At 33.0% G+C, this 72,089-nt stretch overlaps 1 protein-coding gene across 1 annotated transcript; it reads right to left on the minus strand.

Moving 5' to 3' along the window:
• Positions 1-3,333: 3,333 nt before the first annotated feature.
• LOC110097025 (GABA transporter 1) lies at positions 3,334-26,442 on the minus strand. Its single transcript, XM_020823235.2, has 7 exons — positions 26,288-26,442; positions 23,251-23,481; positions 13,101-13,198; positions 12,036-12,222; positions 4,721-4,851; positions 3,821-4,057; positions 3,334-3,714 (listed from the first exon to the last, which is right to left on the minus strand). The coding sequence occupies exons 1-7, from the start codon at positions 26,427-26,429 to the stop codon at positions 3,334-3,336; spliced, it is 1,407 nt and encodes a 468-aa protein (XP_020678894.1). The 5' UTR covers positions 26,430-26,442.
• Between the last annotated feature and the right edge of the window lie 45,647 nt (positions 26,443-72,089).

A 72,089-nucleotide genomic window follows, 5' to 3' on the forward strand; every position in this document is an offset into this window, starting at 1 on the left:
AATATGAATCAACAGGGTTTGAACCATCAAATAAAAATACGATGATGGGTACATGTATATTTATTTTAATATATTCATATTAGGCTTTCAAGGCCTATAATTAAGAGAATTAACTAATATAGGCATAAAGCCTATGGAACCTGATCCTTTGTCGATAACTCGACAGAGTCGACAAGGTTTACAAACACTTTAAAAATGCCCTCAAACTTTCACAAAATTCAAATATTTTCAAGTGACTTCAAAATCGCCCTGATGATGGTCGCATTGAATAAAGATCTCAACCGGATGGGTTCCCAAAATCTAAATATTTAAAATTGAAATAATCCATTAAACCACTTAAAGAGAAATCCATCCACTCTCAATAATAATTTGCTGAAGTGGATAATTTAAAATTTACTTCAGCTCACATAAAGCTAATGCCTAGTCAAAAATATTACTAAGATCTATTCTCAAATAATCTCCTGTTAATAAGGACATAGTACGTGTCCTCTAACCGGCAGTTTTGCTGCTAAATGGCAATGCATGATAAACAGTTATGATATGGGGCCCTCTGAACCGAATGGTTTTGTCGCTAAATGGCACCACAAAATAATGGTTATGGCCAGAGCCAATACGTTACTTAGTGACATCAAATCCTTGAGATATGAATCAATAAGATATAATCGATAAGGCATAAAGCCCTCTATTAGTTAAGGTAGATTCAAATTTATCCCCTTAGATAAGCATCTAACCCAAGTATACAAGGTGACTTAGACGAAGTAACCCATGGCTGTCGACAAGGATCCTTCTATTAGGTTGGGTCAACTACCTCCTTTGACAAAGTAAACTAAGGACCACGATGGCCTGGACGACGGAACCATAGGATCTTGATCGGATCTATCATCCATTCCCCCATTATTCAATTTAAGTGTAAGGTGGTGAAATTTCTATTTCAAATATCAAAATTTCCAAATTTCCAAATCCTTAATGCCCATGCTGCTACTATATGTCAGATAACACGTATCTCTACGTATCTGATTGATGACTAGCCTTAATCGAAAGTTCTCTCTCATTATCGGGAGGGGTAATTAACAATAGGGGCTTACGCCTATAGGAAACCAGAACTCAGATCATAAAGTCCTCGCAAATGAGGACAAAATCTCTGAGTAGTGTCTTATCTACAAATTCATCTGCCTTCCAAAATTTTTCCTGGAACTTAATCAGTTAAAACTCCCTCGAAAAAAAAAACACAATCGGGCAGAGGTCGGGGCCGAATTTTCGGAGCCCACAAAGGGAGATCATGATTAATGTCCAAGGAGTGATCGCACATTTATTTTCTTTAAATTATGATTTTACTTAGCTTCTAATAATTTTTAAAACTCAAAAATTTTTAGACACAAATTTTGGTGCCATAAATAGTGGGGCAACCAAATTGCCAGCAAAAGAGTTCTTATGTCAAGTGCAAATCCTACTGCATGTTATCATTTTTAGAGCACCCATATATTTTAACTATAATACTCAAAATTTTTATTAAGAGATTATCAAAACTCCCATTTTATATTATTATTATTGAAATGGATGTATTGATAAGATAAACTTAACAATAACTACCTTTATTGGACTCAAAATTCATCAAAATAAAGATCTGGAAAGTATAACTAGAAACTTATCAAGCCTTTTTTAGGGTCAAATTTCTTCAAATCTTTCATGATTATAATAAAAAATTGTCTTGGTAAGCCCATAATCATTTGATTCTGAGACTATTAGTGCCTTAAGATGCCTGAAAAGTACTAAATAATAATCAAGTGGATAAACTCAATCATATGATAGATTGTCCTTTTTTTAGCTAAAATATTTAGAAAATTATAAATAGGCATTGCTTCCACATATTTAGATGAGATACTAAAGAAGATGCTTGTGAAGAGAATTCATAAATTGGAGAATTCTAGAGCTTAGATTATTAACACTTAAGCATTCAGCATTCTTCGTCTACTGATGCCAATGCCTGCAATCACCACTGCTAAATGTTTGCATTTAACTTACACCATTTTCAATCCAATGATTGATGCTAAAGCCTAGCCAGCAATTGATTCTAACAACTATTTGCAAATTGATTATGATACCCATACATTTATTGGAGCCAACATCCATTCATTGACCAAAATCAAGGGTTCTTATCATCATGTAGGGGTGTAAGTGAGACTAGTCAGCTCGTCAGCTAATTCAAACTCAAATGTTAACAAGCTTATGAGTCAAGTTTATTGAGCCATGACCTCAAGCTAGAGCTTAAACTTGAGCTCATATGTTAAATGAGCTCAAGTTTAAATTTGATGAAGCATGGCTCACGAGCTAGCTCATTTTTCCAACAATTAATTTAGTGGGATAATTAATGGGTTGGTGCCAGCAGTCTTTACATTACTATGACAATACGATTGCAGTAACCTATATCTAGAAAGTTTTCATTTTCTTAATGGATTGTAGGCTTTATTGGCAACAATCTATTAGACATTTTTACGAAGAGTTGTCGGATTTGAAAAATAAGATAAATTGGATGCTTATTATCTAAAAAAAGAAGGCTATAAGCCCCATCATGCTTCATGAACTGCACCTTCTTCATATTATGCTGATCACATTGATGACTTCTTTGCATAACTACTGTGTTTTGTCTTCACCTCATGAACTAGCTCACAAGCCCACCATTATTACCATGACCATGCTCGAGCTCAACGTCAAATTCGAGCTAGAAATTTACTCAAAGAGTTGAGCTCAACATAGGCATGACTGAAGTTTGACTTGTCTCATTTACACTCTTATTAGCATCAATTATTGTGAGCTAATTAATGATTTATTAAGCTAGCTTTCTTGATCATCGATTCTCCTTGCAGATAAGGGAAGGATTAATTTACACTACCCAAAGATACTAAGGGCCAATGTTTAATATAAATTAGTCGTTATCTAATGCTCATCTTTTGGGTTTCTTGACCTCCCCACTATATAGAGAACCAACACTATCAAGGCTTGTTGTCTTACACTCAACTAGAAAAATCATTTTTTGCAAAATTGTTTTATATTCATTCTCATAATATAGGATACGAATTCATTGTAATGTATGACTCACACTAATAAAATCATTTTAAATGGCTCAAGTTTCATAAATGTTTCCCTTATCACATTTCTCACAAATGCCTCATGCCTCTTATGATTTTATTCAAAGTTAAAATAATAAGCTTTATTATCATCATGAATATTCAAAGTTAAAATTTATAGAAAAATCTATGAAGATTTTCCCTTTAAGATTTTTATTTATATCGTACTTTCGACAAAAAAAAAATTGCATACAAATTAGATCCTCACTCACAGATTGGCAAATAACTTGTAACTCTTTGCATCGAGTGCTATTTGCCTCACAGAGGAAATGCAGCCGAGCACAGTCAACCCCGAAAAGACTGTGATGATGACCATGTTGACCCAGTAAATTGCCTTCCTCACAGATGATCCAAATGTGATGTTATACATAATAGCTGGTATCATAAAGTCCATTGGCAAGATTGCGAATGCTCCTATCAATGCAGTGAGATCCCCAAAGAATGGAATCATGGCAGCAATGAGGGTACTAAAGGCGACAACTAATGAGCGAGAAATGGTTCTTGGAATCACATTGCGTGGAGAGTATTGATGTTTTTTTGGGTCGGCGAGGAGCTGCTCGAGCACTTCATTGGTTGGTTGTAGGTAGACCTGCATAAATAGAAATATATGTATTTGTATTAAAATTAGGATAAAGTTTTAATTGAAAATTAAAAAGTCTAGACTTATATTTGTGTTCCACACGTGTAATTTTTACCACTGAGACAGCAAAAATTTGAACGATACAGAAGAAGTTGATCATCATGTAGAGCGACTTAGGAACAAGGACACTGCCATCAGAAGCGAAGAAGTTTGAAAGGATGTTGCTTTGTGCTTGGTTTCCAAATGCCCAATATCCTGCTATAGCAACACTAAAGAAGGTGCTGATCACCACCACATAGCAGAGGCAGAGTCCCTTAAACATTTTGCCTTTTACTGGCGGAGCAACAGTTGCCTGCAGTATAAGTTTTAAAATATTATAGAAGTAAAAATCTAAATTTTTCGTACATTTGGAAATGTGGGTTTTGAGGCAGAATTAGCCATCTAAATAAGCGTCAAAACTAAATGCTACTTCTATCCACCATCGAATGTATAAGCTGATCAAGAGCAAGTCAAATGCTAGGATATTCTTTTGTTTGTCAATCTTTTTGGTGGTCAACAGAAGCATATAAAAAAGATGGCTTAAAACATGTTTTAAATTATTAAGAACTTTAAACTATTAATAATTGTGTTCTTTTTTATTATTATTGGCAGATACTGAGAGTGATTGGGATAAATTTATATCTCCAAATTCATTCTTCATTATCACTAAATATAGAGCGAATAAAAGATTTCAAATCTCACTGCTACAAACGAATAGAAACAAGAGGGAGAGAGAGAGAGATGAGGGATTGTCATCTATGATAATATAAGAGTTTAGGTGCTTGTACGATCGAGAAAGATCTTTGATAGTGTTGCAGACTTTGCTTCTTTTAAAAGAATTTTGAATAAAATAGGATTAACTAACTTTTGGATTCCTATAACAAAGAAAGAGAGTATGATTGGGAATAGGGAGGGAGAGAGAGAGATTATTCCGTAAATACGTAGAAAATGAAAGCGGGAGAGATTTTGTGTTTACCTGAATTTCTGGTATAATCCCGCTGCCATAAGTTGTACCAATTATAGATATTGCAGTAAATATGCCAAAAAGCTGGTCTTTACCCGAGCCAGGAATGGAGTAGTCTCTCATTGGAGCACGAGAGGAGTACCCTGCATTTCATAAACCTATTTTTTTAAGGATAATTACAAAAATACTAAAATATTTACTCAAGCATTTCAACTTTATCAACTTTTTTCATTAATTAAAAATAGAACAAAATTATGAAAATATAATAGTTTTATGCAATAGATATTAGCAATTCTAAATGTAAAAGTGCAGTTACAAGCACAACGAATCAATGGTAGATCTGATCCCATGCAGTTAGCATTGAATAGTTGGAATGATAGTGCAGTTGTGTAATTGTAGGCAGATACTGTAATAATGTAATTGTACTTTACCACCTCCTTGCAAAATGGTAGTCCGAGATGGATCTTCGGCATTCGACGAAGATGGCTAAATTTTGTTGCTTACCATGGGTTGGTGAGGATACACGGGTTGATCCAAAGATTCATTTGCTAAGATCCATTTCCCAACTTTATTGTTTACATGTAATATTATTTTATTTTTCAACAAAAAGCAGCAGCACAAAAGAATAGATGAGCCATTGAAGCTGTGCCACTATAGATAACATTTAGCTTTCTTCTTCATTCAATAACACAAAACCAGGACCGAAGAATCTAGCCATTCATACTTAAGTGAAAAACAAGTCATCTTTAACACAAAAGTGAAGAGCTTTAGTTTCTACTTGAAGCATTGAGGGAAAGAAGATCGATGGGTAATTATACAAGTGCACTCATAGTGAAGTGAGAATTCTATTCGATTGCCATGGGAGCTTTTTCTCGCTTGCTAGTTTTGTGGGGCACGCTGGAGGGCTCACTATAGGTAAATCAACAATTATCGGCGGTAATTCTGGCGGTCAAATAACCGTCGAAAGTACCGGCGGTTTAATCGGCTGTTTGACCTCCGGTATTTACCGACAGTTTATCCAGTAGTGTTTAATAATAAACCGCCGAAAATGCCTGCGGTAACCCTCAGGTAGGCCGACGGTTTTCTATTTTAGTGTTGCCTTTACCGGCGGCTTGGCCGCCGGTGTTAACTATTTTTTTCCAGCGGTAGAAACCACTGGATAACCGCCAGAAATTGATCTAAAATTGGCCAAGCCGACCCTTCCTCCTCATTTGTTCGCGTATCTTTTTCCTCCAAACTCCACTCCGCTCGCGCTCGCGCTCGCCTCTGACTGACTCCGCAGGAATCCGGCCGCCGGCACCGTAACTCTGGCCGACGATCACGCCCTCACTTCGGCCGCCGATCACACCCACTCTATCGTCGAAATTTCTTGCCCTGCCCGTCGACGCCCTTCATCACTCCAGCTAAGCCGAACGCCACGAAGGTTTGAATTTTTCCTCTTACTAAACTTTTTAATATTATTTTGAAGATTAAAAGTTGTTAGACGCGTGAAGAATGAGTGTGTTGGTTCATATTTTTAAGAATAAAGGTAACAAACAAGATTGTGTGAATTGTAGAAGAATTATGTTAATGTGTCATACTTTAAAACTATGGGAGAGAGTTATGAAGCATAGGTTGCAGCGTGATGCTAATGTTTCGCCAAATCAATTCAGATTCATGCAAGGTAGGTATACTATGGAAGCTATATATTTTTTGAGTGTGTTTGATGGAGAATTATATAAAGAATAAGGAGGATCTACTGGCGCTAGATACATCAATACCGAATGACTTATTTTAACAGCCAAAATTTTACATCAAAACTGTCGTTTGAGATGGCCGATACGCCGCCAGTAATTAACTGATAGTCGCTGGCTCTATGACCACCGAAAATTACCAACTGTGTTGGCCGTCGGAAAGCAGTCAGAAAATTTAGACGCCGTAAATTAACTGTTGTATTTTGTTTCCTACGTGTTTTTTGTATATATTTCTCGGGCATTAGGATGTGAAAATAGAATAGGGTATATGAGATTTTTACAAAGTATTTTGAAGAAATTATGATCTATTTATATAGGTTTTAAATTTGTTTTTATACATTTAAAATCTATTTTTAAAAGTTTTTAAAAATTTTAATTATGTTTTGTAAATCAATTTAAGGCCAGCTTATTTGTAGTTTTTAAACAAAATAAGACTATTAAGATAAATTGAACAATAAGTTAGGTTTCAAAAACATTTTAATTTCTCATCATTCTTTCCTCTCCGACAACTCTGGCGATTCTAGGGTTTTCTCCTTCTCAGCGATCTCGTCCGCTTTCTTCTGTTGTTTTTGCTCTAAGTATTGGATCTTCCTGTGGGGATACTCGATATGTGATTTTCGTGGTGATAGATTGGGTTGTTTCAATGGAGGCGCCAACTGCAGCTAACCCTAGCAAGGGGAAATCTGTAGCACAAATTTTTACTAAGAATCAGGGCATTTTTAACCTTAAAAAAGAAGGTAAAATTGCTCCCGCTCACTCTTTTAAAGATGTTATTTTCGGTAGTTCATCCTCAGGTGAAAATATTTCTTCCTTTACCCCTTCCATTTTTAAGGGTGCTTACAATTTTGATTTATGGTGATGAGGTTCTCAAGCTTGTTTATCCCTTATTTTGAAAAAATTTAGGTTGTTGTAGTGAAACATATTGTTAGAGTGGCTTTGGACCAATATCCTATTGTGTTGAGGATATTCGATTCCGCTACTAAGAAGAAAGGAATTATGAAATTTGAAGATGTTTGGGCTTCTTATCATGCTTCTTCTCTCATTGTTTCTAGATCTTGAAATAAATCTTATGATGAGGATGATATCCAAATTCTTAGTAAAAAATGTAAAAGAGCTCTGAAGGATCTATTCTTTTGGTGTAAAGCTAAACTTAAGAATTTTTTGTATTTAAAAGAGAGCCTTAAGGAGGAGGTGTTGCAACTACAATTGGAGCCTTGGAGGAGTCTGATATCAGGTGGTTATGTGAAGAAAAAATGTGGCTTTTGAGATCTAAAGTTTGCAAACTAAATGTGTATCTTGCGTGGTTGAATACATGGTGGAGGCAAAGGGCTAAGGTAAGATGGATAGAAGAGGGGGATTTCAATTCAAAGTTTTTCATGCTTTTTGTTAATGCAAGAAGACATGGGAATTAGATTACTCAAGTGAAAGATGTAAATGGTATTATGATTGAAGAACAAAATGGAATTGAAAATGTATTTCTCAATTATTTTCAAGACAATTAGAGGGATAGGGAGTGTCGTCTGAAGAAATGGTCAGCTCCTTGTAAGGTGATAGATGACTAAGACAGGAGAAAACTAGAGGCAAAATTCTCTAGTATTAAGGTTATTAAGAATTTTGGAGAAAATAAATCTCTGGGTTGTGATAGAATTACTTATTCCTTTATTAAAGCTTATTGGAATATAATTGGAGATGATGTTTGCAATGTAATTAATTATTTATTTTCTTATGGTAAGCTTTGTCATGAATGGAAAGAAACACTTATTGTTTTGATTCCAAAGGTCCAAAATCATTTGTCTCCTTCTAACTATCGTCCAATCAATCTTTATAAATCTATATACAAGATTGTGACAAAAGTTTTTTTAAAAAGACTTCTGTGGGTGATTCCAAAAATTATATCTGAAGATTAGGTGGCTTTTGTCAATGGTAGATTAATTTTAGATCACATTCTTTTGGCTCAACAAGTGTTTAATAAAATCAAGTGTTCTAAATCCAAGAAAGGCCTCATGGCTATCAAGATAAATATGGAGCAAGCGTAGCATAGTGTGTGTTGGTCTACACTATAATAGGTGTTGGATGACTTTGGTTAATTTTTCTATCAAATTCTCTAGGTTGTTGATGGAATGTGTCGTTAATCCAAGGTTCTCTATTATGATCAATGGATGTAACTCTAGGTGGATCGAGGGAAAGAACGGGTTTCGGCAAGAATGCCCTCTTTCTCCCTTGTTATTCATTATGTGCTCTCAACTCCTTTCCAATGCTTTTAGTCATAAGGGCATGTGACTGGTAATCAATATCTCTTCAAATGCACAAAAGATTTCTCATTTATTGTATGTAAATGATATTTTACTATTTTTGGAGGCTAAAATAAAAAATGTTAAGAAGATGATGAAGATTCTTATGGACTATTGCAATTGGTCTTGTCAAAAAATAAATTGCCAGAAATCTTCTTTGATGTTTGGCAAATCTATCAATAAAAGGAGAAGTAAACATATTGCAAAATTGTTTGGTTTTAAAGTATCTGGGCGTAAAATTAGCATTAAGGAGGTTGGTTAAATTAGATTTTTAACATTTGATGGATAAATCTTTAAAGGTATCGAATGCCTAGGGGAATATGTATATTTCTCAAGCAGGGAGGATGATCCTGGTTAAATCTGTTTTTCTTACTTTTCCATTATTTCACTCAACACATATATTAATCTTTTTGAGTTTATTGAAGGAGTTTGATAAAATCTACATAAACTATATTTGGGATAAACATAATGGTGGCCATGGTCTTCATTATGAGGCTTGGAATGTTTTATGCAAATCAAAGAAGATGGGGGATGTGGACTATATTTGGCTGTGTCAAAGTTGGGTATTTTAAGAGCAAAATTTACTTGGAACCTGATGAACAAACCAGATACTCTTCTTAATAGAAATTTGTTGGTGAAATATGGTGAGAATTGGTGGAATTGTGAGGTGAAGATGAAAAGCTCTGTTTCATGGAAAATTATTCTAGATGGGTGGAGCTCTGTCAGTAAAATTTTAAGATGGGAAATTTCAATAGGGTCTACTATTAATGTCCTTAAGGATGTGTGGACTCTTGATCAAAGCATTGATAAGTGGCCTACATTTGTTGCAGAATTGAAAGATGTTAACATGACCCTGGATTCATTTATTTTTATGGGACCTGGAACATAGCTCGACTAAAGCTATATTTTGGTGAAGATTTTGTGGATATGATCAATCAAATTAAAATTTGTCCAAATTTGGTTAATGATAGGATGGAGGTGAAATTTAAAATGGCTGGAAAACCATTTCGGTTCTTATTTCAAACACTTTGTTTGATGATGACAGGGATGTGAATTATTGGTCACGGAAATTGAAGCTTAATCCTTGGGTGGAGCTTTTCTTATAGTGTCTACTCAATAATGCTATTCCTTCTACTGGTTTTCTAATGCATAGAAGATTAATGGATAATAATTTATGTCCAAGAGGTTGTATGGAAAATCAGATAGATTGAGTGGGTGCCATGAGGTGGAGGATTTGGTTTTTTTTAAAAGGGTTCAATAATGTTTTATTTCAATTTATCAATTGCAGTTATAATAAGTTAGCTGATTGTTTTGCTAATTTAGCTGTCTAATGATTTTATTTGGGATGTTCTTAGTGATAATAATATTCCTCCTTTTATTTCTTTGTTAAAGGAGAAATGTGGTAGGTTGCTTATCTTTTAGTAGTTTGTAACTAGGTGGTTTTTATTTAATGCAAGTTGCATCTTCTTTCAAAAAAAAATCTACCAATTTGATTCTCTTTTCTATAATTATTTTTAAGAATATGATTACAACTGTTGCGTCCAGGAGTATTCGCGATGGTAGAGAAATATAAAGTTTATCATCTTAGCATTGTACGAAAATCTGGCACGCAATCAGATAAGGAGAGAGGGTCTAGCATTTATGAGACACCAGAATTTTTACGTGGAAAACCCCTAAAAAGGGGGGAAAACCACAGGGCCTAGCCTAGTTTGAATGAATCCACTAGTATTGCAGTCGATTACAAATGAGGCCCTTCCTTGGGAGAAGGCCTTAGCTTGATGTACATTTTATAGAGTACATTACATGATGTGAATACAAAGAATCACTATTGGCATGTTCATTTGATCGGGAGGATCGTAGTCGGCGGGCGACGAAGGTTGGAAAGACCTGTAGTCGGTGGGTGAGGGATGTCAGGAGGACCTGTAGTCGGCGGGCGACGGAGGTCAGAAAGACTGTAGTCGGCGGGCGACATAAGTCAGAAAGACTGTAGTCGGTGGGTGACGGATGTCGAAAGAACTGTTGTCTGATGACGAAGATCAGAAGGACGACGTCAGGTGGAAGTTCAACAAAGGAAAGAAATCCATCTTTGCATAGACGTCCAGCGAAGTCCGATAACTGGTAGAAGTCCGGCATCAGGTAGAAACTTGGCGAAGAGTGAAGGTCCGACGTCGGGTAGAAGTCCGGCGTCTGTAGGTGGCAGAGGAGAACTCCGGCTTCACTTGGGCGGAGTTTCGGCGTCAGGAGGGAACTCTGTTGCAAATTAGGAAGAATTTTAGCATCACGTGGAAGTTGAGAAGAATTCCTGCATTCTCTCGAATATCACGCAGAATCCCGGCGTGTTCGAGCGGCAGGATCGAAGAGCTCCGGCGGTGGTCGAGGATGAGCTTCTTCCTTCTACTCCTTCTTATCTTCTTCTTCTCTCTCTTCACTTGAGTCCCTTTGGTGTAGAATGAGGGCTCTATTTATAATTTTTCTGGAGTGGCATAGCCCGTAAATAGGCGTGAGATCATGGGCGAATTGGGAGTGGTTTGAATGGACGGCCGATATCGAATCCTTTGATCATCCACCGTTCGTTGGATATTTGAAGGCCTTAATGATGTTGTAATTCAGTGATCTTAGGCTCATTGGATTTGTCTCGTCGAACCGCTCGATTTGAGTATAAGCTCGTTAAAATCGGAGACCGTTTGGTAGCTCAAATTGCTGTTTGAACCTTCCAACAGCGCTTCGGGTCCTTGATTCGGACCCGTTTGGGCTCGGATTGGGTTGAATTTGGTGTTGTTGGGTTCGTATTTCCGAGACGCTCAGTTTGACTGTAAGTTTGCTGAAATTGGAGTTCAGGTGCTTCCGAATTTAATTTTTGAAGTTTCCGATTTGGGTTTTGCATCGAGATTCGTGCCCAATCAAGATAATTTCACGATAATATATCAACAACCAAACCTAAGCTTGATAATCAATTGTGCATGGGTATGATATCTAAATCGCTTTGGATAATTTGTGGACTTTTTCTCTCTATTTTGTGATTGTGTGGATATTTGGGCTATCAAAAAATATTTCCAACCACATAACTGTACTATTGTTAATCCTAGACTTCAAAACGTTTTGCGATCATATTTTTCAAGACATAACACTTGAATTATCTTAATTATAAAAAAAATATATCCCTCAACATAGATCGATCTATCGGGTAATAGTCTCTAAGGATAAATTTAGATATATATATAATCAGACATTTCGAGCAAATTTACATAAATAAATTGAAATATAAGTAACTATCATGAACTTATGTTAAATAAATTGACTTACCAATATAGATAGAGCTTGCTGTAGCGCATGCACTGTAAACAAGGCAGAGAATGAGGGAGACGAGGTTGAGGTGCCTCAGGGAATGGAAGGATGGGATTTGTGCAAGAAGCAACATTAATAATCCTGCGAACACTATGAATTCATAGAGCTTCATTGTTCCATGTGGCTTCTCAGCTAAGTACATAGCCTGCAATATCAAACACACGGAAATAGTAAAGGTTGAATATGTATTTTAATGTGCAGTAATATTACAAAACGCTTCTTTTCTTTGGCTATTGTGGGATGCATCAAGTGCATGGATGAATGATTAAAATAAATTATTTTATATGATAACAATTAATTGTAAATGCGTTAAGGAAATTAATTTTAACAGATTCTGATAATTGGCTATATTTTTTCATTAATATTTTTTAAGCAATCGTATCTCATTTAAAAATAGATTTAGAGATGAATAAATAACTTCTAAAAACAGCTCATTTGGTTGCTTGTAGAGTTAGGCTTCCCTTGGAACAACTTTCTTACTGCTTTTTGAAGCAGTTTTTTAGTATAAAAATCTTTTTAAGTAAAAAAAAATTGTACTAAAAAGCAGCTTTAAAAAGCAATAAGAAAGTCATCCCAAACAAGGCCTTAGACTTCTTTTGGACAGCTTGCATAGTGTTTTGATTTTAAGACACAATCATAACTTATGTTCGGCTACTACTTTTTCATTACTTTCAAAATAAATTTGAGCAAGGAAACTACTTTCTATAATAGTTCTCAGAAAAGCTACTTTCTCCATATCAACTTTATAATAACATTTATAAAAAGCAGGGGCCTTTAGACTTCATTTGAATAGTTTTCTTAGTATTTTGCTTTTCCAATCACAATCATAATTTGTGTTTCTTTCAGAAAAATTTTATATAAGTAAACTGTTTTCTACTCTAGTTAAAAAAAAAAATTACATTCTTCACAATAATTGTAGTATTGACATTTAACCCTAAACTAGATGGTCCTAAGATAATTAAAGAGACTTGCTTCTTGCTTTTATGTTATTACGATAATTGGACTCCTAATTAAACTTCGAACCTTGAGGGTTATGCCTGCAAGAAGGATGCCACCTACGACGGAGGCCAAGCAAAGTATGAGCTGCATCGGACCAATATAGTAGCGGCCCCAGAAAGATCCTGCAGGAATGTACGAGTCATTATCTCTATCATTTTACCCATGGAAGCAAATAAAGAGGAAACATCAAGTTATCAAGAAAGAACCAACACACGAAGCATTAGTTGTAACGTTCATAAAGTCATAAGAGAATTCTAAAACTTCCAATGTTAATTTTTTTTGTGTGTAAGACAGTGGAGTTGTTTCCAAGTTTATAAAATATGTCGTTCTGTTCTCCCCTAAAAGTACAGACAAGACTGAAAGTGGTAAGAAGTTAGAAACTTTGTTTGGCAACTCCAACAAGAATCCGGGCTACGAGATATGCATAAGAATGTTCAAAGAGTTAAAAGGAAATAGAATGATTCTACAACCAAGAATGTCGGTTAAAGTTCTTTGCTACATTTGCACTAGCTTATCTGGCTACATTAAATATTATGGTTTAAATTTATTTTATTATCTGTTTTATTTCCAATATTTTTGCTGTATTTCCATTTTGTGCTGAAGTTTTTTCTTCTTGCAGGTATGGAGGTTCGAGAATTGAGGTGATGTTGTTGATTCTTTTTTGCAGAAAGACCGTGCTGATTGATTACTTTGAGAACTTTTCTTTTTGGGCACTTGCTCTTTGCCGTCATAGATTGTATCTAGGAAATTTTATATTTTGGGTGTAGGGGACTTTCGGCTCGTAGTTTTTTTTTTCTTTATTTAATTTTGTAGCTCTTCAAGCAATTCATTAGTGAGCTGAAGGTCCCTCTTTGGACCTTGTATTTTCCTTTTTATATTAATGCGTAGGCCCCTCCGAGGCTTCCCCGCCCCTGCATTATATTAACTCTACAAACTTAGATAGAGTATTAGAGAATGTATTTTTATTCTTATTAAAAATATGTGTTCATACTTATCTAAGAACTTATTTGAACCATGTATGAATATGGTTCAAGCATATTCAAGGATATGCCCACAACTTTTTGAACCATGTTTATTCGATCATTACTCCTACCATATTTGATCATCAATTGAAAAAGATAGGAACATAGTTTGTGCACACGTAAGAATAATATGGCCTGAATAATATTTTATATTGCATTTGAGCATAGTTAAACATGGATCAAATAATATTAAAAAATGGTTTGATAAATAGTTAGACATGTTTGAACCATATTCAAAAGTGGTTTGGTTTAAACAATGTTTGAATAACATTAAATTATATGATGAAGAAGTATTTTCTAAAATGAATCAAATATCAACATGGTTATATTGTATGGAAGAGAATGAAAAAAAAAGGTAAAATAGTTGGCATTCATTGAAAAATAAAGCAAATGATTGATTATAAAAAAAATAAAACAGATGATTGATTATAAAAAAATAATTTTCCTTGAATATCTTTTAGATTTTATATATCAAAGTGACAAAAGTTGGTAAGAAACAATTTTGCTTGAAATTGAAGGTTATGTACTACTTTAATGGAGCATATTAAATAATTTCAATTCTTTTAATATGAGCTTTCTTTTTATGAATAGGATAACCTGCTCCTTTTGATACTAGACTTCTATATATGCATCTATTTTACTCAAGAAGATTGCAACTACAATTTTTCATATAAATGATGATACAAGATTAATCAAATCAACAACATTTACTAAAGTAGGTGATCATGTGGAAATACCACACATGTAAGAAGGTGATAATGTGGAAATGCAACATGTATAACTACATGATATTATGGAGGTACATGCTACAGATGAAAGTGGTTCCATGGATTATACTTAATGATAAAGCATCCATTGGAGATCTCAATCCTAATTCTTAATTAAATTGAAATTAATTAGCAAATGAGTAAGATATTGTGTTTCTTCATATAACTTCAAGATAAAAGTAATATTTTAAGAAGTGGAAAGTACATGGATAACTCCCATCTTACTATTAAATATACATGTATTTTTGGGAGACACCTGACTTTACTAAAAAGTTAGGTTAGTTAGGGAAATATAATATAGTACGGAGAGTATATGAGAAACTAATAAATCATTGTGAATAGTAAAAATAGCATGAGCTCAAAAATTAACATTTTAACTCTCTATGTATAGGGTTAAGAGGGCTATAAGAAAGACTATACAAAAACATAGAAGAATAATATATGATCTGATATGTACAAATTAATACAGACATGTGTTCTGAGATAATTTTGATGAATATCTAGGAATGTAATTAGGAACGAGGCCTTAGGAATGCCCTTGAGGGAAAGAAACCTAGATGAGTCCTTTAATATGTGAATCATGGAAAAGTATGTTAAAATGAGTGCGAAAGATAAGTGGAAAAACTCTTATAGCGAGTGATGAGTCCTTTGGACAAATGTGGTTATGAGTTGGGCATGAGCATAGTTGATGAAGCCATGATAGTGTTTTATCTAGTTGTTTACCTCCTATGGCTTAAATGGGGCAATCTAGGGAAAAAGATTGCCTTAATTGGGAAAAAAAGCTGAGAGGTGAGTCCTCTTAGGATACGTTGCTATAGGGGAGAAGACCTACAAAAGCAACTTTTCATGTTGAACTCGATCAATACATATGAATCTCTAATTAAACATCATAGGGAAAAGCTTAGTGCTAAGTAGAAAAATCGGAAACTCCAAATTACACAGTGTTATAAAAAGTTCTAGCTAAATCTATATTTTTTGTGCAAAAAATTATATATATATATATATAGGAAGAGATCTGAATCAACCAAACATTTATTATTTCTTCTGCAAAAGAGATATAATAAGCTAGTGAGCAAATATATAATCGTTGAGATAGTATCAATGCATATATTAGTGTGTTTTTTGTTAGTGGTAAGGGGATTCCCTACACTCCTAGATCCATTAATCAATTGTTCCAAATCCCTAACTATCAACTCTATGGAGATCAGAACCTTAACTTTTATACCTTTGCTATAGACTATGAAGATACATTAGATTTTTAACCTATAGAAACCATAACATCTAGTGGGAAAAGAGAGGACAAAATAATTAATTTTCTTGCATTTGCCTTAACCTAGGAGTCTATGGCCTGACACTATTTTATTTGTACAATGCTTATGATGAGTAGAAGCATAAGTGAGGTGTCCATGGATAGGATGGTCCTTAACTATTGTAACCTTGCAAAAATAATTTACTATTAATTAAAAAAAAACTATCTAATATAAGCTTAGAGGGTTAACTTCAGTGGGCTTAGGATACCCATATGTTATTTTTGAGTTTTGTGAATCTACAGATACCCATATGTTATTTTTGAGTTTTGTGAATCTACAGGGGTAGTAGGGACCCAATGGAGGAGCAAATCTTACCTTCTTCAATCATAATAAGATCTAAAATCCACTCCTTCAAAATATCCTTCGTAGAATGAGGAGAGGAATCTATTCAACCAACCCAATTGAGCTAGCAATGGGGTAGAGATCCTAGTTTGCTAGGATATCTAGTTGCAAACCTCTAGTACGTAGTGGAACATATTGAGTTTCTTTAGATCACTTTGTTAAGAAATTAACAAGACTAAAGCAAGGGATGTATTCCTGATATGACCAAATGATGCTCCAGCACCAATACCAATATTAAAATGAGTCACTCAAATTATCAATAAACTTTTGTTTTTTCCTTAATATTGTTTTGCAAATGAATATGAGTATCATCATATATGCTAAGAAAACTTCTGATAAAACCCAAATATAACCTCCAATGTATTTCCCTGTTACATTTTTTAATCACTAGTTAATGAAATGCAACCATTCCTATAATTTTAATTATTTGAAAAAAAAATTAATTGATCTTGTCAATCTTGTCTTTTACGAGAAGAACAAATCAAATTGATTATATGATACAAGTTTTTGAAGAATTGTCAAATTGGAATAACATCTTATAATAATGATATTAATGTAACAGAAGCATATTTGTCAAACAATGAATATAATACAAAAAATGGCAATGATTCATCAATAAAATCTGTAATTAATTTCACTCACCTCACATATTACTTGAACCTTTATATCTTTGATCTATATAGTAATGTGTCATATATATAGTGTCATATAATTTAAATTTTGAATACTTTATCAACCTTAAAATTTTATATAAAATAAAACATGCTTGAAATAAATAAAAAAGTAAGTACTTCTATGCACTATTTAGCTTTAAACTTTTTGCTACCCTACGTGTAACTTTCCTTAATTCAAATTATTATTTAAAAACATTTACTTATAATATATCATTAAGCTGGAAGATTGTTCATTTAAAAACATTTATTAAATATTATTCTAACCTAAACTTAAAAAGGGAGAAATTTTGGAACAATGTATTGAGTTAGGAAGATTTTTTACTGATTTAATTTATTTGAAAAATTGTATAATATATAATTAATTAATCAATTAGTATATTATATTATAAATTTCATTAGAGATTAGTATTACAGAAATTGAAATGAGTATAAATTAAGGTCTAAAAACAAAACAAAAATTATAGAGGAATTTACATGAGGATCTAGATTACATATAGATAAAAAAGGAGTTGCTAGAGATTTTAATACTTTTGCTTGGCAAACTGGAAAAGGGAAAGCAGTTAGACTCAATTGAATTGATTCTATTAATGCTTATCAACGATTATAAATAGAGGTATTCCCCATAATTGGAGAGGGTATTCATACAATATAGTAGACATATAATGTGGAGACTTAATTTCATGGTGGAGGATTGAATAGCCTTAAAGTATTGAATTTTTTTTAAAGAGATTTTGTATGATTTATTTGGTAGTTCTCCTTTGAAGTTACAAGACCACCAACCAAGAATTCCAATATTAGTTTTGATGCTAGGAGTTCAAGCTGGTGTCAATGGTGTACATTAACCTTATTGGTAATGGGTCGATGGCGTACAATGATAGTGTGAGCATTGACAAATGATGGAGTTGTTGAGCATCAATTTTAGAATCGATAATGTGTTTCAACTATAAACAATGTTGTATGATGACAAGTGATCGATAGGCATTGTGTTGTTGGAGCTAAAATCATGCATCGTTTATATAGGTGATGACATGCATTGATTTTATTAGCAATGGCAAGTGATGAAGTCAGTGGGCATTGACGTTGATGCTAATCATATGCATCGACTTCATAATTGATCGTGTATGTTAATGCTATTAGCAACAGTGGTGCATGTCAACATGGGCGTCAATAGTATGTATCAGCCTTATAGGTGATGACGTGTGTCAACATTATTAGCGTTAGTGAGAGATAAAATTGATGAGTGTCAACATTAGTGTTAATAACTTATATCAATTTTCTTGGTGATGTGTATAAACATTGCTAATAACAAGTTATAAAGTCAATGGGTTCTTGTGTTGGTGTCAATGACAAACATTGCCCTTATAGGCAATGACATACATCAAAATTATTAGGAAAATAGAAGACAACGTTTGCGGGCATCGGCATTTGAATCGATGCCATGCATCAATTTTATAAGTGATGGCATGAATGTGGTGGATGATAAAGTTGGCCAGTATCAACCTTCATGTTAATAGTGTGCATCGGCATTATATGTGATTAAGAGAAATGATGTTAGTGAGCATGGACTTTTATGTCAATGTCTTGCATAATCATTTAAGGAGATGGTTTTTACCAAAGTTGGTGGAAACGATAGGGGTTGTGGCTGGAAGCATTAATATTTTTGGTGATGGAATGCATCAATTTTATAGGCAATATTATGTGTTGATATTGGTGGCAGCAGTGGGCAATGAATTTAGAGGGCATTAGTATTTTTTATTTTATGATATACAACGATTTGAAAGTTGATAGCATACATAATTGTTGGAAAATTTAAGAGTGATGAATTTAGCAGGATTCAACCTTTGTGTCAATGTTGTACATCAATATTTTATGCAATAGTGTTCATCCTTCTTGCTAGCAATGATGTAAAGGAGTAGTCGGGAGACAATATAGCTTAGCGATTTGGTGTCATAAGATCTTAATTAGGTGATGGTGATTGTCATACCATAGTTAGGTGAAGGTGATCATAATATTGTAATTAGATGATGGTGATTCAACAATTGTGGTTAGGCAATAATAATCCAATGAAAATAGTTAAGTTCTAGAATTTTGGTGATGGTGGTTAGGTGGTGGTGGTTAAATGGGTGGCAGTTTGATAGAGACGCTTGGGCAACAATTATCTAATGAAAATAATCCTATAATGGTTATCAAATGATGAAGTCAAACTGCAATGGTTGGGCATGAGTGACCTAACAACTATTGCTAAGCGGTGATGATTTGTTAATAATAGTCATGGGTTGGGCAACAATAGTTTGGTGTCATTGAACTAATGGTAGTGTAAGCCATGCAATGTTTGCTTAAAGGCAGTGGTTGAGCAATAGTTGTTCAATGATGATGGTCAAACAGAGATCTTGGAAATCTTTAAGCTCTTTCATCCTTTTCCTTTTAGATTCCCTTAATATAGAGAATGTGCCATATTTCTTCTTTTTTTAGAGAGAGATTTTTGTAAATCTTACCAAATTAAACCCTGAAATTCTCCATCGGACAATTCAAAGTGATGTGTAAAATAAGCAATTTTAGGCTTACTATATTCATCTTGTCAATATGTTTTATTTAATTGTAAGAATTCAAGATATGAAGATCATGTTATAATATTCAAAGATTTCTAACTGTTGCATCATGAAATATTCACGGTAGTAGATAAATATAAAGTTTAAAGTCTTAGCTTTGTACAAAGATACAGCACGCATACATATGAGAAGAGACAGTGCAACATTCATAAGAGCGTCAATATTATTATGTGAAAAATCTTGAAAAGGGAAACGACCACATCCCTAGCTCAGTTTGAATGAATCCAATAGTATTTGTAGTTGATTACAAATGAGGCCCTTCATTGGAGGGAAGACATTGGCTTGATGTAACAAATATACATCATATAGAGTGTGCTGCATGGTGGAATTAGGAAGAATAATTATGGACATGTTTATTTGGTCGGAAGGATCGTAGTTGGCAGGCTATGGAGGTCAAAAGGACCGTTTTATGGTGTTAGAGGTCAGAAGGACCGTAGTCGGCGAGCGACAGAAGTCAAAAGGACCATCGACAGAAGTCCGGTGTCGAGCAGAAGTCTGGCGTCCGATAGAAGTCCGGACTTCCGCCGGCATCAGGTAGAAGTCCGTCAAAAGTCATGCATTGAGCAGAAGTTCAGTGTCGGGTGGAAGTATAGCGTCGGGCGGAAGTCCAATTTTGGGTAGAAGTTCGATAAAAGTATGGAGACAGGAAGAAGTTGTCCGACGTTGGGCGGAAATTTGGTGTTGGATTGAAGTCTGACAGAAGTCCAGAGACAGGCAGAAGTTCGCACTGAAAATAGTAAACGACAAGGGGGGGGGGGGGAATTGTGAAAATCTTTTTCTTAATAAAAGTAACCCTAAGCAAGAGTTCTTTTTTTTTTTTTTTTGAAATTTTATAACAAAATTTTAAGCAAGTTTTCTTCCACAAAATTTCACCATGCAATAGTTATAAAAATTAAATGTAAGTAAAAAGTAAATGACGATAAGGAAAAAACACACCAAGAATTTTATAGTGGTTCGGTCAAATTATGACCTACGTCCACTCCCCGGAGTCCTCCATTCCGGGATTTTCACTATCAAAAATAGTTCTCTTTTTGCCCCCCTTGGCAAGGCGGAGAAGCCTTTACAAACCTCCCTTTCACCAACCCAGCGTGGCGGAGTGCCAAACTCTGTTTTCGCCCTCCTGGCGACGGCAGAGAACCTTCTCGTTTTTCTCCCTCATGGAGAAGGCAGAGAACCTCGAGGTAACGGATGTAGATGAGCCTTTCCCTTGGAGATCCTCCCTCAAATTCTTCTAGGGCCACAGGAGGAGCAAGATGCAGCAAGCTAGGAGCAACCGTGTGATCTCCCTCACACATCTTCTCCCTCACAACGCTCACCTCCTCCTTCCTCTCTCAACCCTCAAGAATTTCTCTAGAGCTCTCTCCCTTGGAATCCCTCTCTAACCACGTTCACCCCCTCTGTGATTCTTACTGAAAAAGGACTTGATTGACATCTAAAACCGGGCTCCAAAAATCTCTGATTTCAAAAGTAGCCGTTACTGTTCGTACAGTACGATTACCCATCGTACAGTACGATCTTCATAAACAGACGTCGTCCTGGTACGAAGGTGTACGAACAGTTCAAAAACAATTCGTACTGTACGATATAATATTGTACGGTACGATCCACAAAATACTATTCGTACAGGACGATGGTCTGGACGATCAGATGTCGGCTCTGTTCATCGTATGGTACGATTACTATCGTACAGTACGATGTGACAAAAACAAAGAGATCGTCCAGGACGATTTCTGGGATGATCATACTTTGTCTCTGTTCATCGTATGGTACGATCAGGTTCGTACAGTACGATGTTCAAAAATTAATTAAGCTTGGATTACATGCACTAATTATGGGTTAATTTAAGTAAGTATTAAAAATAGATCATACAGTACGAACACGTTCGTACAGTACGAACGGCGCAAAATCACTTACTCAAATTAAACTACGGCTAGTGTTTTGGATCTGAACATATCGTACAGTACGAATATATTCGTACAGTACTCTATTCACAGTATCGTCCACATAGCTCTGATCGTACGGTACGAATTAAAATCGTACAGTACGATCTCCAGAGAAGAATTTCTATGACATTTTGCATTTAAAAATAAACTCTCCCCCTGTGTGTGTGCATGGTTGCTCTTACTCTTATGCATTTTTTGGCTAGACTCAATAAAATAAAATAAAATAAATAGAAAAATACAATGTTTGACTCATACTCCTAATCTACCCTTTCTTGAGTCTTTCTTTCGTCCTGAGTCACTTGTGATCTTCCTGAAATGTTAGTACTCAAGGACAATAGCAAATAAAATAGTATTCAATAAAAAGTTGTTCCAAAACACTCATTATTTGGCATCATCAAAATCTCAAACTCGGGGTCATGGGTTGCAACACGCATCTGGCGAAAATCCGGTGTGGGGTAAAAATCCGGCAACGTGCGGAAGTTCGACATTGGGTAGAAGTCCAGTGACAGGCGGAAGTCCGACGACGGTCAGTGGTCGGGAGGTAGTCGATGATGAGTTTGGTAGCAAGAGAACTCTTAATTCTCTTACTTCTATTCTTTCTCTTCTTGCTTGGGCCTCCTTTCTCCTCTTCCGATAAGAAATGATGGGTCTTTTTATAGTTTATCAGAGTGGCATGACAAATAAATAAGAGAAAGATCAAGGATAAATTGGGAGTGGTTTGAATGGATGGCTGATGTTGATTCCCTTGATCATGGACCATTTATTGGACATTAGAATGTCTTAATGAAATCAAAATTATATGATCTTGGGCTCGTTGGATTCTTCTCGTTGAGCCTCTTGATCCGACTATAAGCAAGTCATGTTTGGAGACCGTTTGGTAATCTAAATTATAATTTGAACCTTCCAAATGTGCTTCAGGTCTTTGATTGGGACCCATTTGAGTTCGGATTGGGTAGAATTTGGTGTCGTTGGGTATGTATTTTCGAGACATTAAGTTCGACTATAAGTTTGCTGAAATTGGAGTTTAGATGTCCCCGATTTAATTTTTGAAGTTTCCAACTTGATTTTGCCTCGAGATTCGTGTCCGAACAAGATAACTTTTTGATCATATAGCACTAACAATTCTTCAAGTGTTTTATTTCTGCTTTTTTGAAGTTAGATCAAATCACTTCTAGTGTCGGTAAATTCATCTTATCGACACATCCAATTTGTCTATAAATTGATTAAAATTTGAGATCTACAAATGAATGTAACTTTTAAAATTTCAAATTCAAACATTGCCTCCGTAGTCATGCCTGAACAAGTTGATAATTTGATGACATGCTACTTATATAACATTCTATTCCATAAATTACCATTCAAAAACAGAAGTGAAACGTACATTTCATGCAATTATAGGTTTTATTATTGTGAGTTAGACATTAAAAAATAGATAAAAATATAGTATTTTGTATGTAAATAATCCAAACTAAAACAGGAATTTCACGTAGGAAAAAAAAAATCTAACCGAGAACGAGGCGAGCCAAGTCTCTAAAGCGAAGCAGGCGATTGCCTTGCTGTGCATGGTGCTCCAAGACTAGGGAGATGAGGTTGTAAGAGTAGAATGTGACGACAGCCGCTACCAGGAGGTAGGCCACGCCGGCCCCCCATCCCATCTTTGCCAGCGCGAATGGCAAAGTCAGCAGCCCCGGTGCCACAATTGACGTCGTCAGATGATATCCACAATGAAGCCATGATCCTGTACACCAAAAAATATATAATCTCTAACTGTTAATTACCGCTAAGTAATCCTAATTAACTCATTTATATGTGCAAGGTATCAATAAACTCCATATCAAATACAAAACTCTATTAGGCTTCATTTTTTACAGTTATCAGACCTTTTTTATCTGAAAAAATAATCTATCTTAATGTAATTTATATAGAAAAATATATATGCATATATGTATATTGACAGATTAATTCATAGTTATTTTCTGTTTAAAGATATAATAAATTATAAAAATTGGCCATAAGTTTAAGAAATTAAAAAGAACTACTTTTGAATAAACATTCGGATTTTTAGCAGCATTAAAAATGAATAAAAAACTGTATAGAATGTTATGGCCGAAAAGTAAGGATTAATATAAAAATTTTTAAAGCTACTTTTGAAATATCTAAAATATTAATTAATTATTTGTTAGACTCATCTGAAAAAGAGATGTCTTGTAGCCCACGTGTTTCATGCTTTAGGTAGGCGTACTTTTCCTTATTTTTCTTAGGCTCATTTGGGGGGCGAATTATTACATCCGGTCACCAAACGTACGAACACCTTATTCAAACGCATCACGTCACCCGAATACATTGAGTCCCGGTGCAATTTGGTGACTTGGCGCGTCTGGATTGGTGCCCGACGAATCCGGACACCGGACGTAATAGTTTGCCCATTTGGAGGGTGAATTATTACGTCCGGTCACAGGAGGTCCGGACACCCAATCCAGACGCGCCATGTCACCCGAATACACTGGGTCCTGTTGTATTTTGGTGACGTGTCGCGTCTGCATTAGTGTCCGGAAGAATCCAGACACCGGACGTAATAATTTGCCCATTTGGGACTGTTATTTTAGTGCTTGTTAAAGCAGCTTTCTTTAAGAAAACAGAAAAAAAAAGTTTTTCAAATGGAAGCCTTAGTTCCCTTTATAATTGGAATATTTGAGGGCTTTTTATCTCTGCACGCCAATCCAGAGAAATAAACTCGTAATTTCATCTGACTAAGTAGTCTCAAAAATGAATTTTTAGACGAAAATTCTACGTTACAGTCATTGTCATTAGAATCTAATCTTAACTCTATTGGAACATTGATTCTAGAACCTTAGCTAGTATCCAGTTCAATTTCATTCTCGAAGAAGAATCGAGCTTGGAATTGTGCCAGGTTACTGTTCAAACAGATAGCTCCACAATGGGATATTGGAATACGATCTGCAAATGGCGTTCTCATGGAACTTCCTGGCCTGTTATTTGAGCAAGTTTTCTTCACGAGTTCGATAAACATTGCATCCAGGTATATTTAAAATTCATTAAACTTAATTTGAGATTAATGATATATATATATATAGTTATATTATATTCATTTTAGAGTAAAAAGAATAATTTATATCAGTTTACCTGACATGATTTTATTGTTATAATTTATGAGTCTGAACTGAAAAAAAAAATCTTAAAAAAAAAAGTAATAATTAAAACTTACAAGGCTCATAGCTCATCTTGATTTTATGGTTCAGAGTTTTGATTATCAACTAAGAATTTTTCTACTTCAGATCTTGTGTATGTAATAATGTATGCATGATTTAGATTTAAATGTCTCAAAACAAAATTTCAACAAATATGATTAAAATTTTTATACTAATTCTAAAAATATGACTTATAATTGTTATTGATAATTTATATTTCCTCACTCTTATTTTTTATTTTTTAGTCTAACCAAATAATATATTTTTTCCTTTCGGATGCTTGAATAATAATAATCGTTTGAATTGATTATTATTATTATTATTTAACTTATCTGACCTGTTCGATCACTTCCTTTTTTTTTTTTTTGACATGTTCACTTCCTGTATAACAGAAAAAGTTATATATATTTTGGACTGGATATAGTAAATATTAAACTATCTATTCGAAATAAATATTTCTTAATCCTTTTTTAGGCTTCATTTAAGATTGCTTTTGCAGATGTTTTAAAATTTGATCATAATTTTAATTTTTATAAAAAACAAATACAAGACTTTGTTTATTTAAAATTAATTGATGTTAACATTTTATTTAAAAGGATAATAAATTTTAATTAATAATAATTAATTTTTAAGAAAATTAATACTAATTTTACCTAAAACCACAAAGTTTTAAACAACATTAAGAATTATATTAAACCTTTGGCCCCTTCGCTGCAGCTGGCCCAGCTCGCTTTTATAACCTCATAAGTTTTATTGATTGATTTTCATATACTTTCCTTTCTGGTCTTTAGTTTGTTGTTTTGACTACAAATTTCTACATTTTCGAATTTTAATTTAACAGTTCAGCTTCTGCATGGAAATTTCTCATAAGTATAATTTTTATTATTAATAAAAACAGTTAAAATTTAGAAAATAAATATTAAATATGATTAAAATTTTAGTTTTTGTTATGAATTTCTAAATGCAACGACTATATTGCACATGCATTCGGCCATCTATATAACTTTATTAAAATTGATAACCAGTGGACAAACTTCTCCATTTCTGTATGAGTAATAATAATTTATTTCATATTACATATCATAATACAGTACAGCTCTTTAAAATAATAAAAAAATACAATATAACGCATGCATCAACAAAAGATTAAAAACATATTCAAAATTGAAATAAAGATGATCAGTTCTAGAACATCTAATATAATAATATCAATCACTTCTTTAATTCAGAGACATTTTATATCATAAAATTGTGATATGAATTTTTTGCATTAAAAATCTAAATCTGAAGTAAAAATCCCTGAAAAGAAAATGGAAGAAGAATATTTTTGGGAACCTTTGGACTTGAGAACAAAGAGAGCTCCTGCGTCCAGCTGCTTTTGATCGGCTTCAGAAATACTTTCTACACTTATATTTTGATCGCATTCCATCTTCTCTTCCATCTTTCTCTCTGAATCTGAAGGCGCAATAGCTGCCATCTCTACCTTCTTACTTAAGAATAACTGGGAGAGTAGTCTTTAGAGCGGAAAATGTGAAGAAATTGTGGGGTTTATATTCAAAGGAGTAATTTGCTTCTTTATTCGGTGGCTTGGACTGCTAATATAATGTATCGCAGACTTCCAAAATGAGATTGTGGCTTTAGAAACGAGGTTAATGACGGTCCAAGTTTTGGAAGATCTGATATTTTGAGTTGCCAGAAAAATAAGCTTTCTTGCTTTAGGGGTGTACTTTTCTTTGTTTTTCTTAGTTCCCTCTTTAGTTGGAAAATTAGAGGACTTTTTATCCCTGCGCGCCAATTTAGACTAACATTCTCTTCTGTACTTTCATTTGATCAAATAATCTCAAAAAAAAAAAAAAAAAAAAGACCAAAATTCTTCGTTGCGGTCTTAAGTCATTCGACGTGATTGGACTCTAATCTTTAATTTATTTGAACATTGATTCTAAAACCTTAGCTTGTACCAAGTTCAATTTCATGATCGAAGAAGATTCGAGCTTGGAAGTCTGCAATTTACTGTTCAAACAAAGATAGCTCCAAAAAGGAATGTGAATGCGATCTGCAATGGCGTTCTCACGGAACTCCCTGACCTGTGATTCGAACAAGTTATGGGCAGCTCTTGGCTGGTTAAATCAATTTTTGGAAAAAAAAAAACATTTTGAAGTGAAAATAAGTGTGAATATAAATGATAAATCATCAAATTTTATTTAAAAATAACAATATATGTGAAAATTTTATATGATATTAATTTTTAGAAAAATATAATAATTATATTATGATAGTCTAATATGATTTTTATTCTCATGAAATATATTTATTTATTCATGAGTTATTATAAGTTCAAATTGCAAATCATCTTCACCATAACATAGATATTATTATGCATTAGTTATAATAATATTTTCCTAATTTTTGGGCTGGATATTGATACAATTCCTTAAGAAATTGATATATGTCGGTAAAAGTGAGGGTTATGAACCATTAGGTGTCTGTTATGCAAACCGATTTCACCCAAGCATTTTAGACATGCTTAACTAATTTTTGAATATCTTTATAAGATTTTTTCATATCCATATTGGAAGATATAAAAAAAATTTAGCTAAAAGTTGAACAAATAACATAATTACTTTTACATTATTTTATTGTTATATTATAAATATCACTAACTATTATATATTTTTATTAAATTTCATTTTACTTTTTTTCATTTCTATTAATAGAGAACAAAAAATCGGGTTTGAGAATAAGAAAGGAGAGAGAAAAAAACTAGGTTTCGAAGAGCCATTTTTGTTCATTAGCCCAGTTGAGAAATTTATTCTGTTTCGAGGTAGCTTATATTTTGCCTATTTCAATTTTAAAAAATTTAGTGCTTTATGATTTTCGATCAAATTTGTCTTTGTTATCAGAAAATGTGAATAATTTATATTGGTAAAAAATCCACCGAATAACTTTTTATATGTTATATACATTGATGAACATTTTAAATATTTTATGAAAAAAATTTATCGGCTGATTCTTAAAAGAAACAATTTTTATCAATTTAGAAATTTATTTTATAATTTCTAAAAATAGCGCATTACTTCAATTATACCTTAAGAATATTATTATACATACTCTCTGATAATTTTGTAATATTTTGCAATAGTAAATTTTTTCTTAGTAGTGTTTTTGTTGCCTACCATTGATACATTTTTTGCAATATCTCAATTTAATCTAATTATACTTTAATTAATGAAATGTGTAAAAAAAATATAAAAGAAATGTTATGTGATATTATGCTGGTGTTAGTGGGCGACCGAGATGAGATTCTATTATGCCGGCAATAATATGCAATCTAGTTGAGATTCTATTATGCCGGCGTCAATAGGTGTTCGAGTTGAGATTCTATTATACTAGTGAGAGTGGGCAATCGATATGAGATTTTGTTATGCAGTGTTGATGGGAATTTGAGATGAAATTCTTATATGATATTGTTCTGATTTTGGAGTCGAAGGGCTATTTTGAAAATTATTATAAGACATTTATTTATATTTCAATTTCAGTATAGCTCATTGGTTAATTAAAAGTATTTAGTGCTAGTATATATTTAAGTTTAAACTTTTTGTACAATACTTCAATTTAGTATTACAGTATAGTATTTTCAATCATTCTGATTTTAGTTATTGATTTCTATTTTAGGCTGCAATAGCCTACTACACCGTATTAGCTTACTCCAACTTTTACTTTTATTTTTCAGGCCAGTGAATGGGTCAGGATTGAGCTGAGTAGTTTTGATAGCATACTTTAATATGTGTTGTATATATATTTATTTAGTTTTATTTTTGACTAGCTAGTATTTTGTTGTTTTATCTTTTGCCAAGCATTATTGTAGATACCTCATAGTGTATATGTATTTTTGGATTATATAAAAAGAAATTTATATTTGATATTTAATAGCCTTTGGTTTTATTTATATTCACTAGTGGCTCTATTTTGTATATAAATTGGAAGTTCAATTTTCAATACTTCTCCAACTAAATATTTGGGTTAGTCTTGCCAAAATCAGATACGATATGACCTATGTGGTATCAGGTCATATCGAGTAGGGTTGTGATAAGGTTTTTTGGTATCAGAACAAGGTGGGAGAAGCAAATCATAATAAAGCTATAGGATTTAATCTATATAAGTGAGATGCTTTTGGGTAGTTTTGGTTTCTTTTTTAGTTTAATTTTTCATATGCATGTGTTGCATTTATTCAGTCTTTTGAGATGATTAATCCATCTGAACTAGATCCAGATATGACTAATGGTCAGAGCTCTAGTTATGCAGCTCTCGTTCATTATACATCTCTTATGATCTATTCCGAGGTTGTTTCCCAAATTATAGATTGGTAGCAAAGTTGGTAGGAGAGGCTCATATATGGGTTTCTGGTACCTGCTCAAATAACATTGATATGCATTTACAAAATTTCATGAGATTACAACCTTCTAGATTTTGAGGTATTAATGAGCATAGAGCAGCTAATGATTAGCTAATGAGGATAAAGAAGACTTTGGATAGAATGTATTATCCTCATGAGGGGAGACTTGTAATAACTGCATTTTTATTAAATAGTGGGGTAGAGAACACGTGTCTTAGCCAGCAAAAGAAGTTTCAGGTTTGTATAAATACCCTAATTACTTGGGAGGAGTTTTTAGAGACAATCAAGACATATTCTATATCTCTATATGCTAGGAGACAGCTACAAAGTTCTTCGTTAAGATTGATTCAAGAAAGTATTTCAGTGATGCCGTATAAGGTAGAGTTTACTTCACTTTTGAGGCATACTATATAATTTTTTACCACTTTAGAGGAGAAGTGTTACTGATTTCTAAAGGGACTTCGAAATGCTTTGAGAAAATTATTACTAGCACATGTTATTATCAACTTTGATCAGTGAGTCTAGAGGGTCGAGAGGATAGAGATTAATTAATTTGATAGTGGTCCAACAATGATGGAGGAGCACAAAAAGATTTGATGGTGGCTTCCAAAAAGATTTGAAAAAAGAGTAGGTTTAAACCTATTAAGTTCAAAAGGAAAGGGAATTACTAACAATTACTTTTAGATCAGATAGAGGCAGTGTTACCATCTATAGGGTTTTTATTAGTGAGGATCCATTATATTATCAGTGTGACAGGAGGCATAATGACCAGTATAAGCATTGGGCAGGTGTTTTCACTATCATTAGTTAAGACATAAGATTGTTAAGTATCTACAGGGTGGCTTTGATAGATATTTTGATTTAAGACTTGATAGCTTTGGGCATCCAATCATGGTAAACCAAGGAAAGTACCACATCTACCATATTTTAAGATTTCTAGTAGATGAAATGTTGGCCCGGTATCATGAGGTTAGTTTTCTAAGGATTCACAGGGTGCTAGTAATTCTATTGCTTTGACCCTAGACCATGAGTTTAATGTTTGACTCAAAAGGAGGCTCGAGATGCTACTAACGTGTTTGTAGTTATGGATTACATCTATAAATAACAATGTTGTATTTTATTCGATTTTGGAGCCAGCCATTAATTTATTTTCGTGCATTTCTTCTATTTATTGCAGTTGCCTTAAATTTTATTACCCTTTTCTCTATTTATTACTTTACCGACTATAGATGGTATGATAGCCATTATAGTATATTTCTATGAAATTGAGATTTTTAATAGGAAGTGAAATCTTAGATTAAGAAGTATTTGGCTTAGTTTGTGATTATCTTTATAGATGATATATTGATTTATTCAAGATGTCAGGATGATCATAAAACACACTTGAGAGCTACTCTAGAAAATCTATAGCAGCATCAGTTATATGCTAAATTCTTTAAATGTGAGTTTTGATTGAATAACATTTAATGTTTAGGGCAAGTGGTGAGCAGTGCATGTATTGTAGTAGATCCTCATAAGGTTTAGGTTATTTCTGATTGACCAAGGCCTACTATAATTTTCGAGGTTCATAGTTTCTTAGACTTGACTAATTATTATCAAAAGTTTTCCAAGGATTTTTTCTTCATTTTCTTCACCATTCATGAGACTGACTTAGACATCACTACCTTTTGTATGAACTCTAGAGTATAAGGAGAGTTTTCAAATGCTAAAATATTATTTGACTTCTATTATGACTCTGATTATTCCTTAAGGTATAGATGTATTTTAGATTTTTAGTGATGCTTCACTAAAAGGATTAGGATGTGTGCTGATGCAATATGTTACAATTATTTTACATGCATCTCGATAGTTGAAACTATATGAGTGAACTATCTGACACATGATCTTGAGTTAGTAGCTAAGATATTTAATATGAAGATTTAGAGGCAATACTTGAATTGAGTTAGAAGTAAGATTTTTTATTAATCTTTATAGTTTTTGATACATCTTCACTCAAAATGTTCTGAATTTGAGACAAAGGAGGTGATTTGAATTGATCAAGGATTATGATATGTCTATTTAGTATCAGCCTAATAAGGTGAATACGGTAGCACATGCTTTGAGTAGGAAGTCTTCATGTACTTCTCTTTTGTTGCTTACATTTGTAGACTTCCTTATTTGAGATTTAGAGAAGCTAGGGATATAGATAGTATTAGTTGATACATATCCAAATTTATTAACTCAGATGATTATCTAACCTACTCTATAGTAAAGAATTCATAAAGCTTAAAAGGCAGATACAAAGTATCTGGAATTGATTGGTAAGATTTAGGTTAGTAAGAGACCTGAACTTTTGTTATCAAATTATGGTATCATTTCATGCAAGGATAGATTATATATTCCTTCGATTGGTGGTCTAAAAGTAGAATATTTATATGAGGCACATTATTTAGGCTATAAATTCATCTATGAAGCAATAAGATACATAGAGATTTAGAAGTTATATTTCTAGTGGATTGAATTAAAGAAAATATAGTATAATTTATTTCAAAATGTGAGGCCTGCCAGTTGGTAAAGGCAGAGCATCTATGACCAGGTTGTCATTTGTAGTTTTTACTTATTCAAGAGTGAAAATAGGAAGAGGTAATGATACATTTGCTATGTGATTTCCTATATTGAGACAGAGCATAATGCTAGTTATTATTGATGGACTAACAAATTTAGTACATGTCATTCCAATTTGATTGGTTGATCTAATTGACAGGTTATCACAAATATATGTAAGGGATATTATCTAATTATATTGTGTCTTGAATGTGCTAGTATCCGATTATGATGATCAATTTACCTCTAGGTTATGGAGAGGTATTCAATAGGGTATGGGTAAAAAGTTATACTGTAATACATATTTTATACACTACAGGAAAATTGTGAATTTTTTATGAAAATTTTTTGAATTTCCAGCAGATTTCAAAACTTTTGGCTGATTTCCGACGAAAACATTTTTTATGGTAAATTAAGCATAGGTAAACTATTTCATAAAAAAATAATCACTAGAAAAAATTTTCGGCAAAAAAAATCAGTCGAAAAAATTTCTAGCGGTTGTCCAACGAAAAAAATTCTTCGAAATAACTAAAAAATGTTTTTTTTTTTAAATGGAGTCAAAGCCTGGCAACGACCCGCTGGCAGAAGCTTTGTCAGTGCCGCCCGGACCCCTTGCGCCCCACCGAGCGTAGCCTTGGCCCCGCCCGTGCAAGCCCGCTTGCCACCCCTCTGCGCAAGCCTCGCCAGCGTAAGCAATGCGCCAGCCCGATTGGCCCCTCCCGCGCTCGTGCGCATAGCGGGTCCCACGCCTACGCTAACTCGCTTGTGTTTGCAGTGGCATTCAAAGTGCACCTATGTTTTTCACTCAAACCACTTTGTTGCATAGGAAAAGTTGTCATTTTATGTGCCCTTCTTATTTAAATAATGTATTAGGAAATTTAAAATAAATTAAAATAAATAAAATAAGTTATTTAATTAATAATTAAATAAAATAAGTTATTAATTTTATAATAAATTAATTATTAATTTATTAAATATTTATATTATTTTTAAATACTTTTAAATAATATATATATATATATATATATATATATATATATATATATATATATATATATATTTGATCTACAATAGAAAAAAATCTATTCTTGAGTCATTATATATAGTCACAAATTACAAATTATTTTAACGATAATATCGATATTTTTGTGCTCTAGTTATAATATTTTTTTCCTAATTATTGGGTATTGGTGTAATTCATTAAGAAATTGATATAAAGTGGTATAAGTGATAGTTTTGGAACCATTATGTGTTCATTTTACAAATCAATTTAATCCAAGCATTCTAGACATAGTTAGCTAACTTTTAAATATTTTTTCATAATGTTTTAATCTTCGAATAAGAAAATATAATAGAATTTTTTGGTAATCGTTGAACAAATAATATAATTACATTTATATCATTTTATTATTATATTAAAAATATCATTAACTATTATTCAGTTTTTTTAAAATTTCATTTTACCTTTTCCATTTTCGTTAATAGATAAAAAAAAATTGGGTTTGAGAAGATGAGCAAAAAAAGAGAGGAGAGAGAAAAATAAAGCCAGAGTTTGAAAGTTATAGAACCATTTTTGTCTCTAGGCCCAATTTGAAAATTTATTTATTTTGCGGTTAGTTATATTTTGCCTATTTTAGTTTCTAAAAATTTAATATTTTTAGGACTTTTTCTATCAAATTTATGTTTTTATTATAAAAAATTTAGGAAAACTTTGTATTGGTAAAACTTTTACCGTGTAACTTTTTATATATTATATATATTGAGATTATGAACATTTTAAATATTTATGAAAATTTTTAATGGGCAATTTAGAAAAATACTTATTTTTACCAATTTAAAAATTTATTTTGACAATTAAAGTTTCAAAACATTAATTTACATGCTCTCCCATAATTTTGTTATGTTTTGAAATATGAATTTTTTGTTCTATAGTATTTCAGTTACCTACCGTTTATGCATTTTGACAATTTTTAAATTCATTCTATTTATACTTTAAATAATGAAATGCATTAAAAATATAAATTAAATAAACATGATGTGATATTATATTGATGCTAGTGGGTGACTGATGTGTGATTATGTTATATTGGTTCTAGTGGGAGACCGACGTAAGATTCTATTATATCGACACCAGTAAGCATCTGAGGTGTGATTCTGCCATGCCAGTTACTAGAGGTCATCTGTGATGGGATTCTGTTATGCCGAATCCAATGGGCTATTGAGGTGGGATTTTGTTATGCTGAATTCAATGGGCTACTGAGGTGGGATTTTGATATTAGATGTGTTTAGAAGCTGGCGCCTGAGGGATATTCTAAAAATTGCTATAAGAAATTTTATTTGTATTTCAATTTTGGTACTGCTCATTTGTTACTTAAATGTATTCAATATTAATATATGTTTCTTTTTCAATTTTTTATACAATACTTAAGTTTGTTATTAAAGCATAGTATCAATTAGTTTGGTTTCAATTATTAATTTCTATTTTAGGCTACGATAGCCTATGGAGCCGTATTAGCTCACTTCTACTTTTACTTTTACTTTTAGGCAAAGAAAAAGGCAAAGAGTAAGCTGAGTACTTTTGATAGTAGACTTCGATCTATATTGTAGGTTTGTTTGGTATGTTTTATTTTTGATAGGCTTGACTTTTATTTTTGTTATGTTATATGTTGCCAAGCACTATTATATATACCTCATAGTGTACATGTATTTTTGGATGATATAGAATGAAAAAAAAAAAAAAAATTGAGATTCACTAGCCTTCCACTTTAATTGTATTTAATAGTTGCTCTGTGTTGTATATATATATTAGAAGTTTAGTTTCCAGCACTTCTCCAATTGGACCTTGGGGTTTGCCTTGCCACAATCAAACAAGGTATGACTTGTGTGGTATCGAGTAATATCGGGTTGGATTGTGAGACTTATGACTCCATATAATAGAATATCAGAAAATATGTCTTTATCACCCTCAATGCTTATCACATATCAAACATTTAAAATTTAAACCCTTAATGACTCAATGTACATTTAGCACAAAAAATTTCACCGCATCATATGACCTCAAAATCACACAGTTCACAAGAAGATAAGCATTTAACATATTGAATTATAGGAATAGAACACAATAAATAGATTGCACAATTTTGCAGAATGCCTCCATAGTGAACAACAAAACTATCTGCTAATCATAATTTTTATAATTTTATAATATAATTAGATTACTAAGGGTTTTTTCATAATATTATTTTGAAGCTTTCATCGTACTGTTGTCTTATTTTTGGGACAAGAATTATTTTCTATGTTGCCAAAAACCCTACATTTTATGATTTTTTGGTGAAAATTTTCCCGAAAAACCTAAATGTAATAAACTGATGTATATATTTTATACAAAAAGTTATGCTGTGAAAATTTTGTAGGTTCAAAGTTATTCTTACTTTTTTGGTACCGGATTTTAATTTAATTAAGGAAATCTCAAAATTCATGCATTTTAAAAACTGAGAAAGCTGAAATGTAACGTACCATATTCTAGATAATTTCCAAAACTTGGCCAACAACAGAAAACATACCGGAGGCACTGATAACTATACTTTAGTATCCTCTCTCTCTAAATGGATTTTAGTGCTTAATAAAATGATTTTAGAAAATGATTTTAGATATTTTTATAAAAATTTGACCTAGCATCACAACGCTCAACCTTGCAGCACCGCATTATTAGTTCAAAATCTTGAAAGTGGATGGAGAGCTCAACTCTGCAGCATTGCCAGTCTACCGCAATAGTGTTCCAAACATAAAATTTCATATTTTCTTACACATGCACACAAACATTTTGGACCCACTTTAGAACAAATTCCGACACACTTTAGCACCCATAATACTCACAGATACATGCATAAGACACGAATGCAAAAATTCAACTTATTAGATCAGGTCGAAACAGGTGCAACTGCACACGAATTTAGTATGCATTACAAATATTATCACTTACACTACAAAAAATATTTCTTGCAGCAAAATTTATAAAGTTGCAGGTTATTCACAACTTAGCTCACAGAAATATATTGCATTTTCAATAACAAAATTAATCCAAATAGAAAGCTAAGTCTTGTGGGAAATCATGTAAAACTAGAAATTGTAACGTATTTTTGGATTTCTATTGCCAAATTTAGCATAAGCTATCATATCTAGTGAAATGAATTACAATAATTTTTTTTCTAGCTCTTGAAATTTAAAGTATCATATACTTTGAATGCCATCCAACATGACATTCTAAGTTTAGTAGATCGTTCACTTACAGTAGTTTTTAAACATTTTAAGAAGGTCAAATTGGAAAAAGAAATAGCGGCTCAATGGAGGACGGTTGACACTTACAGTGGAGGATCGATGCTCAATCTAAGCAGAGGAAGAGTAGTTCGACACATAATTTGCAGAGAAGAAGAGGATTTAATTGCGGATGATAGCTTATTGTGTATCATCTCATTCGCGAAATGCTGCCACTGTATCGAGATGAGGGGTCGGGACAAAGATGAAGGCTCGAGAATGAGAAGCTCGCACGGACATTGAAGGAGGAAGAGGTGAATCGCGATCATGAGAGAAGCTGCTTGATCGAGATGAAGGCTCGAGAAGTAGGAGCACAAGTAGACGACTGAGGAGGAAGAGGAAAATTAGAGATCCACTCGATCAAGAAAAGGGTTGGGAAGAGGAGTGATCAAGTAGTTAGGCCAAATAGGGTATAGGCGGAAATTTAGACCGCCACTAACAGAGGTTGTTTAAATTTCTACTATGGTGGTTTAAAATGCAGCCTAGGCTTCATTTGTTTTTTTTGATGTTTTTGTAAAAGATAATTTAAAAAAATATTAGTTCAAAAGATGAAATTTTCTAACGGAAAAGCATATATAAAAACTTTCTCAAAACTGCAGAAAAATGAAAAAAAAGAGTTATTGGAAACGTGATTTGACGAACAAAACAACACAAAAAAAAAAATCCTACGTTTCCAAACGGAAAAGGCAAAAAAACTCTCAAACAAACAAAGCCCTAGAGGGGAGATATAAAGGTGGTTTTAAGACCATTGCAAAAGTGGTGGTTTAAATGCTGCCTTAGAGGGAAGATATAAAGGTGGTTCTAAGATCACTGCTAAGAACTGCAAAGAATTTCACATTTTTTTATAGTAGATATTTTATGAAGATAATTCATAAAATAAAAATATAATGGAAATATTTGTTTAAATAAGTGTATTACAATAGAGGAAAAAAGTCAAATTTCTAAGCTAATTTGTCTTTAGATTGTTGCATTCGTTCTAAATTTCCATATTTAGGGATTTAATAGCTCAGCTTCTTCATGCTAATTTATCGCGAATAAAGTTTTTATTGATAAGAATAATAATTTAAAATATGCGAGGATACTTTCATAAATATGATTAAAGTTTTATATTAATTCTAAAAATATTAGATGTTCTGCCTCATATATCTAAGCTTATTATTTATGAGTTCTAAAGTTCTAAGAAAGCTATATATAATTGTTGCGGACTCGAACATTCATGACAGTAGAGAGATATAAAATCTAACATTTTAGCTTTGCACGAAAATCCAGCACACAAACATATAAAGAAAAGCGGTACAACAGTCATAAGTGACACCAAGATTTTTACGCGGCAAAACCTAAAAAGAGAAATAAACCATGGGGCATGACCCAGTTGAAATGATTCCACGAGTGTATGAAGTCGATTACAAATGAGGACATTCTTCGGAGGGAAAGGCCTTGTCTTGATGTAGTAAATATACATCATGTAGAATACATTACATGGTGGAAATTAAAACAAACAATATTAACATGTTTGTTTGCTAAGCGGGATCATAATCGACAGATGACGGAGGTCGAAAAGACCAATCCCCTCCCGCGAAAAGAACGTGCCTCAGGATCTACTTCGAGGGTCCTTCTTTCTATGGGGATGGGGGCGCCCCTCACAGTGGACGCGCTTTATTGGCAGATTTTCTTTTGAGTTGGAGCTAGCGCGTCGTGGAAGGAGAATAAGCAAAAGATGTTGCATAAGAAAAGTAAGACATCTCGCTAATCACTATCATCATCACGAGTTGTAGCTTCAACAACTAGTAGATTTACCTGATTTTTCATATCCGGGAGTGCTTTTTCAAAAAGAAAAGGCAATAGTTTTCTTCTTCAACAAGAAAAGGAAGGAATTGCTCTCACCCACCCAACTGGCATGTGTGAAGCTTACAGCCTTTGTCTGACTTTAGAACCAAATGGTGTTTGGGCGGGCTCATATCCGTATTTCCGTACTTTCATCTCATTCCCTTCCTCTTGGGGGACCCATGGAAAGAGCCCTTCTTATTGGAAACCAATTATGACCTTTGTATCACCAGACACCTCTTACCTTCTTCCCGTCCCACAGTCGAACTCGTAAGCTTACCAGACACAGTCTCACCACAGCCTTGACTCCCAAACAACATGAAGAAAATACATATGCTCTCGGAAGAAAAAGAAAAAAGTTAACCTCATAATAGGATGATGGTGGTCGAAAGGATTGTAGTCAACAGGTGACAGAGGTTGGAAGGATCGTTGTTTGGTGATGAAGGTCAGAAGGTTCGTAGTCTGGTGACAGAGGTTGTAAGGATCATAGTCAGCCAACGATTGTGGTCAAAAAGACTGTTGTCTAGCGATGGAGATTAAAAAGACCAAAGTCAGCAGGTGACAATGGTCATAAAGACTATTATATGGCGATGGAATTCGGAATGACTGGTGGATGACAGTGGTCACAAAATTTTGTTTTCTAGATATAAAGGTCAAAAGTACTGTAGTTATGAGATGGAGGTAGAAATGATCATTGTGATGTCCTAGAATCTAAATTGGACGAATTATTGAATAGTCTTTTAATAATCAATAAGAAGAGCTATCTAATATCATTTATCGTAAATAAACAACAAAAATAAATTATGTTATTCAAAATATTAATATACACATTTGTATTCATTCCCAAAAATCATATATACTACTCATGATCTACACAATTATATCATAACCACTCTATCTTCAGTATAAAAGAATAACTAAAAAAAAATTGAACCTAACAAATCCTCACCAGCCTCATACTCCTTACCATGACCTGAAATCATTTAACCACATATAATGAGCTTAAAAAGCCCAGCAGGTCATCAAAACCTATAGTTGAATTTAAAGCATGGTAAAAGACTAATATGTATGTCAATGTCAAATTATAGTAGTTACATTCATGCGACAATTGAATAAGTGCGGAAATAATAAAATTCACATGCAGTGGTTTTATAATCTATAAACAGTAAAACACTAAGGTATGGTGTTGCGGATCTGTTTTAATGATTTATGATTTTGATGATAGCAAACACTCTTATTTCTCTACGATTGCCTTATCTACTGACATTTCAGGTTCACACGATCAGACTGCAATTTGGAATCAGCTCAAGATTGGGTAGACTAGGTCTGAGTCAGTTTATACATTTTTTTTTCTTTATTTAGTCTATTGTATTTGGTGTGGCTCCTGATGATTTGTAACTTGAAAGATTTTCTGTTGTTCCCTAAAGATTTCTATTTTTGGTAACATCGTCCAGGACGATATTTATATCGTCCTAGATGATCTGTCAAAAAGCAGAATCCCTAATTAGGGTATCCTCATTAAAGCAGTCGTCATTATGCAAAACACATCGTCCTGGATGATTTTGTATCGGCCAGGATGATAGGCTCAATTTAGAAAGAATCTGCCACCAAATCTATTTAGGAATTACTTATTTTTGGACATCGTCCAGGTGGATCATCCAGGACGATAAAATATCGTCCAGGACATCCAGGATAATTTTTCCAAAATTTCTCTGGAATTTAAGGAAAGCAATTATGACTTGATTGCACGATCAAATCGTCCTGGACGATTGAAAAATCGTCCAGGTCGATACGCTAGACGATTGGACATCAGACTGCTATTTTTCAGGGCAATGTTCAGGACGATATTCCACAATTTGTTCTGATCGTCCAGGACAATATATTATCGTCCTGGACGATATGAACAAACTTCTTCTGATCGTCTCAAATCGTCCCGACTAATTGAACTTATTTTGCACTGATCGTACAGGACTATATTAATATCGTCCTGGATGATAAAGTCAACAACTTGCATTAATGAGCTCGTTTTGAGATCTTCTATTTAAGCTATGACATGACACTTGGTAAGTATCTTTTTGCATCCATTGTAGCTTCGTTCTTTTGGAGGAGACTTGAATAGAAAGCTTGAAAGGGAGTGGGGAAAGGGTGGAGTTTGAGAGAGGGAGAAGATCCTGTGAGGGGGAACTCAAGGGAGTGTGGAGGGGGTTTCCACACGGTTGCTATGGCAAGCTCTCACCTGAATACTGTCGGATTCAAGGCTTGTCTTGAGGAAAGTTCACCAAAGAAGAAGATATCTTTGGTGTCAAAGAACCCGGCGACTCCGCCGCACCGGGGAAGGTGGAAATGATTTTGTAATGGCTTCTCCGCCTAGCTGTGGGGGCTAAAGGAGAGAAACTTGTATTAGTGCAATACTTGGAGGGTGCCTCCAAGGAGTGGACGTAGGTCAAGGTTTGACTGAACCACTATAAATCTGGTGTGTTCTTTTCTTATTATTGCTTCCGCATTTAATTTACGCATTTGTTTTCTATGTGGTGATATTGGTTTTGGTTTGTGCTTTGTTTAAAGATTCATCTTTACCAATTCACCTATCGTTTTAATTAGCTAGGCCAGTTCATAAGGGGCCTAATATCCCTAACGAACTTTCAAGTGGTATCAGAGCACTTTCTAGTGTCACCTGAGCACCTTCATATGGAAGCCCGTAAAGTAGTAATTCAGTATGAGTGTCAAATTTATAAAGAAATCATTGTATATATGTGATAGTAAATAAGTGATTTATGAAGGTGTGCAAGAGAGAGAAGCTCCACAAATTGAGGAAGGATTTGGAAGGAGATATTCGGTTTCATTCTTTGTAAATGAAGTATGGTGGCTAGTTATCCTTTGATGATCGGAACACCAATTCCCTTAGATCTACCGTGTGTCCAACTTTGTTGGATACAAAAGGTAGTTTTACATTCAATTGTAGCTTTCCTAGTTTTTTTAACTCTCCTCTAGTGATTAGAGAGGGAGGGTTGGCTTCTAAGAAAACATCTTTGATGGAGAGTGGAAAAGGAAAAGAAGTTTTGGTTACTTTGAACAGTAAGTCTTGCTCATCCTTGCCGATTTTGATCCCAAGAGCTAATGATTTGGAGGCTTCCACCTCTGGTGTCACCGATCACAATTAGGATAATTCTAATGTGTGGATTAAAAAACCACACATTAAAATTAATTCGACTAAAATTCATGAAGATAGTAATGATGCTAGTGTGGATAAACTTGAATTGGAAAATGAAAAATCCAATGTCCATGTTCTAAGAAATTCATTGGTAGTAAAGATCCTTTGCAAAAATTTGCCCTTCTCTAAATGTGCTTTCGAATTAAGGAGGCAATGGGTTAAATTTGGAGGATTTCATATTACTTCTCTTGGATTAGATTGGTTCGTTTGCTCCTTTCAATCTTAGGAAGTAATGGAGGAAGTTCTCAATGGAGGTCTCTGGTACGTGGGAGGTTTTGTCATTGGACTTGATAAATGGACTCCCAATTTTTCTCCTTATTCCTTAGATGGGATTTCTGCTCCTATTTGGGTTCGCCTTTCGCACTTGCCGTTACACTGCTGGGACGAAACCAACATCACGAGAATTATTTCGAGTACAGGGACTCCATTATTATTGGATGGCAACATGTTTAGATGGGGGAGGAGGGAGTTCGCTAGAGCATGTGTTCGGGTTAAATTGAACTTGAAACTCCCTAGTGGTATTTGGGTTGAAGGTATTCATGGAAATTTTTTTTCAGAAATTTGAATTTGAGAATTTATCTTCAATTTGTTTCAAATGTGGAAGAATTGGACATAAAGATGTGATATGTCCAAAGGTTTTTCAAAATCTGGATTTAATCAATAAGGAAGTTCACAAAGAAAATTTATTAGTTGAAGATAGATCTTACGGGCCGTGGATGCACATCAAATTCAAAACTAATAGGAAGACTAAAAGTATCAAGAAGGATTCTCATTCAAATCATGAAGCAGATTATCAACCAGTTCGTCGGAATTCAGAGCACTATCCCTTGAAGAAAAATCGTAATTCAGGAGAAAAATCTGCTGAATTCATGGGAGAAGATGAAACTGTAGTTAGCCTAAATTCAAATTTGTTGGTTGAGCCAGTTATAGCTCATAATACAAATTTTGAATTCAACCAATCAGTGGTGATAGATACTACCAAAGTTCAACACAAATTGGCTGAAAATTTGGAATTACAAAATTCAAAATTTGAATTTCCACAAAGCATGAAGGCAGATAAGGTAGTTGAGGAGCTACAGCCAGATTTTACTCCAACAAATCCAGATGAACAAAATGCTGTTAGCCAATCGGGCATAGCTGGAAATTTGGAAATTCAAATTCCTCAAACGATGGAGACTGTTAAGGAGAAGTTTGAGAAGGAGCAAATTTCGGTATTAACTCCTTCTAAGGCTGTAAATAATTCAGGTATATTTTCTAATAATGATATCAATAAGAGATGGCCTTTCTAATACCATCTCTCCTTCTTCCACAATCAGTTTGAAGTTAAAAAAAACTGTTTTAGTAAAAAATAAAAAAGGTTCTTCGTTGGAGCTAGGTTCTTCGTTGGAGCTAGTTTCTTCAGGCTCCAAACACAAGCTTTTCAAAGAACTAAAAGAGCTAGGACCGGTGAAAGATCAAAGTAGAAGGAGGATTACTGATCAAAGAATGAAGAACGATTTATGAGACCCGAACATTTCAAGGTTTATGAGACCCGAATATTTCAGTACAAGCTACAAAGCCGTAAGAGACATTAAGTTGGAAATTCTTATCAAAGGATTTTCCATTTTTATTGTGTGGTATTACATAATGGATATTTGGAAAAGACATCTAAAACACCTACTATTATTTTTCATAGGTGTTTTTAGATTGTCTTACCTTTTTTATAATTTTATTTTGATTAGCTATTTTTTTTCTTTTGGCATTTTTGTTTTTTAAACTTACTAAATTTGCGTATGGGATCGTTACTGGATCCTATTCTTTAACTGGATGGGAACTCTGGGATACTAACCAACCCTCGGGTTGTTTCAAATTATTGGTATTCCCTGCATCTCAACGGTTTCAAAATAGGAAACAGTGGGTTCAATTTCAAATTAATAGGTTTAATAATAACAATAATTCATTCAATAAGGATCCTTTTTCTCTTGATCAAAGATCTTTTAGTTTTTTAATTTTCTAGTTTGTATTAGGTTGTTATCTCCTTTTTTCTAATGCAACTTTGCATTTTCTCAAAAAAAAAAAAAAAATCATTGTATATATAGTAATTTAGTACATAAATTGTATAAACCATCAAATCAAAATATTGATAAAGATTGTTGAAATTGAATCAATACAGTAAAATAATATCAAAATGTTTACATGTTATCCCATTATTATATATCACATGCTCAGTTTATCACATGCTTAATATCAGTATCTATGCTAATAACAATTTAGTAGTAGGAGAAGTAAAATAATGTAATAACTTTAAATCCATGCAATAACATTAAATCCATATAATAACAAGAATAATACTCAAGAACATGCATTTTAGTATTTACACTAAACAAGTAAAACATCTTGGCTATCTCATTATTTTTAATATTGTATCAGTATAAATAAATTATTGGCTTAGTAAATAGAGTAGTCACTCTTTGCTCGTTGGAATAATAATCATTTCCTTATAACTCTCAATCAATATCCTATGAAATATTAGAGGATAACACCAAACTATAATATTTAAAGGAAAGCTTTCAGCCCACCCATCATATACATATTAATTAGTCTCTAACAAACTGGTCAATCAGTCTTTACTTGTCTTTTTCACACATATTATTATCACAGTACAATAATAGTAATCCCAATCATATATCCATATTCATTTCTAATATATTCAAACAAATAATATATATTGAGTATAATTTAGAAAATGCCAAAATGTCCTAACGTAGATAAAAAAATCATACTAAGAAAAAAGTTACATTTTAGAATTTAATCAACTTACCAAATGTTGTAAAAAAAAACATTTTGAAGCTTTAGTAGAACTAAATGACTATTTTTATACATCAAAATAAAGTTTTAAGTAGGTAAAAATTACTAAATTTTTAAAATCACTTGGTGAAAAATCTCAAATAAATATTCAAAATATTCATATTCTCCATCTCTATAACATATAAAAAGTTACACTGTGAAAGTTTTACCAATATAAAATTATTCTCATTTTTGATAATGAAAACATAAATTTGATAAAAAAATACAAAAAAATACAAAATCGTTGAAATCAGAAATAGGGTAAATGTTCCTTAAAATGAGATGAGTAAATTTTTCAACTAGCTTAAATGACAAAAATTGCCCCAAGACCTACAAATCCCACATTTTTTTCTCTCTCCTTACTTTCTCTCTTAATATCCTAAGACAACTCTCTATTAGCTGAAAATAGAATAAAAAAGGATTAAAAATCTTTTAATAATGCTTTTCGATATTTTGAATATAATAATATAATATTATCTAATTAATTTAATTAATATCTTTTAGTATAAAATTCAAATAAATTATTTTAGGATTTCAATAATTATATAAAAATATCATAAAATAAATCATTTTGTTTAGAAAATATTGGTGAAATTAATTTACAAAATAGCACCCGACGGTCTCAAAATCTCCACTTTTATCGATGGGTGCCAATTTCTTAATAATTTTCACTAGTGTCTAAAAATTATGAAAAATGTGTGCAAGTCAAATACTATAATATTAATGTTATGCCAAAAACGGTTTGTGATTTTGAGTTATATTGATTCCAAAAAAAATATTTATTGGTCAAAAGATAAGTTATTATAATTTACCCACCTTAAGAAAATGTCAACCCCGATATTTCCCTCAAGGATTCAGGTAGGGGTGTCAATTCAGGTCAACCCGTCGGGTTCGGGTCAACCCGTCGGGTTCGGGTCAACCCGTCAGATTCGGGTCAAACCCGACCAGGATCTAAACGGGTCAACCCGAACCCGACCCGAACATTTCAACCCGGACCTGACCTGCTCGGGTTGCCGGGTTGACCCGACCAGACCCGAGTGTGGGGCTGGTGCGGTGTGGATCTGGTGCGGGGCGAAGCTGGTGCAGGACTGCGGGATGATCGCGCGCGAGTTCGCGCCTTCACGGGGTTTGAGATGCCAGGATGAGGAGCGCGGGACACCTGGACGCTGAGCGTAGTACGCCTGGTCTGCCTGGACGTGGAGTGCGGGACTCCGGTCAGGCTGGACTCGGGTTAGGCTGGACGCGGGAACTGACGCCGACTGCCAATTGCGGGCTGGTCCGGCTTGAGTGCTGAAGGGCGGATGAGGGATCTGCTGCTCCGCTGATGCGAAACGGGTCGCGTTCTGATGCGGACACGAAATCGGTCATTTCGGGTTGACCCGCGGGTTGTTGGGTCAACCCGAACCCGACCCGTTTTTCAAACGGATCAAAAATCTGAACCCGGACCCGACCTGTTTCGCAAACGGGTTGACCCAAACCCGGATTTTTTTGGGTCGGGTTTCGGGTCGGGTCGAAAGTTGACTCCCCTAGATTCAGGTACAAAATCAAAATAAATCAAATTCATATCAAATCATAAATCAAATCAAATACAAATCAAAACTCATCAAGAAACCATACAGTCATGTAGTTTATTCTATAATATGTCACTCAATTATATATAATATGATATGTCATTCAATCATTCAAATAAAGTTCTTACCAGAAGAGCTTTAAAATTGTTGTTGAACTTCCAAATACTATAAGTTGTATACATGTGGAATCACTAGAGTAGGTGCAATCGGTCGTGGTGAAATTATTTCCCTCTTACTACCACTGACAGCTCTACCATCTGCCATGTTTGTTGATCTTTCATTATATGCTTTAGACACAAAAGTCATCTATCTTATAATATGTTTGGACTTTCATGCACCAGAATCAATTCTTCATTCAAATCTCATCTAAGAATAGTCTACTACCTTATATCCTTACAATCCACAAAAAAATATTGCCCTGTCAATAAGGAGTATTGACTTGTATGTCGTTGACCACATTGAATGCACTCGCCATAGCTGCCAGAAGATTCTACTGATGCAAATCCCTTCAAATCACTATATTTTCTTTTGTTGTCACTATCTCTCTCTACTTGGTTCATTTTATCTCCTCCTTCTGCTTACATCATATATGTATCTCACCTCATATCTTGATGTTCATACTGCCAATTCAATCTCTATAAGTATGGCCTGCTCTAACAACTTAGAAAACTTTAGAATACGTAGAGGCACTAATGGATGTCACAGCTCCCCATTTAACCCTTGTAGAAACTTGTAACACTTTTCTTTAGTAGTGGGGATCAAATGAGGAGCATACTTACCAAAAGAAGTAAAATCGACCTCATACTTCATCACTATCTAGCATCCTTACTCCAGTTAAATGAAAGCCTCTTGCATTTGTCATCAGGTTGACGGAGATACAAACCACATCTTGAATAATATGGTGAACTCATCCCAAGTGATCTCAGCATTTATCTTCCATTAAATTTTTTATGCTGGCCAACCCACCTTCTCTTAGCATCTCCTTAAAAATAGGAACATAGCTAATGGTACCTATCAACTCTCTAGACACTTTATGTTATAAAATTTTTTCATTATCCTTGGTAACCAATCTTCTTCAACTTGAGGTTTTACAGCACCTTTGAATAACCAAGGTTTCAACTTATGGAATGTTTGTTAGTGTTTCTCTCCCTCTTCTTATTTACTTCCGGCTGATTTACTATGTGTATCCCCATTACCTAAGCTATAGTAGTAGCTAACTAAATCATACTTTATGATGGCACTGGAGTTGTACTGTGTTGCTCATTTGGTACACTTGACTATATATGATCCATTCAATTTTTCACCTACACAATTTAGTATGATTAAAATAATACACACAAGAAATTAATTATGTATGTAATACACCTTAATCTACTCAATCTACCCAAGTCTCTATCAATTTCTATAGCTCTGGTTATAATTCAATTCTTCTAATAACTGCTTTGATACTAATTGTGATGCCCCATAATCTAAATTTAAAGAATTATTTATTTATCTTTAAATAAATAATAATATGAGCAATCTAATATCATTTATCAGTAGTGAAAAAACAAAAAAAATAGATATTATAATTCAAAATATTAATACAAACATATATATTAATTCCCAAAAATTATATACTAAACTTAGGATCTACACAAACATATCACAACCAATGTCTTGAGTACAAAAGAATAACTATATCAAAAAATAGAATGTGAAGAATTTTAACCAGCCTCAGACTTCTGCTCCCTTGCCCTGACATGAAATTATTTAACCGCATATATTAAACTTAAAAAGTCCAGTAGATCACCAAAATCTATAACTAAATTTAAAGCACGGTAAATGAGCAATATGCATATAAAAAGTCAAATCATAGCAGCTATATTCATATGATCATTGAATTAGTGCAGAAATAATAAAATTTATATACAAAGATAGTAGAATCTATAAACAATAAAATACTATGGTATGAAAGCCAGTTAAGCAGTAAACCAGTATGAGTGTCAAATATATAAAGAAATCATCATATCCATAGCCAACCAGTACAGAAATTGTATAAAGCATCAAATCAAAACATCATTAAAGACTATTGAAATTGAATTAATATAGTAAAATCATATTGGAATATATACACATGCTGTCCAGTTATTATATATCATGTGATCACTATATCATATACTTAGTATCAGTATCTATGTCAGTAGCAAGAGCTATAAAATAATGCAATAATAGTAAATTTATGTACTAAAAATAAATCCATAAAATAATAAGAATAATTCCTCAAGAATATCATTTTAGTAGTCACACTACATAAGTAAGAAATCCTTACTATCTTGATATTTTTTAGTATTATATAAATATTAGTAAATAATTGACTCAGTAAATAGAGTAATCACTCTTTGCTCATTGGTATAAAAATCATCTCCTTATAACTCCCAATTATTATCACATGAATCAGTAGAGAATAACATCAAACTATAGTATTTAAAGAAAACCTAGTCAGCCCACCATTATGTATAGGTCAATCAAACTCCAATCAATATGTCAACCAATATTTACTTGTCTTTTTAAGACACATTAATATCACAGTACTGTAATAGTAATTTCAATCACATATTTATATTTATTACTAATATATTGCATTAAATAGTGCATAATTGAGTATAATTCATAAAATGTTAAAATGTCCTAACGGTAAAAAAAAATCATACTAAGAAAAAATTTAAATTTTCAAAATTTAATTAAATTTCTAAATATTGCATTAAAAATATTATGAAGCTTTAGTTGAACTAAATTATTATTTTTAGACATCAAAATAAATTTTTGAGTAGCAAAAATTTTTGTATTTTCAAAATCAGATGGTAAAAAATCTCAAATAAATACTCAAAATGTTCATAATCTCAATTTCTATAATATATTAAAAAGTTATGCGGTGAAAGTTTTTCCAATACAAAATTAATCTCATTTTTTGGTAATGGAAATACAAATTTGATAAAAACATACCCAAAAAAATAGAAAATCTTTGAAATCAGAAATAGGTTGAGGTTCCTTACAATGAGACGAGTAAATTTTTTAACTAGGTTGATTGAAAAAAATCACTTCATGATCTCCAAGCCAACTCTCTGTTAGCCGAGAACATAATAGAAAAAAAAGGTTTTAAAATATTTTAATAATGCATTGTGATATTTTTAATATAATAACAATACATTATTACATAATTAATTTAATAAAATTCTTTTAGTATAACATTTTAATAAATCATTTCAGAATTTTAAAAATTATAGAAAAATATCTATAAAATAAATAATTTATTTATAAAATATTTATGAAATTGGTTTACAAAATGGACACCTAACAATCCAAAAATCCCTACTCGTACTGATAGGTGCCAATTTCTTAGAGATTTTCATTGGTGCCCAAAAATTATGAAAAAAATTATGCAAGTAAATTAATACAATAAAAATTCTATGATGAAAACACTTTATAATTTTAAGTTATATTGACTCCAGAAAGAAAATATTTACATGGGTTGAAATACGGGTTATTATAATCTACCCACCTTAATAAAATATTGTCCCCAACATTTCCTTTAAGGATTCAGGCACAAAATTGAAATAAACTAAATTTGTATCAAATCAAAACTCGTCAATAAATCATATAGTTATGTAGTTTATTATATCCCATATCATTCAATTATCCATGATATGCTATGCCATTCAATCTTTCAAATAAATTTTTTGAGCAGAAGAGCTTTAAGTTATTATTGATCTTCCAAATAATGTAAGTTATACACACATTACATCACTAGAGTTGGCAGAGAATCATCATCTATTCACACTTTCCAATTGTCGGTAGAGAACTGTCATCCTTTCACACCCTCTAAGTGTCAGTAGAGAACTATATCTTCTTCAAAGAGATCCTTACCTTTGAGTAACCTTGTGAATCCTTCGCACTCCACTTGTAAGAAATCTCTCTTAAACACTCTCCCAAAATACACTCTTTCACTTGCTCTTGAAAAATCATGGAGAATAACCTTTTTTTCACGTCAGTTTCTAAAGACCTTTTATATGAAAGATATGAAAAACCTTTCAGAAAACTAAAATTTTCAATTTTGAGCATATACGATTGTATTTTCGTACGTACAAATAGTTCAAAAACTATTATGTACTAACCTATGTGATCCTGTACAAAAGTTTTCATACACGATGATAATACAGTACAAACCAAGTTCGTACTGTACGAATGACTAGAAAATTCTTTTGATTAATTGGGACAAAAAGGTTCCCCATAATTTCTTACTATAGACATCATCTATATAAATAAAAAAATCACATAGTACAATCCATTAACAAAAAAATTGGTGTTCATTAGGATGAAAAGGACCCATCCATTTCATATGCTGGACGTCGTATGTATGAATATGATATCATATAATGCAATTAGTTCAAAATTTTTTGATGTTTGTCGGGATGAAAAGGGACATGTCCAATTCATACTTTGGATGTCATCTATACGAATAAGGAATTGTATAGTACAAACATTTTAGAAAAAGCTTTAAAATCATTGGGACAAAAAGGGACTCGTCCAATTCATACTATGGACATCGTCTATATGAAGGATACTTCATACAGTATGAACCATACTTAGAAAAATTTTCTCATCTCATTCTTTTAATTACTCGTAGAAGTGTATAACTGAATAAATCATCCCGTATGAAATGAATTTGTACAGTACAATTAGTTTAAAATTTTTAAAAATTTTAAACACTCCCCTAGTGTGTGTGTGCACAATTACTAAATTACAATCACACTCTCTTAGACTCAGTAAAATAAAAAATTCTGACTCCATTTATAATGAACCCTAATTTAATTTGATTTGAAGTCTTCAATAATCTGGAGTATAATTTTTTTAAAATGTTAGCACATATAAAAATTAAAATAATACATTCAAAATATTTTAGGAGAAATTATAATTAAAATAATAATATTTGGAATCATAAAAAACATACAAGTTATAAGAATATTAATAATCAAAAAATTAAGTTGCAACAACTCAATAATCTCACTCTTTTTTATGATGGCAAAAATAATTATTATTTGAGTTAATATATAGATTTGCTTCAATGGTGGGGATCCCATATCTAGTAGATGAGAATATGTTTCAATGGGGAAGAAGGGAATTTGTAAGGGTATGTGTGCAGATCAAGCTTGAAAATAAGCTTCCCTTAGGAGCATGGGTGGAAGGGAATTCTGGAAAATTTTACCAAAAATTTGAGTATGAGAGGATTGGAGAACTATGCTTTGGTTGTGGCAAGATAGGGCACATGAAGAATGGCTGTCCAGATAATGCTGGGTTAGTGAAAACAGTAAATTGTCATTCAAATGAAGCTGCTCACGGAGTGGAGGCCAGAGCTAAATCTGTATCAAATACAGGTAAATCAGCTGTAGAAGTGAGACAGACGGATGAAGAAGAATATGGTAACTGGATCCATGTTGATTATGGGAGGAAAAGAGGTAGAAATCTTAAGTTCAAGAACACTTGGTACAGGCTAGAGTGGAAATACTCAAAGAAATCTGTGGAGATAAAATATAAAGGAAAGAAAGAATTCAATCAAGATCTGGAGGATTCAAACAAGGGTGAAGAAAATCAATTAAAAAACACAAATGTTGGTTCTATTTCTCGGGAGGAAGAAGTGTTGCTTGCTCCAGCTTTTGTTTGCTGTCAAAATATGTTGGAGAATATGCCTGTTAGAGAACATACTGATGTTAATAATGATATCAACACTAGTAACCAGTTTGAATTGCTGAATCAAATTCCTGAAGATAACTGTATGGTTAAAATGGGTGAAGCTGAAAAATTTATAACTCCTGCAATTCCTGAAGATTGTTGTCATGGACAAAGGGGAGGTAGAAGAGGAGAGGAATCAAATGAATTTCTCTGGTGATAATCTTATTACTTCAAAGAAGAAAGGTATGAAACAACTTAAAGGTTTGGGTCCAATTAAATTAATTCCAAGGAGTAGAAGGATGGAGGGTGAGATAAAGGAAAACTTGGGGATTTCTTCCCCTAATTTTAAATGAATTATTCCATATGATTTTGGAATTGTAGTGGAGCAAAACAATGTAAAGCTTCCCTTTAATTGAAAGAATTTACTAAGGAGTATGGAGTTTTCTTTGTTGGGTTGCTTGAAACCAAGTTGGCTTTAATTCAAAGAAGGGATGTTAATCTTATGATTGGGATGGAATGGGATTTCTTTTATGTTCCATCGGATGGATGATCTGGTGGAATCATGGTGCTCTGAAAGAAAGATATTGCTTCATTCAAAGTGATTGAATCCTCTAATCAATTTGTGATTGGATAATTAGAAGTTCCTGGCAATGGGAAATGGAAAATTGCAACAGTATATGGAAGCAGGGACAACTATAGAAGAAGAACTGTTTGGGTAAAGTTGGAGCAGCATATGTCGAAGGAAGATCCCATGGTAGTAGGTGGTGACTTCATTTGCTTGCTTTCAAGAGAAGAGAAGAAGGGAGGAAGGGAGTTTATTTATTCAATCAGTCTTAAGGAGATGAAGGCATTTATCATTTGCAATGATCTACATGAAGTTGAGAGTCTTGGACCCAAATTTACTTGGTGTAATAACAAGAAGGGAGCTGAAAAAATCTTTGAAAATTGGATAGGTGTCTTCTCAATTTAGTAGCCATTAATTCATCTCATAGGCTGGTTGTGAGGCATTTGATGAGGATCAGTTCGGACCATAGTCCTATTTTGCTGAATTTATTAAAATTCAATAAATCAAATGATAAACAAATTAAATTTGAGGAGATTTGGGCTTCAATTCTAGCATCCATGGGTATTGTGAAGAAGGCATGGGGGAGGAAAGATAGGGGGGATCCTCCTCACATCTTGAACCATAAAATGGATAGAGCTCTTAAAGCTTTGTTCTGTTAGAGTAAACTAAATACAAGGAATTGAATCAATCAAAAGAGGAGCTAAAAATTCAGATTTTAAATCTTCAAACCAAAGAAGCTGAATGTGGTTATCTAAATGAAGATGAAACTTGGGAGCTGAAGATGAAATATGAAAGCCTGAATTCTACCTTAGCCCGGATTTGCACATGGTGGAGGCAATGTGCAAAAGTCAAATGGCTAAAGGAAGGAGATGCTAATACGAGTTTTTTTCATGCCTATGCTAGTGCAAGAAGGAATATGAATTTTATTCATAAGATCAAGGATGAAAATGGGTTGATAGTGGAAAATAAAAACCAGGTGGAAATCATCCTCAACAATTACTTCAAAAAATAAATGGATTGAGAGGAAATGCTCTTTGATGGGTTGGCCAAAATCGTGGAGGACATTAGAAGATGGGGACTCTTATGCTTTAAATACAGAATTCACATTTTATGAAATGGAGGAGGTCATTCATGAACTTGGTGGTAACATAGCTCCGGGCAAAGATGGAATTTCATATTCCTTTATCAAAGCATATTGGTCTATCATTAAAATAGACATGTGGAATGCCTTGGATGATTTCTTTAAAACCAGAAAAATGTGTGAATAATGGAAGAAAACTATCATTGTTTTGATCCCTAAGGTAAAGAATCCTCTCTCTCCCTCTAACTCCAGACCTATCAGTTTATGTACATCAATTTACATGATTGCAGCAAAAATTATCTTGAAAAGTCTTTTAATTTTCATTCACAAACTCATTTCGGTGGAGCAAGCGGCATTCCTTAAAGGTAGATCTTTATCTGACAATGTATTGGTGGCTCATGAAATCTTCCACAAATTCAGGTATTTTAAATCTTCCAAAGGTTTAGTTTCTTTTAAAATAGATATGGAGCAATCCTATGATTCTATGGGTTGGCCAACCTTATGCAAAGCTTTGGATTATTTTGGTTTTCCATCTGGTTTTTCAAATCTTGTTATGGAATGTGTTCTCAACCGTTATTTTTCCTTATCTATTAATGGAAAATTATCCAATTGGATAGAAGCAAGAAGTGGATTTCGCCAGGGTGTATGTTATCCCCATTTTTATTCATTTTATGTGCTCAATTATTGTCAAATGCTTTTTATCAAAAGAAGGATTCAATTGGCATACAAATTTCTCCAAATGGGCCTTCGATTTCACACCTTCTTTATGCCGATGACATCATGGTTTTCTCAGATGCTAGTATGAAGATGATCAAGGAGGTTAGAAATATTATCTCCAATTTTTGTAGCTGGACTGGCTAATGTGTGAATCAAAATAAATTTGGATTACTGTTTGGAAAATCTGTTAAGAGAAGGAGGAGGAGGAAAATTGCTAGAGCAATGGAACTCAAGGAGATTAAGGAATTTTCATACTTAGGAATCAAGATGGAGTTAAGAAGACTTGGCAAGCCTGATTTCCATTTTCTGTTGGAGAAAGTTCAGAACATGTTAAATATTTGGGGAGGGAAATTCATTTCCTTGGCTGGTAGGTTGACACTAGTCAAGCCTGTTTTGCTTTCTTTCCCAACTTTTCACTCTTCCCTTTCCTTGGTTCCTAAAAGTATTTTGTATGAAATTGATAAACATTGCAGAAATTTTATTTGGAGTAAATGTGATGGAGAAATGGCATCCACTATGTTAATTGAGATAGTTTGTGCAGGCCGATCTCACTGGGAGGTAGAGGATTGGTGCCAAGTGTGAAGAAAGCTGGACCTCTTAAAGCTAAACTAGCATGGAAGTATTTTCAAGACAAAGATGCATTACTGCATAAGCTCCTTATACCTAAATATGGTAATGTTATGAGCAGTAATTCTTCAATGAATTCCGAATCAATTGCTTGGAAAATGATTAAAACTGGGGGAAATTTCCTAAAACCAATTACCAAGTGGAGGATTGTCAAAGGAAATTCAATTAATGTATTTAAAGACACCTGGATCTTGAAAAGAAATCTGGGAAAATGGCAAACATTTGTGCAAGCTAAGGAAGATTTTGATTTCACGGTGGACAATCTTATTTCCAATGGAAAATGGGACATTGCAAAATTAGCCGATATATGTGGCTCGGAGCTTGTAAAATAGATTAAAGAGGTCCTAATTTCGAATGAACCTGGAGAAGATAAACTGGAATTAATCAAGTTTGCTACAGGAAAAACTATTACTGCTTTGGCTATGGTAAGTTCTGAAGAAAATCCAGGTGATTCCTCAAAATGGGATTGGCTCAAAAAAAGTAAGCCAAGTTCTAAAGCTGAGAACTTTTGGTTGAGAATTCTTCATAAAGCCATTCTGTTAAGAAAGTTGCTATTAGCATCTTTTACATTCTTGCAACTTATATTGTTTTTGATGATTCCAAATATTGTTTTATGTGTTGTTATCTCCTAACATTTTTTGGAAGATTTGTTTTTGCTCTTCTATGTAATAATATTTCAGAAAAATTGAACTCCAAACTATGAAGACTTCAAATCAAATTCAGCATGAGATACTTTGGAATTTGAAGCTTGTACTTTTTATTTGAATTAAATTTGAGAGGGAGTGATTGTAATTGAGTGAATAAATTCACACACACTAAAGGAGATCTTGAAAAAGTTTTGTACTGATCGTACAGGATGAACATTGTTCGTACGGGACGATCAAATCAGTTATCTCCTTGTAAGAACAATGGAACGGACAGGAACTGAACTAGAAAAATTTTCTAAGTCCTGATCATCCGGGACGAAATATTTTTGTCCCAGGACGAGTTGGGCTCTGTAAAAATTTTATCCAGACGAAATCATTTTTGTCCCAGGATGAGTTGCTCTCTGTAAAAATTTTGTCCAGACGAAGTCCTGTTCGTCCCAGGATGATGGGAACCGACTATGCAGTTTCTGGCAACGTTCTGAAGTTTTCGAAACTGACCTTTGATATAACTGTTCGTACTGGATGAACATATTTCGTCCCAGGACAAACCTATTTCATCCCAGGACAAATTTAGTTCGTGCTGATGCATAAATGGTTTGTACGGGACAGTTTTTTACACAGTTCGTCCGTACTAACTCAGGTTCGTACGGGATGATCCACTGCATAGAAAAACTTGAAATTAGCAGTTTTTTGGATAGTTTTTCATGTTCTTTCTATATAAGGAGTCCTAGAAACTATTATAAGTACCTTTGGAGTTGTTTTCTCTTGAGAGGGATTATTGAGTGTGAGTGTTTGGGAGAGATTGTAAGAGTGAAGAGTGAGAGATCAAGTGAGGGGTTTGTGAGGGATTCACAAGATTACTTGAAGAAGAAGATCTCTTTGTTTCTGCCCATCTCCTTTGAAGGCTCTCAAGTGAAGTTCAAAAACATCGGTCCGGTTCTCTGCCGACACTTTGAGAGTGTAAAAGGACAACAAAGTGTATCTTTGACAGTCATCGTGTCTTTGTTCTTTTGGAGAAAACTAAAAGAGAGAACTTGAGAGGGAGAGAGGAAAGGGCGGAGTTTGAGAGGGAGAAGATCCTTGGAGGGGATTTCAAGGGAGTGTGGAGTGGATATTCACACGGTTGCTCCGGCGAACTTGCACCTCAGTACCATCGGATTCAGGGGTCATCTTGAGGGAAGTTTTGGCGAGAAGAAGATCTCTTTGGTGTCAAAGAACCCGGCTACTCCGCCGCACCGGGGAAGGTGAAAGTGATTTTGTACAGGCTTCTCAGCCTTGCATTGGGGGAAAAAGGAGAGTCACTTTGTGGTATTAGTGCAATACTCGGAGGGTGCCTCCGGGGAGTGGACGTAGGTCAAGGTTTGACCGAACCACTATAAATCTAGTGTGTTCTTTCTTATTTTTCTTCTGCATTTAATTTAATTGCAAGTTGTTTACTCTGGTTGAAAAGTTTATTTTTAAACTTTTAATTTAACTTTCATTAATAATTAAAAAGGTTTTCTAAAAATCCAAGAGTAGAAGTATAATTTTTAAATTACCAATTCTCCCCCCCTCTTGGTTAGCCTTGGGACAATCGCTTACGTCTTACAACCTATTCACGGGCCCCAACCCACAAATCATTTACTTTTTTATAGAAGGCTCATAGATTATGAGAAATTCCCATGGGGATGTGAACAAATTGAAGACATTGATCACATTATTTTGAAATGTGATAAGTTAAATGAGGCAATTCAGATTTTGAATAAATGAGATTTTGGTATCCCTACTTTCATTTCTTTTGAAAATTATTTTAAATGGCTTCAAAGCAAGGATGTTTGATTGATCAATCTTTATTGTAATTTGGTTTATATGTCTTGAAGAGCTAGAAATGAACTTGTGCATGAAGGCAAACATTCAAGCTCTTGGTTGTTAGCCACTAATGCTGTAAGCTATGCCTCATTTTCAAGGAGTTTGAATAAATGTTGCTCGGGTATCGGGGCTGCTAACCAACCGGTTGGGTTGATCAATGAAATTTGGCACCCCCTCCACCTGATTGGGTAAAATGAAATGTTGATACTTCTCTATTTACTTCTTACAAGGCTGGGATTGGAGGAGTTTTTCAGGATCATAGAGGAAGATTTTTAATGGCTTCTGACAAAAAATTGATGCATTGTGATATCTCTTATTTGGAGTTTCAATCTATTCTTTCTATCAAAGAAGTCACTAGAGATTGGATGTATGCTTACAAAGGTATGATCATTGAAGGTGATAATCAAAATGTTATTAATTTCATTCATAGCATTATGAGGAAAGGTATCAATGAGGTGGGTAACCTTTCTTTTTTTTAAAGATTTCAATTATGTTATTTTTAATTATTTTAGTAGAAATTGCAATAAGTTAGCAGACTTATGTGCTAACTATACATGTTTTAGTTCTTTTATTTGGGAGGATTTAGAGGTGAATAAGATTCCTCACACTTTTACTAAAGTGTTGAAGGAGGAATATATTGGCATTAGATTGTAATTCGGTTATTTCATTTTATAAAGCTTTTTTTCTTTTCTTAAAAAAAAAAGAATATAGGGAGATTTCATGAAGAGTACAAAAAAATTAATTTAATTAATTTTTTTTAAAACATAAACACAAAAAACATCAAATAAACACAAAAATATTAAAATACAAAAACACAAATCCAAAAATATAAACACACATTAAAACACGCACAAAAAAAAAAAATATAAAAACAAACACAAATAAAATTATTTCTGCCCATTTTGACAACAACAAAAAGAGAAAAAGAAAAACAAAATGAAGGATGTCAAATGCGAAGCAAAAATAATTGATCTTGAAAGTGATTGCAATATAGTTGCAATAACAAAATTAATTACATGGGGGGGGGGTAAAAAAAAAAACAAAATTAATTACATGAGATAAAAAAAGATTAAAAAATTTTAAAGTAAAGATAGCTTAGATAAGAAAAGTTAATCAAGATCATGATGCATTCTAGATAATTTAGATAAGGATGATTATTACAAACTTGACAAAATAAAGATTTTTTAATTTCAATTTTCAATATAGGATATTGCGGATTTTTTTAAATATTAAACGATTGAGAAAAGAACATAAATATTTTAATTGGCGACATTGCGCATTTTTTAAATATTTGTGACACAATTCATGCATCTTTTTATATTTTGGCTAATTTTGTGCCTCTTTTCATTTTGCAAACCATTGGGCATTCCTTTAATTTTCGTACATATAGTACATTTCTTTTTTTATATACACTTTTTCCTCCTTTTTTTATTTGGTCTTTCTAAAATCAATAATCTAAAAATTAAAATTTCTCTAATAACAAAAATAAATATATTAAAAATAAAATGAAAATAATAAGATATCAAAATAATAATAATAATATTCAAATTATGTTTGCCTAAAAAGAACATAAGACTGATATGCTTAACTTGATCGAGTTATAAGTTAACTTAAATTTTTGAAAAAATTCGATTTGATAATGAAATTAATTTTGTAATGCAAGTTAATTTATAACACTTTTTAGATCAATTAAAATAGACTTTTCATATAGGCAAACTCACATTTCAAACTAAAAACAAAAGCAACATTACAAAACATGACATTTTTATTGATATAAAAAAGATCAGATACATCAAAGCCATTGATATCAATAAATATAACATCTGAATATCATAACAACAAGATAATCCTAAACAAAAATAAGTACTTTTGAAAACAACAAATAAAGACATCATCATATCATCACATCATCAGGAAAGGACTGGCAAAATCAACTATAAAGAAGTAGATCTAAAACTCTTAAGGACCCTGATCTGGAGGATGAGGCTGGTTGAAGACTGAGAAATAGCTATTCATCATAGCTACATTTGTGTTTATCGAGTCAAACTGACCTTAGATCCACCCCATATCTTCTTAGTGTTATGCATCCTACTGATTTAGATGAGTCTAAATTTGATTTAAATATTGATCAAAATGGCTCTCCATCTGATTAAATTGCTGGACCATCTCTTGAAAGTAATTTTGATCAGGTCCCTGAGCAGGTGCAGGTGCTCCCCCTTCTCCCTCAGTTTTCTCACTAGAACTCTCATTTCTCCCAAACAGAGATTGAAAAGAGGCATCGATGAAAAAGATTGGCATTTCAGTGGGAGGTTCAGGATGAATTATGTTGTACTTTTTTTTTTCAAAAATATAGGTCATTATGTGTCCTAGAGAAATATTTTTCTTCTTCTTATGATGAGGAAGCCTAATTTCAGAAAGGTTATGAATATAATATAAGATGAGTTGAGCCTTATCAATTGGTTGTGTAGTCATGATCAAATAAGTAATGGTGGATAGAAAATGAGTCATATTTATGCGATCACTAGCCTTAGGAATGATTGAAGTTCTTATGATATGCTGGATGACCCTGACATTTTGGTTTAAAGTGTAGACTCTTACTAAGTGAAATACTTAAGTTACACCTCTAAGAGTTATATTTATCTCATACCAGTCATAGTCAGATTTAGAGGTTAAGGTATGTGCTTTAGTCCCATGAGTCCTTAAGTGAAGAAAATTTCCTAGATCTTCCTTAGTAATTTCTACACGTTATTTTTTGACAAATAATACTATCCTACTCTGAACCTTACTGAACCTTATATTTACTAGGAAATAATGAAAAGTCTATCTGTGATAAGCATATATCAAAGTCAAAATGAAGGAGAATTGGGTTGAAGCAAATAAAGGGATAACTAAAAAGTGGATTTCATCTTAAATCAGTAGTCTTAAAGGAGTGATTTTTGAGGCTATATAGAAAGAATCCTTATTATCTCTAGATAGGAAGTTATTATCCCCACCCATTGAAGACGATCCCATAGTAACTCTAGAGTGCTTGTTATAACTTGTCATTCCTTGATTGGTGCCTCTAGAAGGATTCAAGAAAGGTTTGAAAGTGAATGAAAAATGATTTCAATAGCCCTGCTATTTTAAAAAAAATGACCCATCGTATAGTACGAAAATGGATTTGTATGTAAGATCTTGAGACTGTACGGGATGAAAAAATTTCGCATGGATGAATGTTAACGTCAAAAATGAAATGACTTTTTGTAAACACATAATTTACAAGGCATCCTTTTGTATATACTTTTTGACCGTACGATCGTACATATGAACAGTTGTTCGTACGGGATGATCAGTTATTTAAGATTATTTTAATGAAGATTATGTTCGTCTCCCATAGATAATAACACGTGGATCGTACAGATAACATTTACGTTTGTACGTACGATCAATTATAATAACTATTTCTGCCTAGATAACTATCTACATGTGTACAGACAAATGTATACAGATTGTATGGGATAATGACATTATTGTACAATATGATCTATATTAAAAAAAATCTAAATTTTACTCATTCAACTCTAAAATAATGATTGACATTCTATAAAATTAGTACAGTATGAAAATAATTTCCTACAATTCGAATAAAATACATAGAAAATGTAATCCAAAAAAATGTCTCAAATTCAATCAGCCTTACACAAATAACAAATGTCTGAATTGAAAAACTTTCAAAACAAAAACCAAAATAAAAAAAACTCACAATTAAAAAAAATAAAAACAAAATAAAACACACATAAAAACATATCAAGTTTGCAGAAGATTTTATCTAAGTATTAAGATTAATCACACATAACCTTGTTCTTATGGTGCTAAAAGTATCAAAGGCTATTGATTTTATAAAAGTATCAGCAAGTTGATTTTCTATTGAAATATAGTTCAATTCAATTTCTCCTTTGGATACATGATCCCTAATAAAATGATGTCTTATGTCTATATGTTTAGTTCAAGAATATTGAATAGGATTTTTTGAAATTCAAATGGCACTAGTATTATCATATTAATTTAAAATTGTGTCTATTGTAAAATCCTAAATTAATTAACATTTGATTCAACCAAAGAACTTTTTCCACACAATTTTCTAAAGCAATGTATTCAGCTTCAATAGTAGATAGGGCTATAGAATACTTCTTTCTACTGGACCAAAAAATTAAAGAATTTCCAATAAATTGATAAATTCTAGATGTACTATTTCAATCAACCCTACAACCTATAAAGTTTGAATCAGAATATATAATAATTTCAAATGAAGAACTATACTTAGGATACCAAATTACTAAGTTTTGAGTTCCCAAAAGATATTTTAAAATTCTTTTCACTGTTGTTAAATGTGATTCTTTTGGATTAGATTAAAACCTATCACACAAATAAACACAGAATATTATATCTAGTCTGTTAGCAGTCAAATAAAGCAATGCTCCAATTATACCTCTAAACTTCTTTTGAGCAACATATTTTTTCTTTGGGTCCTTATCCAATTGAATTGAGGAATTCGTTGGTGTACTTACTGTTAGGAAAGTTGCTATTTGCATGTTTTACATTCTTGCAACTTGTATTATTTTGATGATTCCAAATATTATTGTTTTATGTGTAGTTATCTCCTAACACTTTTTGGAAGATTTGTTTTTGCTCTTGTGTGTACTAATATTTCAGGAAAATCAAACTCCAGACTACGAAGACTTCAAATCAAATTCAGCATGAGATACTTTATGAAATTGAAGCTTGTACTTTTTATTTGAATTAAATTTGAGAGGGAGTGATTGTAATTGAGTGAATAAATTTACACAAACTTAAAGGAGATCTTGAAAAAGTTTTTATACTGATCGTATGGGACGAACATTGTTCGTACGGGACGATCAGATCAGTTATCTCCTTGTAAGAGCAATGGAACGGACAAGAACTGAACTGGAAATATTTTCTAAGTCCTAATCGTCCAGACGAAATCATTTTCGTCCCAAGACGAGTTTCTTTCTGCAAAAATTTCGTCCAGACGAAGTACAGTTCGTCCAGGACGATGGGAACCGACTATGGCAGTTTCTGGCAGTTTTCGGAACCGACTTTTGATATAACTGTTCGTCCAGACGAAATATTTTTGTCCCGGGACGAACCAATTTCGTCCAGGACGAAATTGGTTCGTACAGATGAACAAAATTTCGTACGGGACGATCCAGTGTGCAGAAAAACATATTTTTAGCACGTTTTTGGACGGTTTTTCTTCTCCTTTCTATATAAGGAGTCCTAGAAACTATTACAAATGCCTTTGGAGTTGTTTTCTCTTGAGAGGGATCATTGAGAGGGAGAAGATCCTTGGAGGGGATTTCAAGGGAGTGTGGAGGGGATATTCACACGGTTGCTCCGGCGAAGGCTCTCAAGTGAAGTTCAACAACATCGGTCCGGTTCTCTGCCGACACTTGGAGAAGTGTAAAAGGACGACAAAGTGTATCTTTGACAGTCATTGTGTCTTCGTTCTTGTGGAGAAAACTTGAAGAGAGAACTTGAAAGGGAGAGAGGAAAGGGTGGAGTTTGAGAGGGAGAAGATCCTTGAAGGGGATTTCAAGGGAGTGTGAAGGGGATATTCACACAGTTGCTCCGGCGAACTTGCACCTCATTACCATCGGATTCAAGGGTCGTCTTGAGGGAAGTTTTGGCAAGAAGAAGATCTCTTTGGTGTTAAAGAACCCGGCTACTCCGCCGCACCGGGGAAGGTGAAAGTGATTTTGTACAGGCTTCTCCGCCTTGCTGTGGGAGCAAAAGGAGAGTCACTTTGTGGTATTAGTGCAATACTCAGAGGGTGCCTCTGGGGAGTGGATGTAGGTCAAGGTTTGACCGAACCACTATAAATCTGGTGTGTTCTTTCTTATTTTTTATTCCGCATTTAATTTCATTGCAAGTTGTTTACTCTGGTTGAAAAGTTTATTTTAAACTTTAATTTTAACTTGCATCAATAATTCAAAAGGTTTTCTAAAATTCCAAGAGTTGAAGTTACATTTTTTAAATTGCCAATTCACCCCCCCTCTTGGTTAGCCTTGGGACATTCACTTAGGCTTAACATCCTAATTACTAGATCCAACAAGTGGTATCAGAGCTTTGTTTCAAAATCATAAGTTTAGACTACTTTTTGAAAAACGAATATGGCTAATTTTAGAAACCATAAATTGTTAGATGGATGTTCGATTGTTAGACCACCTTTATTTGAAAGTATTTCTTTTGATTTTTGGAAAATTCGAATGTCTACTTTCTTGCAATCAATAGATTATCGCATGTGGCATATGATTCAAAGTGGTTATTCTGTACCGTCACGTATTATAGATGGAATCAAAACTGATATCCCTTTTTCTGAATGGAGTAGAGTAGAACAAATTTATGCACAATTAAATGCTAAATGTATGAATTGTTTGTTCTGTGCTTTAAATTCTGAAGATTATATGAGAGTCTCTACATGTACTACAGGTAAGGAAATTTGGGACAGTTTATGCATTACATATGAAGGTACTAGTGAAGTCAAGCAATCTAAGTTGAATTTTTTGATGAATGACTATGAACTCTTTAGCATGAAACCTTATGAGTCGATCTTAGACATGTATACTAGGTTTATTCAAATTGTAACATCATTGCATGCTTTAGGTAAAGAGTTTTCAAACTTTGAAATAGTCAATAAAATTCTACGTTGTTTACTTGACAAGTTTGATGCCAAAGTTGTTGCTATTTGTGAATCGAAAAATTTGAATGAATATTCTATTGATAATTTGATTGGCTCACTCATTGCCTACGAGGAATGTTTGGGTCAAAGACTTTTGGATGCAGGTGAAACAATAATGCTAAAAGCGGAAGACATGGAGAAAAGTGGCTTAGTTGGTGAGAAAAGCGATGACTTAACAAGCAAATTGAAAAGTCCACTAAAGCACAAGAATAAGCATCAACAAAAGTGGAATAAAGGTAAAAATGGTAAGAATGTTCTGATTTCTTCAAATATTATTTGCTTTGGATGTAGGAAATCTGGACATCTGAAAAGTCAGTGCCCTAATTTGAGAACTCTTCCTGCTAAAGAAAAGGGCAAAGCTAAGCAAATTATAAAATGGGAAAATAATGAAAAGAAAAAAATCTCCTGGGCGGATCTAGCTTCTGAATCATCAGACCAGGAGAAAAATGATGTTTAAAACCCTTTGTTTATTTGTTTTTGTTGTATTTTTATTTTTGTTTGTTTTGTGTGTTTTTGTGTTTTTATTTTTAGTGTTTTGAATGATTTTGAAATGTTTTCTCATTTGATTTCATGTTTTAGAACGATGTTAATGTTCTTAATCTTTATGAAATTCATTTAGTACTTTTAATCTCTATTGTGCCTAAACTAAAATTGTAATTAGAAATTAATTTCATTAGAAAATCTAGTTTATCTAAATTTAATTTTTTGCCTATAACTTGTTTTAGTTAGAATTTTTTAATTTCATGTCTTTCATTTTAGACTACAAAATATTAATTATTATTATTGTATCTTAGATGTCTATCTTATTTTGTATTTCATTTTTCAATTAATATTTATGCACTTAGAAAAATTTGAGATTCTAGATTATTGTCTTTGGAAAGAATTCAATTACTCTTGAAAATTGTACAAATGTACAAAATCAAAAGGAATGTGCAACAAAGTTGCAAATGTGAAAAAGAGGCACAAAATAAGCCCAATAAAGAAAGATGCACAAAAATGTGCTACCTATATGAAAAAGATGCACAAAAATGTGCCACCTATATGAAAAAGATGCGCAAAGCGCCACTTGTGGTGATTTTTTTCTTTCCAGATTCTTTTTAGTCTATTAATTCAAGTAGATCTAATGTTCATTTATATTTCAATTGATTTTTGGAATATGCAATTTTTTACTCATCTTTATTACAATGATTTTTCATATCATAAATGTCTAAATTGAATCATGTTTTTCATAAATTCTTACTTATTACAATGTTATATCAATTTTTTAAATTCTATGAAATTCTATGATTTGACTAATGTTCTTAATTCTTAGTTGCATTCTTATGTCAATCACTTTTTTAGATTAAATTTACATATGAATTTTTCATAAGATTTTCTACAATACTAGTCTATTTTTTCTTCACTTTTTGTTGTTGTCAAAAAGGGGGAGAGATTATTGTTTGTATTGTTTAGGGGGAGAATTTTTTTTTTTAAAATTTTGTGTGTGTCTTGTAATGTTTTTTGTGTATTGTTTTTGTGTATGTGTGTATGTAAAATTTTAAAACAAAAATTCTTTTTTTAAAATGCCTCCTTATTTTAATGTATTCATCTATTCAGGGGGAGTTTAGGAGATTTTAAAATGGTTTGAAATTTTACTAACAATAATTGTTTTGCCATCATCAAAAAGGGGGAGATTGTTAGGAAAGTTGCTATTTGCATGTTTTACATTCTTGCAACTTGTATTATTTTGATGATTCCAAATATTATTGTTTTATGTGTAGTTATCTCCTAACACTTTTTGGAAGATTTGTTTTTGCTCTTGTGTGTACTAATATTTCAGGAAAATCAAACTCCAGACTACGAAGACTTCAAATCAAATTCAGCATGAGATACTTTATGAAATTGAAGCTTGTACTTTTTATTTGAATTAAATTTGAGAGGGAGTGATTGTAATTGAGTGAATAAATTTACACAAACTTAAAGGAGATCTTGAAAAAGTTTTTGTATTGATCGTACGGGACGAACATTGTTCGTACGGGACGATCAGATCAGTTATCTCCTTGTAAGAGCAATGGAACGGACAAGAACTGAACTGGAAATATTTTCTAAGTCCTAATCGTCCAGACGAAATCATTTTCGTCCCAAGACGAGTTTCTTTCTGCAAAAATTTCGTCCAGACGAAGTACAGTTCGTCCAGGACGATGGGAACCGACTATGGCAGTTTCTGGCAGTTTTCGGAACCGACTTTTGATATAACTGTTCGTCCAGACGAAATATTTTTGTCCCGGGACGAACCAATTTCGTCCAGGACGAAATTGGTTCGTACAGATGAACAAAATTTCGTACGGGACGATCCAGTGTGCAGAAAAACATATTTTTAGCACGTTTTTGGACGGTTTTTCTTCTCCTTTCTATATAAGGAGTCCTAGAAACTATTACAAATGCCTTTGGAGTTGTTTTCTCTTGAGAGGGATCATTGAGAGGGAGAAGATCCTTGGAGGGGATTTCAAGGGAGTGTGGAGGGGATATTCACACGGTTGCTCCGGCGAAGGCTCTCAAGTGAAGTTCAACAACATCGGTCCGGTTCTCTGCCGACACTTGGAGAAGTGTAAAAGGACGACAAAGTGTATCTTTGACAGTCATTGTGTCTTCGTTCTTGTGGAGAAAACTTGAAGAGAGAACTTGAAAGGGAGAGAGGAAAGGGTGGAGTTTGAGAGGGAGAAGATCCTTGAAGGGGATTTCAAGGGAGTGTGAAGGGGATATTCACACAGTTGCTCCGGCGAACTTGCACCTCATTACCATCGGATTCAAGGGTCGTCTTGAGGGAAGTTTTGGCAAGAAGAAGATCTCTTTGGTGTTAAAGAACCCGGCTACTCCGCCGCACCAGGGAAGGTGAAAGTGATTTTGTACAGGCTTCTCCGCCTTGCTGTGGGAGCAAAAGGAGAGTCACTTTGTGGTATTAGTGCAATACTCAGAGGGTGCCTCTGGGGAGTGGATGTAGGTCAAGGTTTGACCGAACCACTATAAATCTGGTGTGTTCTTTCTTATTTTTTATTCCGCATTTAATTTCATTGCAAGTTGTTTACTCTGGTTGAAAAGTTTATTTTAAACTTTAATTTTAACTTGCATCAATAATTCAAAAGGTTTTCTAAAATTCCAAGAGTTGAAGTTACATTTTTTAAATTGTCAATTCACCCCCCCTCTTGGTAGCCTTGGGACACTCACTTAGGCTTAACATCCTAATTACTAGACCCAACACTTACTGGTTTAGAATTATCCATTTCATATTTTTTGAGGATGTCCTTAACATACTTTGACTAATTAAAAAATATTCCTCCTCAATTTATTTAATGTTAAAACCAAGAAAATAACTTAGTTCTCCCATTAAACTCATCTCAAATTCATTACTCATTATTTTAGAAAAATTAACATAAAAATTTTTATTTGTAGATCCAATAATGATATCATCAACATATATATGAAAAATGACTATATCATCTCTTATTGTTTTTTAAAAGAGAGTGGTGTCCACACTTTCTTTTACAAAAGATCTCTCTAATAGAAAAGTGCTTAACCTCACATACCAAGCCCTAGGTGCCTATTTCAATCTATAAAATGCTTTTTGTAATTTATACACATGATTAGGGAATTTAAAACTTTCAAAATCTAGAAGTTGTTTAACATAAACATTCTCTTGTATCACCCCATTAAAAAAAAAACACTTTTAACATCCATTTGAAATAATTTAAATCCTCTAAAATAAATAAAAGCTAACAAAATCCAAATTACTTCATGTCTTGCTATAGGGGCTAAAGTCCCCTCAAAATGGATTCTTTCAATTTGATTATACCTCTTAGCCACCAATCTAGCCTTATTTCTAACCACAACTATAGAATCGTTCATTTTGTTTTTAAATACCCACTTAATTTCAACTACACTTTGATCCTTTAGCCTTTTAATCAATTCCCAAACATCGTTCCTTACAAACTGATTAAATTCTTTTTGCATGACCAAAATCTAAAATTCATTTAAAAGTGCTTGATTAATATTTATAGGTTCAATCATATAAATAAAGACAGAATAGTTGACCTATTTACTAAGTTCACACCTAGTTCTAACACCCTCACTAGGTTCACCTAAAATCAATTCTTTAGGATAGTTTTTAGAAAATTTTAATTCTCTAAACATAGTGTTTTGTTTCTCCAAAATTTCATCCAAGTTTATCTTCTCAATCATTTGGGACTCATTTTCTAAATTATTCTCTTCCAAATTTAGCTCTTTTAAAATTACAGATTCATCAAAAACAATATGTGTGGTCTACTCAACTATCAATGTTCTTTTGTTAAATACTCTATATAATTTTTCAATACTAGAGTATCCAAGAAAAATTCCTTCATCTAATTTTGGATCAAATTTTTGTAAAGAATATTTTCTATTATTATGTATGAACACCTTACATCCAAAAACATGCAAATGTGGCAAGTTAGGTGTTCTCCCCTTAAGAAGCTCATAGGATGTTTTTTTCAGTTCTATTTTAATATTTACCCTATTCAGAATATAACATGCAGCACAAACCGCTTCAGCCTAAAAATATTCAGGAAGTGAATATTCTGCCAATATGGCTTTGCAGCTTCAATTAATGTTCTATTCTTTCTTTTGACTATCACATTCTGCTGAGGGGTCCTAAGTGTAGAAAAATTATGATCAATTTAATGTTCTTTACAAAAATCCTCAAATTTTTAATTTTTAAATTCACCTATGTGATCACTTTGAATCTTTAAAATTTCATAACCTAGTTTTCTTTAAATCTAAGTCTAAAAGCTTTTAATTTTCTCAAATGATTCACTTTTACGAATAAAAATTTAACCCACATGAATCTCGAGAAGTCATCAACAATCACAAATATATATACCTTCCCTCCTATACTTACAATGCTAACTAGTTTAAAATGATCCATATGAATTATTTTAAATTGTTTGCTAGTTCTAAGATCTTTAGTGGAATGAAATGAGGACTTCACCTATTTTCCTAGATGACATGCATCATAAAGGTGATTCTTATTAAAGTCTAGTTTTGGTATGCATCATAAATCTCAAGTTATGACTGATCACTCTTCGAATCATCCACTTTCAATGCTATGTTCTTCTCCTTTCACTGTTCTCCTGCATCAATCTTCCTTTGACTCACTCCTTGCTCGTAAGCAATTAGTGATCCAAGAAGATTATCAATAGAATAAATATTTAAGTCCTTAGAGTTTATAATATAGTTATTTTAGCATTATAAGTAGTAGGAAAATAACAAATAATTTGATTAACCATTTCAATATTTGTTAGTTCCAAACCTAAAGCATGCAAAGAAGTGACTATTTGAGTAAATATTATATACATATCAGAAATATATTCATTTAGTTTCATGAAAAATAATTCTTAGTCATGTAACAAGATATTTAATCTAGATTTCTTTACTTCATTAGTTCATTTATATGTAATACAAAGCCTATCCCAAATGTCATTTCTACTTTTGTAAGTAGAAACCTGTATGTAATCTTCAAACTTAAATGCACTGAAGAAACTATTTAAACATTTTGTATTTAGTTGTGCTAAGTCACATTCTTCTATAGTCTAGTCAGTAAAAAGTGTTTCAACTCTAAGACCATCTATTAGTCTAGTTGGCCTAGTATACCCTTCCTGAACTAAAATCCATATGCGATAGTAAACATATGTGTTTTCAAAAAATCAAAAGGGATATTATCAAATAATAGAGGTATAGTGATCGAATACCCTTCAGGTGTGTTCCGATTTTTAAAAGTAGTCATTTTCATTTTTAAAAAGTAGTATAAACTTATAGTTTTGAAACATGGCTGATACCACTTATTGACTCCTCATAAGTTATTAAACCTATACAATTGTCCCAAGGCTAACCAAGAGGAGGGGTGAATTAGTAATTTAAATTTTTTTAAGATTTTTAATATAAAACTGAATTAGCAAATTTCCAAATTTGATTGTCTTTTTGAACTAAGCTTTTCAACCACAACAATAAAATTGTAGAAAATAAAAATGCGGAAAATAAAATGACACAAAGATTTATAGTGGTAGGTCAAACATGACCTACATCCACTCCATGAAGACTCCCTCTTCAAGTATTACACTATTACCAAAGTGACTCTCCTTTTTCTCTCATAGAAAGACAGAGAAGCCTTTACAATTTGTCTCTTTCACCAATCCACAAGGCGACAGAGAACCGTCATCCTTTTACACCCTCTAAGTGTTGACAAAGAATTGTTATCTATTCACACTCCCCAAGTGTCTACAGTGAATCGTCATCCTTTCAAACCCTTCAAATGTCTGTAGAGAATCAGATCTTCTTCAAAGATCTTTTCTTGAGCAACTAGAAAGAACAAAACAAGAGTAGTAACCAAAAACATAAAGAGATCCTTACCTTTGAGTAACCTTGTGAATCATTCACACTCCACTTATAAGAAATCTCTCTCAAACACTCTGCCAAATATACTCTTTCACTTGCTCTTGAAAAATCATGAAGAACAACCTTTTTTTACATTAGTTTCTAAGGACCTTTTATATGAAAGACACAAAAAAATGTCTAGAAAATATAAAATTTTCATTTTGAGCAAATACGATTGTACAGTACGATCGTATTTTCATACGTACGAATAATTTAAAAAGTATTATGTATGAACATGTACAAAATTTTTTGTACATGATGATCGTCCAGTACAAACCAAGTTCTTACTATATGAACGACTAGAAATTTTTTCTGATTCATTGGGATGAAAAGGTTCCCCACAATTTCATACTCTGGATGCCGTTTATACAAACATAAAATTATATAGTACGATCCATTAACAAAAAAATTGGCATTCGTCGAGACAAAAAGGGACCAGTCTAATTTGTACTCTATATATCATCTGTATGAACATGGTTATCATACAATACGATCAGTTCAAAAAATTTTGACATTCATCGAGATGAAAAGGGTCCCAACTAATTCGTACTTTGGACATCATCTATGCAAATAAGGAATTGTATAGTACGAACAGTTCAAAAAAGCTTTTAAATCATCAGAACGAAAAGGGACCAATCCAATTTGCACTCAAGATATTGTTTGTATGAAGGATACTTCGTACAATACAAACCGTAATAGAAAAATTTTCTCATCTCGTTTGTTTAATGGCTCGTAAGAGTGTATAACTGAACAAATTATCCTGTACGAAATGAATTTGTACAGTACCATTAGTTTAAAATTTTTACAAATTTTAAACACTCTCTAAGTGTGTGTGTACACAGTTGCTCAATTACAATCACACTCTCTCAGACTCAATAAAATGAAAAATACATACTCCATTTACAATGAACCCTAATCTAATATGATTTGAAGTTTTCAATAATCTGGAGTACAATTCCCTAAAATGTTAGTACACATAAATAAATAAAAAATAATACATCCAAAATATGTTTGGAGAAATTGTATGTAAAAGATTAATATTTGGAATCATCAAAAACATACATATTGCAAGAATATCAACAATCGAAAACCTAAGTTGCAACAATCTCAACACCTCTTACTACCACTGATAGCTCTGTAATATATCCTATTTGTTGATCTTTCACTGTATGCTTTTGAACTAACAATCCTCTATCCTATAGTATATGTGGACTGTCCTGCACCAGAATGAATTTTTCTTCTAAATCTCCTCTAAGGATAGTCTACTACCTTATGTCCCTACTGTCTATTAAAAAAATAAGGCAAGAGAGGCCGTTTGAGGGAAGTTATAAAATAACTTTGTTATTTTTGGGTCAACTGCTTGGGTGAGGTTTTACAAAGTGTTGAAATGATATCATAAGATTTCAAACTGTAAATCTAAAGGGTAAAATAACTCCAGAATAGAACCCATCAATATGTAGCACTGACCTATATATTATTGATCATAATGAATGCACTTTTCGTAGCTACCAGAAGATTCTACTGATGCAAATTCCCTCAAATCACTATACCTACTTTTCTTATCACCATCTCTTTCTCTCTCTCTCTCCCTCTCTCCCTATTTCATCTCTTCTCATCCTACTTACATTATATATAAATCTCACCTCATATCTAGATGTTAGTACGACCAAATCAATCCCTATCATTTTTTTTTGCTCCACCAATTTAGATAACTCCTGAATCCCTAGAGGCACTAATGGATGTCTCAACTCCCAATTTAATCCTTGTAGAAACCTGTTGCACTTTTTTTTAGTGGGGACTAAATAAGGAGAATACCTAGCAAGAGTAAAAAACTCGACCTCATACTGCATCATTATCTTGCATCCTTTCTCAAGCTTAATGAAAACTTCTTACATATATCATTGGTCTAACAGAGGTACAAACTACATCCTAAATACTATAGTGAACTCATCCTAAGTGATCTCAATATTTGTCTTCTCTTGAAAATTTTCTCTCTGTTGGCCAACCCACCATCTCTCGGCCTCTCCTTCAAAATAGGAAT

This window comes from Dendrobium catenatum, unplaced genomic scaffold (genome assembly GCF_001605985.2).
Source record: "Dendrobium catenatum unplaced genomic scaffold, ASM160598v2 fragScaff_scaffold_257, whole genome shotgun sequence".
Lineage (NCBI taxonomy): Eukaryota > Viridiplantae > Streptophyta > Magnoliopsida > Asparagales > Orchidaceae > Dendrobium > Dendrobium catenatum.

What these genes read in the sequence shown, in the direction of transcription:
- LOC110097025 (XM_020823235.2), bottom strand. Translation starts at nt 26,429, where the DNA reads ATGGCAGCTATTGCGCCTTCAGATTCAGAGAGAAAGATGGAAGAGAAG. An exon ending in AGCAAGCTCTATCTATATTG is followed by an intron (nt 4,852 to 12,035) that starts GTAAGTCAATTT and finishes TATGAAATGCAG; the next exon opens with GGTACTCCTCTCGTGCTCCA. An exon ending in GGATTATACCAGAAATTCAG is followed by an intron (nt 4,058 to 4,720) that starts GTAAACACAAAA and finishes CTTATACTGCAG; the next exon opens with GCAACTGTTGCTCCGCCAGT.